The 60,948-nt window shown below is 37.7% G+C and overlaps 1 protein-coding gene across 1 annotated transcript; it reads right to left on the reverse strand.

Moving 5' to 3' along the window:
• Nucleotides 1–37,531: 37,531 nt before the first annotated feature.
• On the reverse strand, nt 37,532–49,637 carry LOC127803255 (protein disulfide-isomerase-like). The gene is made up of 11 exons (XM_052339355.1): nt 49,404–49,637; nt 44,742–44,772; nt 44,353–44,640; nt 44,071–44,259; nt 43,864–43,989; nt 42,990–43,127; nt 42,780–42,899; nt 42,459–42,576; nt 41,285–41,397; nt 40,321–40,530; nt 37,532–37,873 (listed from the first exon to the last, which is right to left on the reverse strand). Exons 1-10 carry the CDS (start codon nt 49,562–49,564, stop codon nt 40,327–40,329), a joined length of 1,488 nt encoding a protein of 495 aa, XP_052195315.1. The 5' UTR covers nt 49,565–49,637; the 3' UTR covers nt 37,532–37,873; nt 40,321–40,326.
• Between the last annotated feature and the right edge of the window lie 11,311 nt (nt 49,638–60,948).

The raw sequence follows: 60,948 nt of genomic DNA on the forward strand, positions 1-60,948 counted from the left end.
GATGAAATTAAGAGCTTATGTGGTAAAAGATTGAAGTTGAGGACTTGAAATAAGGGCCAAAGTGTTATTTGAAAGAAGTTTGGGGTTTTAGCTTGAATTCCAAAAGTTCAATTCATTCTAGTTGTGGATTTCAAAAGCCACTCAATTATGGCTTTGAGTCTTTGGAGTCCATGGCTAAGATTGTGACAAGTGGCATAACACCATTGGTTGAAGGATTCTATAAATAGGCACCTTGAGTTGCTCTCAAACCATTCCAAACAAATTTGAGGAGTCAAGCACTCTAAGAGGAGGAGCTTGCTCTAGAGAGAGAGAAGGAGGTTCGGCAAGAAGGCGGGAAGAAAGCGACGGAGAAGCGGCGAAGAACGAGCCTCGTCGGAGTTGCAAGTCTTCGCCGGAGTTTGCCAAAATCAGTCAGCAAAAAAGTGAGGTAAGTCCCATTTTTTTGATAATCCTGTAGAGGGGGAAGAGAGGGTCGCGTAGGTTCAAACGAGGGTTGAATCGGAGTTAAAACGAGGGAGATATGGCCGAAATACGAAAATGAGGCGTTGCTGTTCGGAATCTGGTGCCTGTGCGTGAGGTACACGTGTCGGAAAATGGCTGCGCGTGGGGCACGTGGCCAGACTTCTTGGGGAGCGTGAGAGCGCGTGAAGGCTCGTTTTTACATGAAATTTTCCAGTTATGCCCCTACTTTAATACCCTTCAACTCGTGTGGCCATACTATTGTACCTATTTGTTGTTGGCCAAGGGCAAAAGTCGGATATCTCCCCAGAGGTGCTATGCGTGCGCCATCGAGAAAGCTCTCATGGGGAAGACCGTGAGCCTAAGGGACAATGGATGTGGTGCTTGCATGAGTGCTATGAGGTCGGGCAGAAGTGACATGGTTAGGGACCTCCCGAGAGGCGCTATGCATGCGCCAGTGAGAAAGCTCTCGTTGGAGGAGACTGACGTGTTCACAAGGCACTTCAGAATAGTTCTCGTTGTCTTCTCATACATTTTATATTTGATTATGCATCGATATAAACTGTTTTTGGAGTTTCTCACTAGAAGATTCATCTTCTAATTGGACTATGTCCCTGGAATATTCAAACATTCCAGGTTCGACGAGCGGCTCTAAGGGAAATGAGGTAGCTGAAGAATAAGTTTAATTTGCTGTCTATAGCATGTTTAGAATATTTTCATTTATATGCGAACCTATGTATGTCTTGGATATGTTTAAGACGTTCAGTTATATCTTGCAAGAGATGATGTCCATGTAATTCATTTTGTAAACGTCGTGAACGATTTTATGTATGATAAATAAAGAGTTATGGTTGTGAACCATATCAGGTTTGATCTAGCTTCCGCATCTGAAATTTTAACACCTGTCTTAGCAATTTAATATTGGATTTGTTAAGCTGAGGAGGTGTAAATTAGGGTTTTTGGGATATTGTGTGATGTATGACAGTTATTGAGATATGAAAAATTTTATATTCCCAAAATTCTAAGTTATAACATGCCTGAAAAATTTGGGGTGTTACAAAACACATTTACCAACTTGCAAGGTCACCTCCACATGGGGCCATCCCTTACCTGGCTCGAAGCCTCAACTGTCCCTCGGCACGAACTCCAGCCTGAACTCCGAGCTCTTCTAGGATCACCGCCTCCTCGATCGAACCTCGACTCATTTGGAGAGAAATTTGGAAACACCCACACCGACGCTGCCTCCCGAGCTGCCATTTGTGCCCAAAAATCTCACTTTCGAGCTCGCGACACGCTCTTCCAGCCCCAATTTAAATTTCAGAACTTTCCCCCATTTTTTTGAAATTTTTCGGGATTTTTCTCCATTTTTCCCTTATTTTTCAGAATTTCTATTTTTTTCTTTTCTTTAATTTTTTTTCTTTCTTCTCTTTATTTTTGTCTTTCCTGCATTTCTTCCTCCTCCGCATTCCCGCGCCCGCACAGCCTTCTTCTTCTTCATCGTGCGCTGCCTGCGTACGCCGCCTGCCACCGCCGCGGCTCGGCCAGCCCACGCTGTAGCTGCAGCCTCCCCCGCCGGCCGCTCCCGGATGCTCCGCAACCACCGCAAGCGATTGCTGCCGCCACAAGCAGCCACGAACCAACTTCCCCTGCCCGCAACCGGCTGCCATGGCCGACGCCAGCCTCCGCCGCTGCGCACGTGACCCCACCGGCCGCCTCAGCAAGTTGACTCTAAGCGTGCCACCGTTGCTGCTTTGCCTACTGCTGCCTTCTTCTTCCATCTTCAGGCAGCCATGGCTGCTCCCCCGAGCTTCAGCACCGCGGCCATGGTTGCGACCTTTAGCCATTGCCGCCTTCTCTCTCTCAATATCGCTCTCCCTCGAAGTCTCTCGGCCTCTATGCTTCTCATTCATTCTCTCGCGAGCTCTCTCCTCTCTCGGCTTTCTGATCTGATTCTCCTCTGATTCAAAATTTTCAGAGAAAAGGGGCGGGCACTGTTAGAAGCTTGGCCTCCAAGCTTATACACCCGCCTATATATATATATACATATATACTAATTACATATAAACCCCACTAATTCTCATTAATTGCATTTGAGAACCTTCAATTCCATTTAGAAATTTTGATAATATCATTTGGGCCCTCCAAGACCTAAATTAATTACCCTCAAGCCACTTGGATTCTTGATTTTCCCAAAATTAATTATCGGCATTTACTCGATAAAGGCCAATTTTGTCCATATGCCTACACGGGACATTTATTCCACCCAAAAACACCTCAGGGCTGCCTCACTCGCAAAATCGGACCACCCCTAGGGTCCCTTCAACTTCTCGGAGGTCCCTTGCAACCATTCGGGACTGACACTCACTCGGGCTTATACAGAATTTATTCTGAAAATTATTTCCGTTCGGACTGCTTCTAGCGCCATAAACCTTACATTGAGATGCTCACCAGCCTCATGCCCTCTTCCCTCGACGTCCAAGTCCCGAGGCACTCCCAGCCACCAATTCGGCAAATTTCATTTATTAATTTATCGGGATTGACCCTTGGGCTTTCCGGACCACCCGAGGCCTGACAAATAATCCAAATTTATTTATTTTTCAATACCACATAATACCGAGTATTACACACGCACAGGCAACAGGCTTAGAGTCATGTGGGAATTAATTCGAAGAATGTAGAATTCGTAAAGCCTAATTTGCTAGTCGATTCTGGGGTTGAGGGAAGGGAATAATGAAGTCTAGTTCCCACTTAGGGCATTTCATGTTGAAACATAGTCCGCCCTTCACAAATGACTAGGCATGTGAGTAATTCGGTTGATTTTTCATGAGTGACACCTGTGAGTAGGAGTGGGGCGTTACTCCATCTCCATAAACAAGGAGCATATCCTTAATTCATCACAAGTACTTTAGGATATGCTTCACTGCAATCCAATGACTTTCCCTGAGATCAAACTAATATCTGTTAACAATGTTAATAGCGTACGCAATATTAAGTCTTGTACATATCATTGTATGCATAAGGTTGTTAACTGCCAAAGCATAAGGTACCTTACTCATACGATCTCTCTCTTTAGGAATGTTTGGAGACATACCTTTAAAGAGATGAATTTCAATCCCGAAGGTAACTATCATTTCTTAGAATTCAACATGCTAAACCTTTTTAACATTTTCTCTATGTACAAGCTCAATGAGAGACCTTTCAATTTCTTGACTCTATCTCTATATAGTTTAATCCCAAATATATAGGTAACATCTCCTAAATCCTTCATGGAGAACACTTTAGACAACCAGGCTTTGGTAGAAAACACATGTCAACACTGTGACCCATGATAAGAATATCATCCACATATAAGATTAGGAACACAACATTGCTCCCACTAGCCCTCTTATATACACATGGTTCATTTGGATTTCTCATGTAACCAAACTCTTTGATCTCATAGTTAAAACGGATGTTCCAGCTCCTTGAAGCTTGCTTCAAACCATAAATTGATCTTTTAAGAAAACATACCTAATAAGGATTGGAAGACTCAAAATCACATGGCTATTCCATGTAGATTTCTTCCTCAAGAAAACCATTGAGAAATGTCGTCTTGACGTCCATCTGCCAAATGTCATAGTCATAGTATGTGACAATAGTTAGCATCATTTTGATGGATTTAAGCATCGCGACTAGCGAAAAGGTCTCATCATAGTCAATTCCTTGATGCTGACTTGATGCTGACAGTATCATTTAGCTACTAACTGAGCTTTATAAGTGGGAACTTGTCCATCAGCTCCGATCTTTCACTTGAAGATCCATTTACACCCAATAGGAACTATTCCCTCATGTGCATCTACCAAAACCTAGACCTGGTTAGAGTACATAGACTTTTTTCGATTCCATAGCTATTTGCCACTTCGAGGAATCAATATCACATATCGCCTCCTCATAGGTGGTAGGATCAATTAATTTGTCACTATACCCATACAAGAACAATTCTTGCATCTCCCCCATTGATAAACCATACCATCAATTTAGAGGATGGGATACTCTACTTGACCTACAATAAACCTATGGATCATTAACCTGACTTGGTTCACCCTACTCAATAATCTACTAAGGTGTTTGTGGAACAGAATACCTCTATTTTGCTAAATCTATCTTATTTCCCATACCACCCTCTTGGATGAACGGTTCTTCCAAAAAGATAACATGTCTAGCGACCACAACTCTTGGGTCTACCGAAAAATAGACATAATACCCTAAACTATTGTTAGGTGATGTGGGAATTTATTCACACACTTATTGGTCATAATTGAATAGTATTTCTAGTATTTTATATGTATTTGATCTAAAATTGTCTAGTATTTTGAGTTTCTTTGTATATATTTAATTTTTAGTATTTTTTGTTATTTTTCAAGAATACTACTTGGTGTTTGGGTTAAAAAATAAAAATAAATAAATAAATAAAAATTAAAAGATTATTATAAAGTTAATTTTAATATTATTACTATAAATTAATATTATAATATAAATAAAAAATAAATATTATAAATAATTAGTATTATAATATAATTAAAGTTAATATAATTAAGAGTTTATTAAATATTATATTTTTTATTATATATTATATTATTTATATATATGATATATTATATATTATACTATTTATATATATATATATTATATAAAGTACCATGAATGTGGAGTAAGTGAGTGCATCTTAAAGTATAATATTATAATAATATAAATTGAAAGAGATAGATTAGGGCTCTGGCTTGTGCGTAGAACTTGAGATATATACATATATAATAAATTGATATGTGAAAGAGAGGAGTTGGGCAGCGGCACACAGAGAGTTGGAGTTGCGGCTGCGTAAGAAGGAATTGGAGGCGCACAACTGGGAAGATTTGAAGGAAATAACAAAGCTTGCGGCGCAATGATGGAGCAGCAGCGGACAGAGGAATTGGAGAGTAGCGCACACTAGGAAGCCGCGATGAATTAAATAGTGAAAAGATTGGAGATTTTAATTCTGAATTAATTTCTTTAATTCTTTTGTTCTTAAATTAATTCTTGGATTTTAATTATGATGATTTCTGTTATTATGGTTGGCTAAATTTATTGTTAGCTAAGGTAACAAGATTGCCACGAGATAATGTTGTGATTGATACTATTGTTTGTTAATTTGATTTATGTTTATTTTTATGTGATTATGTGATATGGCTATTATTGTTTTGACAGCCTGATCACTTGTTCACCTGTTAAATGATTTTATGAACATAGATGATACAAACTAAGTAATTCTATGTTAAGCTTTGCATATCACATAACTTAGATTGGATATTGGAACGGACCAAGTATGAATATTCATCTTTGCGGTAACTTGAATTTGCTTGAATTAGTAATTTGAGTTAGTGAATTTCACCAAACTTAATGCATCGTTAATTAATTGATTTTACATGGACCAAGTGTAGAATTAGTGATTAGCGATAGTTTTGTTATACCTAGACCAAAGGATAATAAATAAGTTATGAAATTTCGCCGTCACATGTAAGTAAAATCCATCTAATTAACTTATTTGGTAAGGATTACAACATTCTCGTAGGTGAATCGAATTCCTTAGCTATCTTACCTCTCTGTGTTAACCTGTCCGATTGCTCTTTATTTTTCTATTTTCAATACGTCGTATTCTTTTTACTTTATTTTGTAGTTAGTTGATATTATCTCTAATTCGATTTTTCTAGATAAAGAATAGGATTATTTCATTTCAGTACTTGTTTCGACAGTCCCCATGGGAACGATACTTTACTCATTCACTTCATTACTTGATCGACTGGTTCACTTGCCATTTCATTTTAGGCACATCATTAGGATATCACACAAAATGACCTTTCTCAAATCTAGGTTCCAACTTCTTTCTTTTCAACCTCTTAACATAAACCAAACAACCCCAAATCCTATCATGCTTAAAACTTGGTGTTTTCCCAACCCATATCTTATATGGTGTGGTTGAAATGAACTTAGTTGGTACTTGATTTAATAAATAAATAGCATGGAAATGGCATAACCCCACAATGAGATAGGCTAATCTGTGTAGCTAATCATTGAATGAACCATATCTAATAAAGTCGAATTCCTACGTTCAGCTACACCATTCAACGGTGGTGTATATGGAGGTGTCAATTGTGAAACAACACCACACACTTTAAGATAATCAAAAAATTTAGTACTCAAGTATTTACCTCCTCAATCTAATCGAAGAATCTTAATACTCTTTCATGTTTGGTTTTCTACTTCTACCTTGAACTCTTTGAACTTTTCAAAGACTTTAGACTTGTACTTCATTAAGTACAGATAACCATACCGTGATAAATCATCAGTAAAGGTCTCAAAGTAGACAAAACCACCCTGAGCCATAACATTTAGGGGCCCACACACATCTAAATGTAGCAACCATAACAATTTAGTAATCCTTTCCTCATGTCCAACAAAAGGAGACTTGGTCATTTTCCCAAGAATACATGACTCACAAGTTAGCCCGAGTTCATAACCTAAATTGGAAATAAACCCTTGATGAGCTACCTTTGTAAGTTGATTCTCGCTTATATGACCTAGCCTAAGGTGCCACAATTGCATAGGATTAATGTGATTATCCTAACAACGTTTTTGTTTTAATGTGGTACTAATATTAGCAACTATTTGCTAACTATGTTCACATTCATGTGTTTCTAGAAAATATAGGCCATTTACCATTACAACTTTGCCCATACACACATTACCATAATATATGTAAAAACAATTGTTGGCCAAAAAAAAAAAAAATCATAATTTTGTTATACAAGCTTAGGAATTGACAAAACTTTCCTTATAGCATTAGGTATATGTAAACAATCATACAAAACAAACACATTTCCAGAAGGTAAATGTACAGAAGTACTGCCTATAGCTAATGTAACAACAGTTACCCCATTCCCAACTTTTAGGACCACCTCACACTTCCTAATCATCCTACTTCGATTGAGATCCTGCGCAGACAAACAAATATGCGATGTAACACTAGAATCAACAATCTAAGAAGCAAGGTATTGACCAATCTTAAGACTAGTCTCGATAACACATAAAAAAGAAGAAATACCTTAACCTTCCTGATGCTTAACCTTTAAGCTTCTAATGTAGTTAGGGAAGTTTCTCTTTTAAAGGGGAATGCTAACTATTGATGTATTAATGCAAGGGTTTAATCGATTTTTTAAAAATAATGTTTGAAAACACAAATAAGGCAGCGAAAACAAACATTAAAATCACCTTGCAAGACTCATTTCCAATAACCATATGCAATACTAATACAAACCATTCCATAGGGGATTCAAAGATACACCTCATAGATGGTTTATAGGCCTATGTAAAGTTTGATAACCTCCTAGGCAGCAACCGTTCCGCCTCCAATCTCCTCTTGAACAGAAATTCAATTAGACCAAACTAACCCCCAAAAGCATGAGAGGCTTAGTCAGTCCATGTTCTAGTAAGATGGTGAATCCCTTAACTCGCTCTATGTGCTAGCCAGAGAGGGTGAAAGAGATTAGACTGGAAATTTGGGTTCAAATGGTTGGTCTCTAAAAACTCAATAGTCTCACTATTGAAAGAGTATTGCTACTCCAGCAATGGAGTAACCAATAGAGCAAATGCAAGAGAGCAATGGAGAAGGGGCAAGGGCTTTAGACAGAAAGGAAGAAAATGAGCAAAGGTAAGAGAAAATGTTGTAACAAATTGTAAGGCCGAAGCTCTCTCATTCTTCTTCTCTTTAGGCTTATAGATGGAACACAAAAACCCTAGATGCCCAAATCGCACCCAATCAGACAAAATCAATTAGGTGAGAAAGACGGGACCAAGGGGAGATAAAAAGGACGCACATTGTTGCCCCTCTCATCCTCCTGTGCCACATGCCCCAAAACTATTGTAGATATGACAAATCAATTGAGCAATTCATGACCCTTTACAATAGAAACAGTCGACCGTTCCAAAGGAACTCTTGACCATTTGGCTCGATTAGTCAATAGTCTCCAAGGGTTATTGACCATTTTTCATCCTATTTGACCAAGTTTATATAAATTACATCTAGGCCCGCCATTAACACTTAAAGACTCTTTCACCATCTCGATTAGTCAATAGTCTCCAAGGGTTAACACTTAACGACATGCCTGTTGACTCTTGACAATTGCTCCAAAGTAATTTGATCATTAAACCCAATCCGTTAACTTTTAATGATGGCATCATTAACTCTTAATGAAGATTTCATCTTTAATTGCTTAGTCAGCCACCACACTTGGATATGCGTGTGACCTTCTAGGTTCACTAATAAGTAGCAATCAAGATACGTCAACTACTTTAATGCCAACCAAACATTTTAATCTATAATAAGGATCTCTCTATCTTCCCGATGTACCCCGAAAGACCTTGAGTGACAACTAGCATTACATTAGGGCGATCTTGCTAGTAATTAAGTCTTACTTCAGAGTATAACCTATTTAGACTTTCGATTCCAGTGTATTATAATCCCTCTATCGACTAACATCCCAATCAAGTGAGAGTCATGAACTGATCAAACTCACTAACTCAATAGCTATGTTAAAATCAGTGTTGTGAGATTGAGATGACACATTGGAACTCTTTTCGATATTAGAATACTTTCCAATCTAGTGTACCCTAGCCAAGGATTTCTTCAATCAAAACCACAACTGATTGTATAAGATGTTCACCTTGTGTCGGAGGTTGACAGATCCTATTAGAAATCACCTGCCTCTAATCCCTGGCAACAACATACAAGATAACTGTGTTGCCTCCAGTCTAAGGACCAGTAACACAATCGATACCTATGATAGATCATAGATCCTTTCAACCATGTGATCTATCACGTGCGTCACATTTGATAAATGTTCCACTAACACCTATCCACATGTATACTATATTCATCTCATGGATTATGGCATATGACTCAACATCCTTTATCATTAACATCTCATACTAATGAAAGGTAGTATCCCACGTGTCAATCTGCACTCAACTAGTAATAATCCCCTTCTGAGAAGTCTAAAGACTGGGAATTAACCTTAGGATATTCTTAACACTTAAGAATAAAACTTCTAATAGAAAATCTAGGGATTCATTCATATATTATGATTGAAAAGCTATGAATGAAGATATGATCTTAAAATATGAAAAATATATTTTATTATATTTGTAAGAATTACATCATTAGTCTCATTATTACAATTCTTGGATGTCATCTAAATCTAGCATTAGGACACTAATACTAACAATCTTTCACTTACACTAATGTTGATTTAAAGGTATAGGTCCTTATTGCATCGTCGCCTGGTATCTAATACCCATCTTCTCAAGATGGAGACCAAGATGACCCTGTGGTAATGCTTTAGTTAGTGAGTTCACGACATTATCTAATCACGCAATCTTCTATAGTTGCATGTCTCCACGTGCTATGATCTATCAAGATGGCAATCAAGATGACCCTGTGGTAGTGCTTTGGTCAGTGGGTCCGTGATATTATCTAATGACGCGATCTTCTGTAGTTGCATGTCTCCACATGCTATGATCTATTAGATCAATGGAAGCGTCGCTTGATGTGTTTAGACTTCTGGTGAGGCTTGAGCTCCCTTGCCTGTGCAATGCCTCCATTGTTGTCATAATATAGGGATATTAGAAACTCAATAGACAAGACCACTTCAATTTCAGCAATGAAATTCCTCATCCAACTAGCTTTTTTTGTAACATTTCATGCCGCAACATATTCGATTTCTATAGTAGAGTCCGTAATTATTTCTTTCTTGGAACTCCTCCAGCTAACTACCCCTCTATTACAGACAAATACAAACCCGGATGTAGACTTTCTATCATCCATATTAGATTGAGAATCTGAATCAGTGAACCCGTTAATGCAGATATCACCCTTTCCATACACCAATAACAAATTCTTAGTCCTTCTCAAGTACTTAAGGATACACTTTACTTTTGTACAATGTTCCAAAGCTGAATTGGACTGATATCTACTAGTGACACTCATAGCATACATCAGAGTCCCAACAGCTAAGGTATAGGGAATTTTTTCCATGCTTTCTCTCTCTTCTAGTGTCTTGGGAGACATCCCCTTAGAGAAATGAATTCCATGCTTGAAAGGTATGAAACCCTTCTTGGAATTCTCTATGCTAAACCTTTATAGCATCTTTTCTATGTACAAACTTGGGAGAGACCTATTAATCTCCTCGTTTTATCTCTATAGACACGGATTCCTAAGATATAGGTTACATCTCCTAGATCCTTCATGGAGAATTTATTGGAAAACCATAATTCTATTGACATCAACATGCCAATGCCATTCCCCATTAAGAGGATGTTATCCATATACAAGATCAAGAAGGCTCACATGCTCCCATTGACTTTCTTATATATACAAGGTTCATCTGAATTTCTAATGAAACCAAACTCTTTGATCTCATTATCAAAACAAAAGTTTCAAGATCTTAAGGCTTGCTTAAGACAGTAGATCGATCTCTTAAGCTTGCACACCTGATTGGCATTGGAAGACTCAAAACCATACGACTATTCCATGAATATATCTTTCTCAAGATAACCATTCAGGAACATCATTTTTGAATTTGTAATAGCCCATGTTTTCATGAGGTTGCCACGTATTTTAAATGAATTCGAAATACCAAAAAATTAGCTTGATAGTAAAATAAATTGATGAATCAACTGTAGGGAGTACCTTAGAGCTTAGATATCTAAGGAAAAGGTTATGTGGTCGACAAGCATCTCGAGACAAGATTTATGACATAGAAGGAAATTAGATCAGAGACAGTTTTTGGTACAACTATAATTAAGACTGAGAAATTGAATGATGGTAAAGGACTTTTGGGAAGTTAACGGAACCCTAAGTAGGTTGGTATTTAGAATAAGGAACAACCCTTAAGTGGTTTTGAGAAGAAACAAAAGGATTTACGATCAAAATGCGATTTTACTTATATTTGGGCCTAAGTATAATTTCTTAATCTTGCCCAATAGAGGTCAAAAAGATGATTTTTTTTTAATCTTCGGGGGTGAAATGAAGGGCTTAGAATTTTTGGGTCTTAATGGAATAGTTAGAAAGCTCAGGGGGGCCAAAATAAAATTTGGAAAATAATAGGGGGTTAAAGTGAAATTTCTCAAAAGACTAGCCATGGCCATCGCCGGCCACCACTGTCACCACCGGCCAGCCTCCTGTCATCGTCGAGAGGGTCATTTTAGGGTTAAGAGTGGGCTCTAGGGCATGGTGAATCGAATGGGGGTGAGTATGGGACAAGAAATGGTTGTGATTGGATAGTGTACGGCGAGGCATGGCTGAGAGTCATCGAAAAAATAGAAAGACAATCTCGACTGATCTTTAGGCCATATCGAACCTCTAGAGGCTAGCTAAAGCCATTAATGCTTGAGATGTGGTGTAATCATGGAAAAATTCTGATCACCGGTGGCAAAGGGCTCGCCTGAGAAGATGATCGGTGTTTATAGAGCATGCGTGGGTCATTACGCACAAGGCAACTAGGTGGCGCATGAAGGCGCGTGAATGTATTTTTTGTAATTTTTTTTTAATATTTTTAGAAAAATATTTTATAAATTATGGTGGAGAAAAATTGAAGAAAAACCTCGAGGAGGTATTTGTTTTGGAATTATTGAGGGAAAATAGGAAGAAAATAAGGAGAAAATTATGAGAAAATTATGGGAAAATGGATGTTGATATCATTGAGTAATAGTACGATTAATTGAGGCTTGGCACGAAAACTGAGGTTGGATATGAGAATCAAGGTATTCTGAGTATGTTTAAGGTGAGTGTTATATCTAAAACTTGGTTTATTACAGGTGGTTCGACCCTATACTTGATTTTGTTTCATGTAATAATTTTGGCATGTGAATGGTTGATTTCATGTGGATGGTTCATCCAAAATGTTTATTTACGTGTGTATTGAAATGTCGTTTTATGTAATGTATCATTACATGTTGTGGTTATGGCATTGGCTTATGTGTCGGACATGGGTAGTGTTTTCGGGATGTTTTTGAGTGGGAACATAATCTCTAACGTGATTATGGTGAGTTGGGTTCCTGTGTTGATATTGACCCTCCTGTAACGCCCCGCTCCCACTTACGGGTGTTACTCGTGAATAATTACCCGAATTGTCCACCTGCCTGGCCTTAGGCGAAGGGTGGACTATGTTTCAAGACGAAACGCCCTAGGTGGGAACTAGGCTTGTCCTTCCTTCCCTCAACCCCAGGATTCACTAGCAAAATTAGGCTTCAAGCACATCGCATTTGGTTGGAAAGAAAACCACTTTAAACTCCCCAATTGCCATTTTCTCATTTATTTTAAATTCTTTTTCTGACCAAGAATTTTTTTTCGGGCTCCATAAATCACCGTTTGAATCAATCCATTGATTGATTACTAATTTTTTGAGGAAAAACTCAAATTTTCAATTTTCCAAAATTTCGGCATTCTCTCCAAAATGCCTAAAAAATCCCTTTATTTTGAAAATTCCACCGGGGCCCAAAATCAATTAAGAAATTGCCCAAAATCCCCCAAAATCCAAATTTTTAAAAAAAATTCAACCGGCAGGGCTCGCGCGGGGCCCCGCTTGGGCGCTGGGCACGCGGGTTGGCCGCGCATGCCACGCGCCCGCCTGCGCGCACAGCCGCCCTGTGGCCCGCTGCTGTTGGCTGCTGGCTGCCTCCCCCCCCCCTACTGCTCCTTCACTCCTTTTCCCTTTTCATTTTTTTTTCTTTGGGCTTTTAAACCCATATTTTCCAGAAAAATAATTCACTTTCATCCAAATTTTGTCTCTATTTTCCAACAAAATTATTTTATTTTACATCTTGGTTGCTTCTCATAACACACCCAACAATGAGGCTTCACCCAACCTAGGCTTCAACATGCCTTAAACCAATGCCTCATTTCAAAATAAAATGAAACCTTCAAAAGAAAAATACACTCATAACTTTGGCTTTAAAAAGCCATTATCAATCAAATAAGTTTACATTTCTTAAATCAACACCACAACCTAGGCTTCCATAAGCCATAAATTTACAACAAAAAGTATAATACACCATGAGCTTCAACCACAAGCTTGCCACTTTTCCTTTTTTTCCTTTGACATAAGAACAATCTACAAGGGGAGGATAAAACCTCATGAGCTCAAAAGCTCAGTAAGGGTGCATATGCAAAGTAAATAAAAGCATAACAAGTCTATGTAATGGCAAATGCATGCAAGCATGGTTAGGTTATTCCATCCTCACAACCCAACATGGTTTGAGGCATCAACCCACCACTTCTTTCCCACCCCCATGGCCATAGGTCTCATGTACAAGTAAAGCATGCAAAGAGAAACATAAAAATTTATGCAACCTACTTACAATACAATGCAAGGCCTCCACCACTTGGGGCCATCCCTTACCTCTTCTTAAATCTTTAAATCTTCATTTCAAGAGAGCTTCCATCTTCATTTTCTTCCATCTAAGATGGCATTCAAACAAAAACTCACTTTCTTTGCATATAAGAACACTAAATAAAGAAAAGAAGAATGCACTTACTTGATTTCTTTCTCTTCTTCTTCTTCCTTTCCTCTCATCTCTTCTTTCTTTCATTCTCTCAACAAATGGCCAAAGGGAGACAGGTCTTCCACACTTGCCATTTTATATTAGTTCTCCATTTTTCAAGAATAAATCCTAGCCATTGGATTTATGTAGTGAGAATAAATCCTCACCCTCCAAACTAACACAATCCATGGCATTTGGTCTTGCTTGATATCCACCATTGGATTTTATTTCACTTTACAAGACAAGATCTTAGCCATCCAAAGGAAGCACAATCCATGTGCTTTGCTAGGTTTTAATCCTAGCCTTTGATTTAATTTGGAGATTAAATCTCCACCTTCCAATCATCTCTCTTTAAAATCTCTCCACCCATTTGGCAATCCATGCCAACTTCTAAGATTTAATGGTGGCCCTTTGATCACTTTCCAAATCCAAGAATTAATCTCATCCCTTGAATTTTCATTTCTTTCTCATTTAAATTATGAGACTATTTTCATAACCATCACACTTGAGAGACATAAATAATTTCTTTCCCATTTAATTTAATGGGACCATTTTCCACCATCACATGAGAGACCACTTTGAAAGACATAAATGCTTTCTTTCTCATTTAATAAAATCTCCCTATTTTTCAAACATTAATGCTTGACCATTTTCATTTCTTTGGATTTTTATTTTAATCCAACACCATTATGCCTCTCTTTAAATACTTACAAGACCAATTATCATTTCTTTTGCATTTATTTAAATCTCCCATTTAACTTGGACCACAAAATGCTAAGTGTCATTACAAGACACTAACCTTGGCTTCCAAGTTCTAATCTCCTCCATCCATGTGGCATTACCACATTTATTCACCAATTTAGGGAAAATAATTATTTCCTCCAATAATTTCATATTCTCCATTTTCCCTATTTTCCATAATTAATTTCTTCTATAGAATCTAATTCTAAAATTCCCAAAATACCATTTGTGAATTTATTAATCCCATATATCTCCACATAAATACCAAATTGGGATTTTATTCACTTACACACCTAATTCCACATAGGAATTATTTTTAATTTATCAAAATACCTTTTATTGGACTTCTCCATCCAAATTACCAAAATACCCTTCTCATGGGCACTCTCAATCTCAAGGATCCATCACCCTCTCAAGGGTATTTTTTTGGAAGTTTTCTTACTTCCTTTCCTACTCTTAACACCGGTTACACCGGGTGTTACACCTCCTGTGTTGGGAGTGGTAACAATTGTTCCCAAGATGTCAGAGAGATGCGTTAATGTTTTCGCTCTTAAGCTAGGATTGAGTTATGCCAATGTGTCGATGTGATTATGTTGTCTTTAAAGAGATTGCGCTTTTCTCGTGGTATGGGTTAAGCACGATATGGGATTCTCTTGGGCTGGAACATGTTTAATATCGATTGTGTCCCTGGAATATTCAAATGTTCCAAGTGAAAGCAGCGGTGTCAAGGGAAAAAAGGTTATCGAGATATAGCTTGTAGTTACATATTAGATCTTTTATCAGTCTTTGATTATGTATAAGATATTTAGTTGTCAAGTGTATTATTTTGATGATGTCATGTTGAAATAGTTATTTGGTTATAAATAAGAAATTGACGGTTCTGTGTGACGATCCGAAATTTTCCTCCATTTTTAATTATATTCAATTAATATCCCTAACACGTGGGCTGGGTTCTACCCTAAAAAAATACAACAACGGAAGCCAAGATGAACATGGAACAAATACTCAAGGGCTCAATCATACATGACAATACCACAACTAATCAAATCAGACGAACCACAATATCGAAGCCCTTGATCACATCTCACATCTCATGGATCTTTTAGTCGGGATTGCCCTATACACACAACTATCTACGACTGACATGCAAACGGGTTAGCCACAGCGTCAGCTCCCACACTTGGAATGATGGTAAAAACAAGATAAGACACATGGCTCAGCAAGCATAATAAAAGAATGGAAGTAAGGCTGAGGATAGACCTCCCACCAAATGTAGACAAGACAAAGATAAAACAAAAATAAACCCTACCCGGCATACGCCTCGCTAGATAACAATGGTAATGCTAGGAATACATCCCTCACCCGAAATATAGCCGCATAAAGTGCAATGCAGCAAATGAACATGCCATGTCATACCGTGATATAGAGAATCCAGCACTTTGCATAAATATAACAATGCACATAACAGTCCTTGGGGCCCATATAGGAAATACACATCTTAGCACCCAAGTTCCAGCATACAAACCTGCCACAGCTATGAACTGGTTGGAATAAAGCCCATGAGCTCGAAGCTCCCACAACACGATCCACATGAGCCCGAGGCTCCCATCAGAATCATATATTGGAGTCCCTAATTATAGCTATTTGGAGCCCAGCTCACACTCATAGCTATCGAGGGTCAACTCCATATCACCATCCATAACCACGTACCAGAGTTCCCGAATCATAGCTATCTGGAGCCCAGCATCCACTCATAGCTATCGAGGGTCAACTCCATACCACAATCCATATCAAACGGTAACCATGCAATGCAACAGATAATAAATGCAATGGCTCTTGCAGTATTAACGTAATGACAAAGTCCCCATAAACCAAGCATTAAGCCATGCTACGCCCATATAGGAACCCAGATAGGAAAAATGCTCTAGATGCACATGCTCGCCTATTGTACCCATGTTGGCACTCAACAAGCCAACCGGGTTATGCCAATGTGCACACTTCCCATACATACAAAGCATGACCCCTATTGAATGTAACCCCAATCCCATGCATTGTAATGTCACGCAAAATGCCACATAATGGCAGAGCCGGTCGATAGTGACTAAGATCAGTCGACAATCCGTGACTAGGAACAACCAGTCAACAACCACCCTCGGCCTGATAAAGGTTTTCTCCAGTGTCACCACACAGTCAACACGTTACCTCATCGGACGACAGCTCACACCGCTTGTTATTACCACTCACACCCACAGGGAACCATAACCATATCATGATAGGCACAACACCAAGGGTGGGTGTCCGATGGTACCAACTTGCCCAACCCATCTTTAGTCTATCGTAATAGCTGATAACTAACGTCCATACATCCAGCTATCAATTGCCATGACCCAATGGTCGACAGTTAGTAGCTCTATACCCCACACCCTATGAAACTCATAAACATAACTCGAGTCCCCTCGTTACAACAACTCACCCCAGAGGATACCCACAACCACAATTAACCCACTAGGAACCTAGCCCCAACTAGGTTCGGCATCATTCCCAAGGCAGTAGGGGTGATACAATACCCCATAAGCACTTACCGAATAATACCCCGTAAGTCTTCTATTTAATTTAACCCTATTTAATTCCCACAATAAATATCCGTAACATAAGTAAATAATTTCCAGAACCAAATTGGGTGAAGGAAGAAAATGAAATTCATAAATTGAAGGAGACTCGCAAGAGAGTAGGGAGCTTGCCTTAAATTAACTGATTTCTGTATTTTTACTTCCAAACGTCGATAAATTACTACATGCTGCAAAATAAGATAATTCAACCAAAATTAATAAAATCACGCCTTAAATTAAATTCTAACAGTATGGATTTATTAATATAATCTACCCCACTTACCTAATTAATTAAACCTCAATTAACCAGAATTTTTCTGTTAATTCTTCTAAATTTTCCTCCCTCATTTATAGCCTCAATGTGTGTTGTCTTTTTCCCCGAAATCTCCTTCTGTTTCCACAGACTACACACCCTTTTATATTAGAAATTGTAGGAAGGATGAAGCTTGGCGACAAGGCTTTTCAAGCCTTCAATGGGTGACGCATGGCTGCTAGTTGGAAGCCAATTGGCTTTTCATTTGGTGCCTGAAATGAGGTCGTTTTGATGCCCAAGTGCTACTAGAAAAATTCCAGCTTCTCCTCTCTCCACTTCATATATTATATATTATAGTATCTATATTACTTATGTACCATCAGGTTAATATAACTTCATAATTACTCAACACATATATTTCATATATGACTATACCTATGCACGGCTACACTCATCCAGTTCCCATTTCCCTTTTTTTCTTTGTTATTAATATAATATTTAATATGTTATCATTATAATGTATCATGTATACATATGCACACAATTACGCACGGCCACCCCATTCCAAATTGACATCCCTTTCTTATATTATTATTATTTAATACATCACAAGTTACACATTAACTATTATATTAATTTATTTCCCACAAAATTTCTCAAATCTACAACTTCAATAAATCATAAATCACCTCAAGTATCGAGATTAATAATTATTATGTGTTCCCAATTAAATTAACAATTATTAATTATTTTCCAATTACCGAGATGTTACATTAAGTATCACTGAGGTTTTGATATTGCTTCGGCATATGTGATGATTGTTTATCTTAGCTTATTCATTTTTAAGTTTAATATGCTGAGAAGATAGAACATGATTGTTGGGAATGATTTATGTTGAAAAAAAAATATTCCTAAAATCTTGAGTTAACACACGCTTGGTTGGAGTGTGGCATTATAGTTGGTATCAGAGCTAACTATCAAAAACCCCGATTGGAGACCCAGGGGTACTATTGGGAATTGAGAACGACCGAGTTATGGATGATTATTCTGATGTGACTTAACCTAGCTGTTAAGTTAGGTTTGTGAATAGGTGATATGAATCATTGAGGTTTGAGTGTAAGAATGATTTGGTATAGATCAAGGATCCTAGGGATTGGTCTAAGATAAGAAACCTATGATGGTTTGATAAGTGTTTTTCGAGGATTCTGAAAAATTGATTTTGATGATAGGGATATGATGATTGACTAATGAGAAGATTTTTATCATGATCTTTTGTTTCAGATGGCGAAAACTCAAAGAATCATAGATCTCAATGGATGAGATGAGGAAGATAATAGTAGCAGTCACCATGGTCGCTCTACAAATCACGCTATGAGTGATGGACAGCAAGAAAAAAGGTCTGGTCCTAGTGAGAATAGGCTAGACCAAATGGAAAGGATCCTAAAGAATATGCTAACGTGTGTAGCAAGAAACAAGATGCCAAGGCATACTGTAACGCCCCGCTCCCACTTACGGGAGTTACTCGTGAACAATTACCCGAACTGTTTCACCTGCCCGATCTGAGATGAAGGGCGGACTATGTTTCAAGAAGAAACGCCCTAGGTGGGACTAGGCTTCGTCTGGCCCTTCGCTTACCCAGGATCCATAGACACCCTAGGACTTCGCGAGTTTCTTATGAACGAAGAAATAACCCGCTACACCGCCCAAGGGCTTCAAGATGCTTCTTAACACCGGGCTAGACTAAGGGGAAAACTCATACTCAGAAAAATCCTCCAATTTTTCCAAGATTTCATCGCTCGGGACTCCTTCGGGGATTTTATAATTTCTTCTATAGCCCAAAATCTCCCAAAATTGGGCCCTATTATTCCCCTTTTATTCCCCTAATTTTTGAAATTTCCCCCCCCCTTTTTTTTTTCTTTCGCGCGCGGGCCCCACGGCCGGCTGGGCCCTCCCTGGGCCCTGCCGCGCGCTGCCTGGGGCGGCCGCGGCCCGCGGCTGCGCGGGCTGGCCCAGCAGCGGCCGCGCCGGCTGGCCGCGCGGGCAGGCGCCTGCCGCGCGCGCCCCCTGCTGCCTGCCAACCTGCTGCGCCCCAAAAATTTTCCAACAACCCAATTTTTTGAATTTCCAACTTTCCAACACCCCAAAATGCCCAATTTCTCCAGATTTTCCTTTCCATATATACACATCAAAATATACACTTTGGGCTTAAGAAACCCTTACACAAAGCATATACAATTTAAGCATAAATTACACCATTTGAGAAAAATATTCAATGTCTTCATGTTCAAGCCTCTTTCTCTTGCCAAACCCTTCCATAGCATGCTTCAATACCTACAAGAGGTCAAATAAACCTCATGAGCTCCAAGAGCTCAATAAAGGTGCAATGACATAAAGTATGGAAATTAACAATATAGATGCTAATGCCATATGCAAGTGCCTAGGGTTCCAATACCTCAACCCTCAAGGTTAAAGGCTTCAACATACCCACCCAACACACAATTTCATGGCCATGAGTCTCATACACACAAGCATATGCAAAGCAAGCACAAAAATGTTAAAATGCATACAAGAGTCATGCTAGCCCCCATCCACTTGGGGCTTTCCCCTTACCTCATACTCCATGGATCTTCAAGTTTCCAACAACTTCAAGCCTCCAAAATCACTTCCTTTAATTTCCTCAAACTCCTTACATGAAAAACAAGCCTAGGATTATAAAGAAATCCTTTAAAAATGAGAAATACAAGAAAATTATGTAACCTTTACCTCTAGGCTTCTTGGATTTCTTCTTCTCCTTTTTCTTCTTCTTTCTCTCTTCTTCATTTCTTTCTCCAAATGGCCAAAGGAAACCAAGACTTCCCTTCTTGCCATTTTATACTAGTTCCCTCATATTTCAAGAATGCATCCTAGCCATTAGATTTATTTGGTGAGAATAAATCCTCACCATCCAAACTAACACAATCCATGGCATTAAGTCTTGCTTAAAATCCACCATTGGATCTTTTCTCACTTTACAAGACAACATCTTAGCCATCCAAAGGAAGCACAATCCATGTGCTTTGCTAGGTTTTAATCCTAGCCTTTGATTTAATTTGGAGATTAAATCTCCACCTTCCAATCATTTCTCTTTAAAATCTCTCCACCCATTTGGCAATCCATGCCAACTTCCAAGATTTAATGGCAACCCTTGGATCACTTTCCCATTTCAAGAATTAATCTCATCCTTTGAAATATCCTTTCTTTCCCATTTAAATTAATGGGACTATTTTCATAACCATCACACTTGAATGACATAAATAAATTTCTTTCCCATTTAATTTAATGGGACAATTTTCCACCATCACATGAGAGACCACTTTGAAAGACATAAATGCTTTCTTTCTCATTTAAATAAATCTCATAATTTTCAAAGCATTAATGGGAGACTATTTTCCCATTTTCCTTTTCATATATTTAATTCACCATAATTTCAAACATTAATGGTGACTATTTTCACATTTCATTTGGATTTTCTTTAATCCAACACAATAATGCCTCTCATTAAATGCTTGAAAGACCAATTATCCTTTCTTTTTGCATTAAATTAAATCATTCCCCAACTCATAAATCCACATATATAATTTCCCTCAAATTTCCAAGATTATGCCAAGTGTCACTCTAAGACACAAACTTGGCTTCCAATTTTTGATCTTGGTCATCCATGTGGCATTACCACATCAATTCACCAACTTAGGGAAAATATAATTATTCTCCTCAAATAAATTAATATCCACCATTTTCCCTATTTTCCATAATTAATTTCCTTTATGGAATCACTCCAAATCACCAAAATTCTAATTTCATGAATTATTAATCTCATATCTCCACATAAACACAAATTTGGGATTTAATTTACTTACTCACCTAATTCCACATAGGAATTATTTCCAATTTGCCAATATACCCTTTTATTGGATTTTCCTATCCAAATTACCAAAATACCCTTCTCATGGGCATTCTCAATCTCCAGGATCATCACTTTCTCAAGGGCATTTTTGGAAGTTTACTTACTTCCTCTCTTGTTCTCTTAACACCGGTTACACCGGGTGTTACACATACCCACCATATACTAGATCAAAATCACCAGCAAAGACCCCTGGTATTCAAAGGAATGGCGAGAGATGACCCTAGTATGGATGAGTACTGGATGGAGCAAACTAAGAAGTTGCTCCAACATCTGCAATGCAGTGATGAGGAGAAGGTCAACTACGATACTTTCATTCTAAAGGAAGAAGCTGGGTGGTAGTGGAAATTGACTCAGTGAGCCTTGCAAAGGATACCCAGGCAAGTAAGCCATGAGCCAAGGTCGAGACAAGCTTAGCTAGTAACTTGGGAAGCATTCAAGGAAGTTTTTAACACTAAGTACTTTCCTTAAAGTTTGAGGAAAGAGAAGACTTGGGAATTTATGAAGTTGAGGCAAATAGAAGAAATGACAGTGTCTCAATACAATGTCAAGTTTACCCAACTGATTAGATACATGCCTATATACGAAGCTGACGAGTGGCAAAAGGCACAGAAATTCATGGATGGACTAAAAGTGAAATTACAACAAGCTCTCAGTTCGTGTGCTATTGACACTTACAAAAAAGTACTGGATAAGGCTCTAACTATTGAGACGAATCTACTGCGTGTAGGATTGATTAGATTGGATGATAAGAAAAGAGATCTGAAAGGCATGAAGCATAAGTTGGTAGGAAAGAATTCCAAAGATGGTGAGTCGTGTCCCCAATGTAACAAGATACACCCAAGGAAACAATGTTTCCTGAGGCATGTCATCTATTATGCATGTGGTGAAGACGGACATAGTAGAAGGACTACCCCAAGACTAAAGAGGCACCTTCGACCGAGAATCGATAGGGATCACATGTTTCACGTGCAATCAACTCGATCATTATGCGAATAAATGTCAGAAAAGACAAAAGATAGAGCAACCTGAGAAGGAATATGAAGCACAAGGACCTCGTACTGGACGAGTTTATTGTTTGACAAGAAAAGGCAAAAAGACTTACTCGACAATGACAAAAAGGTACACTAATCTTATTCGAGTAGAATTTTATGCATTTATGATCATGGCATATGCATTAGCTTAGGAGTGAACTTGGAAAATTGGATTTAAAGGTTAAAGATTTAAGGCTTGAGGTTTAGAACACCAGAAGTCAAGACGCTAAGAGCATACAGATCATATCAAAGAGATGAAAAATTTTGAGTTAGGAAGAACATGACTATATGGATCAAATGTTGCCCACCAAACATTGATTATCAACCACGTTACCTAAAAGAGTTAAGCATGATATAAAATGTCGATTAGAGAATCAAATGATTAATTTAGTGTCTTGAGGTAAGAATTAAAGATCTCTTGATGAAATAGTTATATGACACAACTAGAAATGATTGTGGACAATTGGTAGAAAATTGTGGTGATATCGAGTGATATAGATCATTATGGGATAGGTGTGACCATCTGTGAAAAGCTACAACAAAAAATTCTGTGAAAGACACGGCATGCCTTATAACTAGTACACATGAAAGGATTTGAAATAGTATATGATTGAGGTATTTAGGTCATTATAATTATGAATTGGTTGCCAATATTAGTGATTTGATTGGTCAAATGCAAGAAAAATTTTCAAGGATGAAATTTCTTTAAGGGAGGGGGGGAATGTAATACTCCAAGTTTTCATGAGGTTGCCACGTAATTTAAATGAATTTGAAATACCAAAAAATCAGTTTGATAGTAAAATAAATGCCAAATCAACTATAGGGAGTACCTTGGAGCTTAGATATCTAAGGAAAGGGTTACGTGGTCGATGAGCATCCCGAGACAAGATTTATGACATAGAAAGAAATTAGATCAAAGATAATTTTCGGTGCAGCTATGATTCAGGCTGAGATATCGAATGATGGTAAGGGACTTTCGGGAAGTCAGCGGAACCTTAAGTAGATTAATATTTAGCATAAAGAACAACCCTTAAGTGGTTTCAAGAAGAAAGAAAAGGATTTGCGGTCAAAATGCGATTTTACTTATATTTGAACCTAAGTGTAATTTCTTAATCTTACCCAATGAAGGTCAAAAAGATGATTTTTCTGAATCTTCAGGGGTGAAATGAAGGGTTTAGAATTTCTAGGTCTTAATGGAATAGTTGGAAAGCTCAAGGGCTTTAAATAGGGGCCAAAATGAAATTTACAAAATAGTAGGGGTCAAGGTGAAATTTCTCAAAAGACCAACCATGGCCACCGTCGGCCAACCTCTTGCCATCATTGGAAGGGTCATTTTAGGGTCCATAGTGGGCCCCAAGGCATAGTGAATCGAATGGGGGTGAGTGTGGGCCAAGAAATAGATTTGATTGGACAGTGTACGACGAGGCATGGTTGAGAGTCACCGAAAAAATAAGAAGACAATCTCAGCCGATCTTTGGGCCATATCGAACCTCTAGAGGCTAGCTAAAGCCATTAATACTTGAGATGTGACTCAATTTGACAAGGAATGGCTCGTTTTGGCAAAAAATTGGGTATAAATAGGGATTAGGGCCAAGGGTTTTGTTCATCAATTTCAAGCTTTAAATCTAGGCTTTAGAGGGTGATTTGAGAGAAATTGATAGGGGGATTGTGTTCCTTGTGTCAAGAGGGTAAGTTCTGGAAAGTTTGGGATGTTTTGGAGTAAAATCGAGTAGGATATAAGGTTTGGTCGGAATCACGATGGTCACCAAAGCTAAGGCTTTGGTCGGCCATTTGAAGCTTTTCTAGTGGTGTTTTCAGGCCAAGGAGGGTGCCAATAGGATCGACTTGAAGAGATCTATCAAGTGGTGTGGTCAGGGAAAAATTCAGGTAGTCAGCGGTAAGGGGCCACCTGAGAAGACAACCAGTGCATGCAGAGCACGTATGAGTCTTTATGTGCGCCTAGGTGGCGCGTGGGGGCTCGTGAAGGGGAAGTATTTTTTGTAATTTTTTTAATATTTTTAGAAAACTATTTTATGAATTATGGTGGAGAAAAATTTGAAAAAAAACCTTAAAGATGTTATTTATTTTGGAATTATTAAGGGAAAAATAGGAAGAAAATAAGGAGAAATTTATGAGAAAATTATGGGAAAATGGATGTTGATATTCTTTTGAATAAATATGATATCTAGGGATCGTTGGGACTCGAGATTGAGTAATAATACAATTAATTGAGGCTTGACAGAAAAATCGAGGTTGGACACGAGAATCGAGGTATTCTGAGTATGTTCAAGGTGAGTGTTAGATCTAAAACTTTGTTTATTGCGGGTGGTTCGACCCTATACTTAATTTTGCTTCATACAATAGTTTTGGTATGTGAATGGTTCATCCAAAATGTTTATTTACGTGTGTATTGAAATGTCGTTTTATGTAATGCATCATTACATGTTGTGGTTATGGCATTGGCTTATGTGTTGGACATGGCTAGTGTTTTCGAGATGCTTTTGAGTGGGAACGTAATCTCTGACGTGATTGTGGTGATCTGGGTTCCTACGTTAATGTTTACCCTCCCATGTTGGGAGTGATAATGATTGTTCTCGAGATGTCGGAGAGATGCGTTGATGTTGCCCATTTAAAGCTAGGATTGTGTTATCCCAATGCGTCGATGTGATTATGTTTCCTTTAGAGAGATTGCTATTTTCCCATGGTATGGGTTAAGCACGGTATGGGATTCTCTTGGGCTAAGACATGCCGGGATATGTCTATTGTTCATGGTCTTGCATACATTCACGAAAATGTTTTGACCTCTCACTTAGATGATTCAACATCTAATTTCGACTATGTCTCTGGAATATTCAAATGTAGGGGTGTTCAAATAAACCGGTGGATCACAGAAACCACCCACACCGAACTAAACCGCATTGAATCGTGCGATTTTTTTAAAGAGGCAGTTCGGTGCAGTTTGAGAAACCTTCAAACTGCGGTTTCTGCTGTTTGGAGGTTGGCGGTTCGGTTTCAAACCGCCCGATTATATTTTAATTATATTTAAAAATATATATATAATATAAAATATAAAATAAAAAACACGGCCGGAGGGAGGGGTGGTGTTTAACGCACTAACCCTAAATCCCCAAATCACTTCTCTCTCCCCCTCTTCGTCTCTCGGCGTCGGCGACGCACCCCCCCGCCGCACCAGGTCTCTCACCGACAAGCCCATGCCCTCGCCGGCAGCCGTTGCCAAGCACCTGGCCCTGACCCACTCGCAGCACCCAAACACTGACCGAGGAGAGAGTGACGAAGCTTACGATGAACCGACCCATCCCCCCGCCAGCCGTCGCTATCTTGCACATGGACCTGACCCACCCGCCGTACCCAGACACCGACCGAAGCAAGAGTGATGAAGCTTGCGATGAATCGACCCCCGCCGCTCGTCGCACCAGACCGACTCACAATGCCATTTCAATCAAGGTACTATAATATCCTGACTAAAATAAGATGGGTTTGAAGCTTTTATTATTTGGAGTAAATCTTAGTCGATAAGTGTGTGTGGAAGCTTGGTGATGGTGAACTAGATTGAGAGTTGTTGCATTTCCAGCAAACCGTGAAAATCGAACCACACCGCACCGCAATCTACAGTGCGATTTGGTGTGGTTTCTTCTCACCAAGTCAAACCAGTCAGTTTGCTTATAGGTGCAAACCACATGTGCAGTTCGGCGAATTTTCTTGGACCAAAATCGGCCAGATCAAATCGTGTACACCCTTATTCAAATGTTCCAGGTGAAAACAGCGGTGCTAAGGGAAAAGAGGTTATCGAGATGTAGCTGGTAGTTGCATATTAGATCTTTTGTTGGTCTTTGATTATGTATGAGATATTCAATTGTTAGGTGTATTAGTTTGATGATGTTATGTTGAAACAGTTACTTGGTTATAAATAAGAAATTAACAGTTATGTATCACTGAGGTTTTAATTTTTCTTCCGTATATGTGATGATTACTTGTCTTAGCTTATTCATTTTTAAGTTTGATATGCTGAGAAGATAGAACGTAGTTGTTGGGAATGATTTATGTTGAGTGCATGTTGAAAAAAAAATATTCCCGAAATCTTGAGTTAACGCACGCTTGGTTGGAGCAGGGTGTTACAGCATCCATTTGTCAAATCTCATAATTATAGTGCACAGCTATGGCTAGCATCATTCTGATGGATTTAAGCATCATGACTAGAGAAAATGTCTCCTCATAGTCAATACCATGTTTTTAACGATATTCTTTCACCACTAGTCATGCTTTGAAGGTCTACACCTTTCTATCAAGACCAATCTTTCTCTTATAGATCCATTTGCACACTATAAGAACTATTCTTTCAAGTGGATCTACTAAAGTCTAAACTTAGTTGGAATATATAGATTCCATTTTTGACTGCATAACCTCTATCTATTTCTAAGAGGCGATGTTAGCTTAGAGTTGATGTCTGACATTGACTCTTCATAGTTAGTACTGTTAACATCTTGACCATTATCTCCATACATGAACACTTCTTGTATCTCCTCCATTACGAATCGATATTGTTATGGAGGACGAGATACTCTACTAAATCTGCATGCCTCATGTGGAATGATAATACTAGGACCTGCTTCTTTTGGATTGGCTTCTTCATTGGGCTCGACTTTAGTTTAGAAGACACCTTTTCTAGCTCTATTTTCTTCCTTATGCCACCTCCTTGAAAAAAAAATTTCTCCAAGAACATGGTATCCCTGCTGACCAACACTTTTTGGTCACTAGGAAAGTAGAAGCAGTATCATTTTCAATGCTCAGGATACCCAACAAATCTTTCGTTGCTAAAACGAGATTCTAACTTATTTGTCTTGAGTTTCTTTGCATAGACAGGACAACCCCATATCCTAGCATGCTTAAGACTGGGTTGCCTCCCAATCCATATCTCATATGGTGTACTCTTGATAGATTTACTAGGAGCCTTATTATGGAGATAAATTGTTATGCATAAAGCATAGCCCCACAGTGATAACGGTAGATCGACAAAGTCAATCATTGAACGGACCATGTCTAACAGAGTACAGTTTGTTCTCTTAGAAACACCATTCAACTATGGGGTTATAAAATAAGTTAAATGGAATATGATGCCATTGGCTTTGAGGTACTCATTGAATTCTGTACTAAAGTAGTCGCCACCTCGATCCGATCAAAGTATCTTGATACTCTTTCTAGTCTGGTTCTATACTTTAGCCTTAAACTCCTTGAACTTTTCAAAGGTTCAGACTTATACTTCATCAAGTACACATAAGCATACCGTGATAAGTCATCAGTAAATATTATGAAGTAGTGAAAACAACCTTTTGCCATTACAAATAACAGCACACATATGTCTGGGTGGATTAACCCCAACAACTCATTATAGCTCTCTCACTTTGTCCAACAAATGGTGACTTGGCTATTTTCCAGAGGAGACAGGATTCGCAAGTAAGCCCCAATTCAAAACCTACTGGATCAATTAATCCTCTTTTGGTTAATTCACTAATCCTTTTCTCATTAATATGGCCTAGTCTAAAATGCCATATGTGTTTAAGGTCAACATCTAAGATGTCGTAAATATTAAGCTTAAATATAAAACTCAATTTTCTCATCAACATCTAAAAAATATAAACTTTAAGCTCAAACAAACACGAGTGTAGTTTGTGAAAGTTGGTTAAAAACTAACTTTCTAAATACATTCACTTGGTTACATAGAAAGCCTTAGAATATAAGGAATATATTCTTAAGGCACATAGCTTTGACAACAAGTTGAGAACAATATATGCTACTCAACTAAACACTTCTTTTTTCTAAGTTCAAATGAAAATCATTCTATTAGGCTCATACATTATTACATAGCATATAACATAAAGATGCATCAAATATACACACATGGAACACACATTAGTTAAATAACTTACTTGCTACTTAACTAAAACAAAACATGTCATGACCTAGGCACCACATTTAAAGGTTGATGCCTAGCCTGAACTTAAATAGCCTAACACCCCTTTTAGCTAGTCGATGTGGGATTCGCCAAGGTCACTCATCGATTGCAACGCACTGGGTTTAACCCCCATTCGGACACGTGAGTCCCCACACGTGGTGGCCCTACCATCCAGTAATAGGAGATGGGCTCTAATACCACTTATCACGACCTAGGCACCACCTTTAAAGGTTGATGCCTAGCCTAGACTTAAATAGCCTAGCACCCTCTCCTGGCCAGCCGATGTGGGATTTGCCAAGGTCACTCACCAGCTGCATCGTACTAGGTCTCTTATCACGACCTAGGCACCACCTTCAAAGGTTGATGCCTAGCCCAGACTTAAATACCCTAACAACCTTTGAAGGTGGTGCCTATGTTGTGACAAGAGACCCAACGCGTTGTAGCCGGTGAGTGACCTTGGTGAATCCCACATCGACTGGACAAGAAGGGGTGCCTAGGTAGTGACAAGAGACCTGGTGTGTTGTAGCCAGTGAGTGACCTTGGTGAATCCCACATCGGCTACCCAGGAAGGGGTGTTGGGGTATTTAAGTCCAAGCTAAGCATAAACATTTTGAAAGTGGTGCCTAGGTCATGACAAGTGGTATCAGCCCACTTCCTATGACCAGATGCTAAGGCCAACATGTGCGATAATGCACGTGTTTGAAAGGAGGGTGGACCTGGTGCATTGAAGCCGATGAGTAACCTTATTGAATCCCACATCAGCTGGCCAGGAGAGGGTGCTGGGCTATTTAAGTCTGGGCTATGCATCAACCTTTTGAAGGTGGTGCCTAGATTGTGACAAAACATATAGAATATTGCAAATATAGTGAGCACAATATATATTACCCAACAAAACACAACATATATCACAAAGATACACTAACTTGATCATCATGATATTTCATTTTTATTTATCAAAACAAGAACACATATAGACTGAATAAATCATATAAGATTTATATTCTATAAGATCTAAGCCATCATACATAAATATTACTAATGCATACTTTGAGTAATTATTGAAAGATAGACATTTCAAAATTCTATTACTCAAATGCATTACACCTAAATATGAGCAACACTAAGAAGAATTGCTTGGACCACATACAACATTTAAATTCTTTCAAGAAATATACTGACTAAATCTAGATGCTTTAAAATAATACCACTTAATTGTGTCTTCATTCTTATTCAAGTTATTAACCATTACTCGACTATAAGCCTAAGAAGATGGATTTTCAGCAGCTTAACCAAATGTTGCTTGAAATCAACAATCCTATAAATACTTGAATTAAAGCAACAAACATTCAACTAATAAAATCTTTAATGTTCTTCTATTAAATTTCAGAACATTGAGAGTCTTAAGAATATGATATTAAATATCAAAAAAGATAGCTTAGGCTTTATGAAATAGAACTTAGAATCACTTACCTAAGCATATATACATTTACTGAAGAGCAAAGATGTTTGAAATCAAATAAACCACATTACTCCTAGGTTTAACAAAATGCTTCCACATATTTTGAGTACTTAAGATATTTCCCAACCTTAAGCTTACTCCAAGAGTGATGAGGATATATGACATGTATCCATGACACTAATGCATTAGGATACTTAAGATATCTCTTGAGATCCTAGAGCAACCTATTGACATAATAAGAGCAAGATTAATCACAAACAAAACATAGTAAGATTATTAGCACAACCTTATCATGAAGGATAAGAAAATTTAAATTATATAAACCAAAACTCAAGTATCATCACTTGAGTGTATGATCACTTAAACATTAGATATAAAACATAAAACACATTACTCTTGAACTTTGAGAAATGCTGCCACATAAACACTTAGTATATCATGAGCTCTACAAATACTCATGCATTATCTTTAGGATGACCCTAAAAAAAGGCATATTAAAAGACAAACCTAACAAGTTTTCTTAACTTTATATATTCTCAAGGCAACCTTAACATATATCCTATCAAGATAGACTTAACATATCCCTAAGCAATATATCCTTAAGCAATATGCTAAAGAGGGATAAAATAAATGATAACATAAATTCCTTATATATTAAAACTATCAAAACAGGCCTAACAAAAAGATGTGAAGACATTAAAGTTTTGGCATAAAGCAGTCATCATCAAAACATTTAGAATATAAAACTCAATAATATTATTTTTCTAAAATAAAAATAATTATAAAAAGTGCAAGGAAGTAGGAACTGTAGCACCTGATTATGCTTTTTCAATTGCACTTTCTGGTGAAATAGTGATAAAACATTATATTATTACCTTTAAAAAATAATCAAAGCATGTACCGTTAAGACTAATCATGATATTAAGATAAAATAATAGTAAGATGGTGTACCAATCACCGGTGTTGATCAAATTGGTAAGATAAATAAACTAACCGAAAGAGGAGATGTCGTTGCCGATTGAACCGGTTGTTGGTTCTGTTGTAGCTATGCTGATGTGGCCGTGCGGCAATGGGGACCAGATGATAGATGAGATTCGAATTGAAACAACAAAGAAAGTTCCAACAGTCTAATTCTAACGCTGCATTACCAATGTTCTGTAGAAAAATACAGTTTATAGAAAGAGAAATCGTATAAAGAGAGCCAGAGAAAAGAGAAAAGTGGGCAAGGGTTTAGGTAAGTGAAGCTCAAGCCTTTTTATATCTATTTTTCTTCCACTCCATTGATTCCAATGGTCCGGTGAATGGTGATTTCTTCCCATTATTCAAGCAAGGATAGCTGGAAGCTTGAAATAGGAACTGTCAGCTAGCAAAAGGAGGCTCATCCATCTTCTTTCTTCTATTTCTATCATTCTATGCTTCTCTCTGTAATACCCGGTATTACATGGTGTTGAAAATAAATAGATTTTTATTAATTTGGTAGGACCTCGGGTGGTCCGGGAAGGCTAAAAGTCAATTACGAGTAATTAATTAATAAAATTATCGAATTGGCGGATGGGAGTGCCTCGAGACTTGGATGTCTAGGGAAGATGACAAGGGATTGGTGAGCGTCTCGAGAGGAGGGTAGTGATGCTGGAAGCGGTCTGACCGGGGATAATTTTTAGAATAAATTCTGTATAAGCCCGAGTGGGTGCCAATACCGAATGGTCATAGGGGACCTCCTGGAAGCTGAGGGGACCCTAGGGATGGTTCGTTTTTTGGAGTAAGGCAACCCTTAAGTGTTTTCGGGTCGAATAAAGGTTCCGTGCAGGCCCAGGGACGAAATCAATATTATTGAGTAAGCGTCGATAATTAATTATGGAGAAATCAAGATTTAATGGGGCTTGATGTAAATTAAGGATGGCCTAGGAGGGCTCAAGTGTAAAATTAAATTCCTCAAGAGGAATTATTAATAATAATAATAGGGATTAAATAGTAATTTGTGTGTTTATATATATATATATATAGATATAGCCGTGTGAGGAAGCTTCCTAGCAAAATGTCTCTGTAAATTTGAAATGAGAGGGCAGAGCATCCGAGAGATAGCTAGGCCGAGAGGGAAACCCGCGCGCGCGCGCGAGAGAGAGAGAGAGAGAGAGAGATTTTGAGAGAGAGAGATCAAGAGGAACGAAAGCCGGCCTGGGCTAGCCGTTGTAGCGATCAGAGGCGGCAGCAGCTGAAGGCAGCAGCCATGGCCGCGGTGCTGGAAGCTCGGGGAGTGGCCGATGGCCACGGTGGCTCGGATGGATGCGGCCTGTGGTGGCCGCGGTGACCAGCAAAGTCAGAGGAAGCTTCAGCGATGGCTATGGAAGCCGCAGTGGCCGGCGAAGACTGCTGGTTGCAGCGAGGCAGGGGCGTCCATGGCAAGGTTACTACTCGAGGTGGCGGCCAGCGGAGGCGAGCTGGCAGGCGGCAACGGCAGAGCAAGGCAGCGTGCACGGAGGGAACTGCTGTTGTGCGCAGGTCGGCCATGGTTGCTGGTTTTGCGGGTTCGGCTGCGCGCTGTGAGGTCGGCTGTGATGGTGGCTCGCGGTGAAGCCAGCCTTGGTGGCGGTGGCCGGCCAATGTTTGTGTGGCCGTGGAGGCGGCAGTAGGGCAGTAGACGCGCGAAGAAGAAGGGCGCAAGGAAGAAGAAGCTGGAGAGAGAAGCCGCGCAGGGAAGAAAGGAGGAAGAAGATGATGAACATTGAGGGAAGGAGAAATAAAGAAAAAAGAAAAGAAAAGAAAAAAAATAGAAAAGAAATAAAAAGAAAAATATGGAAAAATAGGAAAAATTCCAGAAAAATGTGGGAAAGTTCTGGAAATTAGTTTGGGGCTTGAAGAACTTGTCGGAAGCTCAAAAATGGAATTTTGGGCGCGAGCGGCAGCTCGAGAGGCAACGTTGGCGTGGGCGTTTCTGAATTTCTCTCTAAATGAATCGAGGTAAATTAATATTTTTCTTCCCCAGTTAATTGCATTAAGCGAGTTAATGTAAAATAGTTATTTGTGGGATTAAACCCTGTGCCGGGGTTGTTTGGAAAATTGTTGATGGATGGTTTTGATGGTGTGTGTGGCGAAGTTGAGGGCATTGGTTTAATGCCAGATGTTGATAGAGTTGGGTTTGTGTGTATTTGTATCTAGGTTCGACCAAGGAGGCGATGATCCTAGAAGAGCTCAGAGTTCGGGCTGGAGTTCGTGCCGAGGTAGAGAGGAGGCTTCGAGCCAGGTAAGGGATGGCCCCATGTGGAGGTGGCCTTGCAAGTTAGTAAATATGTCTAATAATGTTTTATGTTGCATTAGCATGTAGTGATTATATCTTGTGTGATGCAAGACCTAGTGGACGAATGGCCATATGGAGGACTAGTGTGGTGGGGGCTGAAAGGTTGATGCCTCAAACCTTAATGGGTTGTGAGGATGAGTGGACGTAGCCTCATTTGCATGCATTTGGCATACATAAACATGATTATATTCATATTTACATGCATTGCACCCTTATTGAGTCTTTATGACTCGTGAGGTTTTACCTCATGTGTAGATGATGCAAGTCCAGATGCAAGCAGGGATGGCGCCGGGAGGCCGTTGTGGCAACTAGCTCTGTTGCTCGAGTTATGTATTTTTAATATTGCTTGTATGTAGCCAGGGGGCGTGGTGTAGGTATACCCTTGTGAGTAAATGTCTGTGTTATTGAGCTTAAATGTATTTAATCGTTGTAATCATCATAGTGTGATAGATGATTGTGAGATTGCTTGTTGAATGTGGCATAGTCGGTAAAGCCAAGTTTCGGACCGAGTCAAGATCAGCAAGGTATGTTCTCATAAATCCCCAATACTCAGCGAAGTGTTTGTATGCTAGCTTTGTGCCTGGGTCACCTCTGGCTTGCTATGGGGTGAGCTGAAGAAAGATGAAGCTCACTCGGGTTTCGGGTCTTGGTCCGCTGGATTTTTCTTATTTGAGTTGGAACTGATTCCTGAGTGGAGCAAAGGGAAGGACGAAGCCTAGTTCCCACCTAAGGTGTTTCCTGTTGAAACATAGTCCAACCCTTCAGTTGTGGTTTGTCGAGTGAGTAATCCGGTCGATTATTTACCGGTGGCGCCCGTAAGTGGGAGCGGGTCGTTACACTCTCTCACACACATACTCATTCTATCAAATGTCTAGTCACTCAAAAGTCAAAATTCAAAATCAAAAGTCAATTCACCTGACTCACCTCACATTTATTACGACGGTAGGGAAGAGGCTAGCAGGAAATAGTCCGACGGCCGGTGATCGGCAATAGGCAACGATGCAGTCGAGAAATGACCCACCCTCTCTCTAATCATCGTCCTACGTGTCTGTGTGAGCACTAAGGCTGAGCAACGTCACTGCGGCACCGCTTGATTGGTGATCGTGCTTCAACTACTGTCTCTTTTCTCTCGTCAGAGTCCGTCATCCCTTCCCATCTCCATGGGCCAATCGACATCTCCTCCTAGGTGGTAAACCTCCTAAAGCTTTAGGTGTGCAATTTTTTTAAGCCCTTCCCCCCCCCCCCCCCCCTTTTGGGGGGGCCTAGGCACAGGCCTTAGTAGCCTTTGCCTTAAGCCGACCTTAGGCATAGGCCTCAGTAGCCTATGCTTTGAGTTAACCCTACAACAACCAGGCCTGCAAATTTCATCGTCGATGATGGAGGATGCTCCATCGACAATTTCCTCAATCTCCATGTCTTTTGACAGTACATGTAGTTTTCTCGATTTGTTCAACTATTCATCTTAATTTGATTGTATATTTAATCAATTTTAAGGGAAAAAAAAGATCAAATAACTGTAATTTTTAGAAACCTTTACCACTGATTTATGCCCAAATGAGGTTTTTACCAATGATGTTGTGGTAGAGGAAAAGTAATCTATTTTTTTTTTATCTTTCAACACAAACTATGGGCTAAATTTATATTTTTACTCTTGTACTTTTACTTTTTGTTTTTTTTTTTCTTGAGTTCACTCAAACTTTTCATCATTTCAATTATACCTTTATACTTGCATTTAACAACTCAAAATTTTCATTGTTTCAATTACAACCCTATACTTATATTTTTGAGTGAATTTAACCCATATACTTTAATATGTAACAAAAAAAAGAAGTTAAATAAACTCATCTCACTTTTTTTTTACACATCAAAATATTCGGGTTAAATTGCCTCGAAAATGTAGGTAAAGAGGTGTGATCGAAACATCAAAAAGTCCAAATTACCACATGAAAAAAAGTTCAAAATATAAGAGTTAAATTAATTCAAAAATACAGGTTCAGAGATGTAATTAAAATAATAAAAAATTTAAATAATCACATAAAAAATATTAAAATATAGAAAAAAAATATGGGTTTGACTTTTGTAAGTTTGGTAAGCGAAAGGTAGAGTGATATGTACAGAGAGGCAAAAAGCAAAAGACATTAGTTTTCCCCCTTTGGCAAAAATAGTTGCAGCCTTGGCACATATCATAACATAGTGTTTGTGTGGTCTCGCTTTCCACCACTTCTTTACTACTCCATCTGTTCCCCGCGACCGCTTTTGGTATTCAACACAATTTCTTTATATCTAGCTCAAGGAAGAGTGATAAGTAGGTCGACTTAAAAATATTTGTGTCTCTAGACAAGAGTTACTTTGATGGCTCTTTAACAAGATAAATAAATATTAAAAATTATTTAAAATTTACTTGTTTTTTGATGAAAAATTACTAATTAAATTTTTGCATTCAAGTTTAGAAGATAAATCTTTTTCAATTGATAATATAGATAAGAAGAAAAGATTTGAAAACTTAAGAGTTGAATAAACAAAAACTGTGTAGAGTCCACAATCACGTCCTGCAAAATAAAAAATTATCGACTTACTTTTATTTTTTTTCCTTTGACGCCTAGATCAATGTGGATTTCCCAGATTAACTTTTTACTATTCAAAAAATTATTTTATCAAATTATCCTCCTAAAATAACCCCATTTCTTGCCTCTTTTTTTCCCATTGCATTATTGATTTACATCTCATTATTTATTGCCTAATATTAAAAATTGATCAATGGATTTGAGAAGTTGGGAGGTCTCCTCGTCTAAATGACCCATCACTATTCGTTGCCTAATATTGAAAATTGATCTATAGAGTTGGAAATTTGGAAAGTCTTCTCATCTAAATGACACTTCACTATTCATTGCCTAACAATAAAATATTATTTGTGGACTTGGAGAGTTAGGGGGTTTCCTCGTTCAAAGGGAACAATAAAATAAACAGAGTGTGAATTTAAACAAAAATCATTATGATAAAGTTAGTGATTTTGTATCTAAAAAAATAAGATAAATTTTAAATAATCAATGATTTTGGGGCCCTAGCCTATGCCTTGTGCATGGCCTAGTGGTAAGATTATATATTGGAAAATTACTCCAATGTAAATGTATATATATATCCTCAATCAATAATCTTCTCCTCCATCTACAAATTACATACTATTTATAAATTTCTTATCCACCACTATCTAACTACTAATTACTTGTCACTCATATAATCACGAATTCATGATGTTTCAAATGCCTTGTGGAATTTTGTTTCAACAACACTACTCTGAGAGAAAGAGATTGAGAGAGAGACAGTTGGAAACCAACACCTTAATTACTTGCCATGCATGCTTGTATTGTCGACGTTTCATTCATCACACTACTATTAAGGCTAAATGCATAAATTCATCCCGAGAATAGAAACGGTTGGTTTTTTTTTCTACTCTCAACTTTTAGCTTTTTTTTATTGTGACACCTTTAACTTGGTTCCAATTACACCTCTAAACCAGTTAATATGGTATAAATTCAACCCTTAAATTTCACCTTTTTTATTGTAGCACCCTCAACTTTATTTGGTTCCAATTGCACCCTTGAATCAATTAATTTTCGTCATATGAACACTTGACTAGTTTTAGAGTTGCGATTGATATTCACACACTTCTAATAACTTGAAGTATGTTGCCTCAAGATTTGGATCAACTATACAATATATTGTCGATGTTAATAGACAATAGATAAATAAGATGTAGTGACGATAACAATGAAGGTGTGGTGATTAGATTGGAAATTGGGTTGGGAATTTGCTCAATTCTTCTAGTTTTGGTGGGGTGAATTGTGGTGTTACACTTCGTTTAAAAAGAAGGAAAAGGAAAAAGAGGAATTGAATTTACCTCTTCTTTTGATTTTGAGATTTTTAATATGAATAAAATCAATATTATCAATGCTAATAACCCATCACTCTCTACCAAGCAAGTGCACATCACGCGTTGTGAGCCATGCAAACCAAGTGTTCATACGACAATGTCACAATAAAAAAAGGTAAAAGTTGAGAAGTGAATTTATGCCATATTAACTAGTTTAATAGCACAATTGAAACCAAATAAGTTGAAAATGTTATAATAAAAAAAAATATGAAAGTTGAGGGGCTCTACTATTAATATTACCACCATTAAACTTCTAGATTTTTTTTCTGTGAATCTCACACGGCATCCAATTTTGATCCATCCATACATGCAACACTCGGGCAGGCTATATAATATATATGCAAGAACAGACCACTACTTTGCAGCTGTTAATTAATATTGTAAACCCAATAACTGAAACCAGACACCCACATTAACCTCTGCAAAGTTTTTTTTTTAATTATTTCTTTAAACTTATTGTTGTTGAAGACATGCAAAAGGGCCTCATTCTTCACATTATTGCTTTTAACTGATATCCGCAAATTCTAGTTAGTTCTCCACAGCCACATCAAGGGAAGCAAGCCGCAGTCTCTGCAAAACCAAAACCAAAACCAAAACAAGAAGACCACCCAGACTCAATGTCAATGTCAATGTATTCATACACACACAGTATCGAAACTACATGTTAGTGAGGGTGTGCAATTATTCCTCCTAACTTCTAAAATTGTCCTAAATTACATGAATTATTATGCCCTCTAACACTTGTTCCCTTTAAAATAAAATAAAAAATTGAGGACAATTAAGTAATGCCAATTAAGATGGGAGAGAGAATTAGGAAAACAAAAGAAGAAATGAAGGGAGGAGAGAGAAGATAGATATTATTTGGATAGAAAAGTAGAAAAAATAAGATAGCGTTATCTTTGTGTTTTAATTTTAAGTTTTGAATTTTGAATTTATTTTGATTTTTGTGTTTTGAGTATCTGTTTTGATATTTTTGAAAACATGTTTTTTTTGTCATTTTAAAAAATTATTTCTTAAAATAGAAAACTAGAAAACGCGTTTGTTTTAAAATTTTAAAAACGGTTTTCTTTTTGTTATTATGATATTTTATTTAATGAATTTGATTCAAATTAAATTATAAATATTTATTAGTAAATTGTAAATTTGATTCAAATACTTTAAATTATAAAATAAAATTCAAATAAAATAAAATAAAAAATCAAAATCTTAAAAATATCATTAAAAAAATTAATATAAAAAAATCATATCACATTTAGTTTAATATTTAAATAAAATAAAATAAAAAAATTAAATAACACAAAATAAAAACAAATCGCAAAGGAGGGGAGTCGTAGTAGACCATTTTCTTCCATCTCTTAGGGCTTTCTGCTCATCCCAGCGCCGCCGTCGCCATCTCTTCCCTTCACCGCCAGCCGCCTCTATTTCTCCTTTTCATTATCGTCGATCGCCCCATCTCCTTCCTCAACCATTATCGCGGTGACTCTAGCAGCCGACTTTCTTCCTAAACAGCGGCCACCAAGGCTGTTGTTCAAAAGGAAAGGGGGGAGGAGACCAACGCCATGGCCGAGAAGGAGAAACTCAACCAGTCGGCTATGATAGTGGCTTAAAACCATCGATTAGCGAACGACAACAAAGAACAACGATGACGATTAAGACGATGACCCACGATGGAAAAGGTAGCAAGGCCCATGTTCGCCGGTGACACCGATTGGATCTAATTTCTACCATGGCGTGAACAGAGGAGATGCGAAAGGAAAGAAAAGAGGAGAGAGATATGGGTTTGTGCAGAAGCAGTCGACGGCAGCTTTCGACGGTGGCTCATGGTAGCGATGGAGATGGCGAGGCAGTCGATGGTCGATGCTTGAGAGAGAGAGAGAAAGAGAGAGCAAAGAGGAGAGAGAGAATTGAGATATCTGTTCGAGATTTTGGGGGGTAGGGTGAGGGTGGGGGAGAAGGAGAGACTATTTTTCGTGTTTTTCAATTTTTAGTGTATTTTCACTGAAAATGCCTAAATTTTGTTGTTTTGAGTTTTCTTTACAAAATTTTTAGTTGTTTTCGAAAATAGGTTTTTGAAAATAACAAAGGAAACGTTTTTTCAGTGTTTTGAAAAACTGAAAACTCAAAACTAGCTAAAAACGACAAAGAGAACAGGCCCTAAGTTTTTTAATAATTTAGAAAGACAAAGAAATAAACCCATTTTTACTCAGATCTCAGAAAAACTTGAGAAAGTCATCCATACTCACACATGTGAATGAATTTGGATACATGCATTTGGAATTGAATATGAATAAAGCAACTTTCTAAGAGATTTGGCTCTAGTATTGCATTTTCTTTATGCATAATATTTGTCATTTTCTCTAAATTTATCTATTTATCAACTACTTAATTGAATTATGGGTTTATGACCATTTTAGCGTGTTCTAAAAAAAACAAAGACTTGATATACAGACTTAGACTTTTACCTCCTAACCCAGGGTCCTGATTTCACCACTACACACACACACCATTATCATTATCACATTCTCTGCTCTCTAATTGAATCCCAGACATAAGATTTTATTTGACTATAAGATCACACTAATTCATAATTTGTAGCTTAAAATTGCTCGATCAAAAGCCACCATTTTCTGCTTTGACTTTGGCAAGACCCTTTTTAGTACCCAAAACAACAGCAATATAGAAAACTTAAAAAGAAAGGCTAAATACATATTTTAATCCTTGTATTTGTTCATTTTTTTCATTTAGATATGTAAACTTTTTGTTATTTCAATTATACTCTTGAATTATGCAATTTCGAGTCAATTACACATATCGACAAATTTGTTAAGGATAATGAATTAAATTTCAAGTGTGTAATTGAAATAATAAAAAGTTCAAGGGTATAATTGACTTAAAATTACATAATTTAGATGTGTAATTAAAATAATAAAAAATTTGAGTGTCTAAATAAAAAGTGTATATAAATAAAGAAGTTCAAATATGTATTTTGCCAAAAAGAAAGGAATGAAGAAAGTCACCTTCTGTCATAGCTCATCTTTCAGTAGACCTGACTCCACCGAACTTGGTTGGGCAGTGTTATCCCGATTCTGTTGAATAAAGTCAATGATATCCTCCTTCGTTCTATCACCATCGTATTGCAAAAGCTTCCCGCTAGCAGATTTAAAGTACATAGTAGGATAACCTTGAACATTGAAGGTTTGAGTTGGGTAATCATTTGCAGTGGCATCCTATTAAAGTAATTACATGCAAGCAGACTCATCAGGATCCAAATAAAAAATAACAACTGACAAGTGATTACAAAATAATGACAAGACTTGTCATTGTATTGTCCAATCAATGTGAATATAAAAAATGCATGAACTACAAGAAATTTAAGAATCTTTAGGATTTAGGATTGAAAATAAATCATGATCCAATCATCAAATGCACAAATTGAGAAAAATTAGGAAAGAATAAAATATCACCATGATGGTATCGCTATAACAAAAAGTGATATTGCTGCTAATAATTTCAAGATATTGGACACCTATTTATAAATCTACCACTCATCTATAGATATACACAAAAAATGATTTAAACAAATCTATATTCTAATCAGAAGATGAGCCACGAAAAAGATAAATCTTTATTTGTAAATGTATCCCAATCATAGTCAAATTTGACGTCCTAATCATAGTCAAATTTGAAGTCTTAATCACAGTTAAATTAAAAGTTCCAATCATAGACATTTGAATTTAGGGTCACAATTATCACGAAGAAGACACTACAGATCAATTTGAAGAATAGAGAAAAGAGAAACTTATAGTTTTTACCACGTTTTAAGTCGAATTAATAGATTGCATATAACCACTTTTGATTTAGAACTATCCCAAGGACATTTATAATAATTGACACCTAAAAACAAATCAGGAGGTAACAACTCTGTTACAATCTGATTACGGATGATAATGCATTACTAGATTGGAAACAAAGGAAACTTACAAGCTTAGCTATGATTACATCTGGATCACTTTCAAATGAGACAGCAACTTCATCCAGGATTGGAGCCAGTTTCTTACAGTGTCCGCACCAGGGTGCATAGAACTCCAGCAGAACTGCAGAAGAAGAGAGATTATAGTCTCAAAAAGAAAAACAGCAGAGAACATGGAAAGGGCAGAAACAAAACCCAATTCCTTTTGTGCTTAACGTACTTCCCACATGAAGGAGAGCACAAGTTGTGGAAGCTCATGATGCACGGAAACACTTCAGGGGTGTCGTATCGATGTTTCCGAAACATTTCCTATACTAAAATGCTAAGAAACACCAAAAAAACATTTTTAAGTCATTTTTACAATTTTGAAAATGTTTCTAGGCAGTTTCATAATATTAGGAAAATATTGAAAATGCATTTCCCATTTGGAAACTTGTTTCCATCCACAAAGAGGTTAGAGAAAGAAAAAATTCTGTCTAGAAAATTTTTCCACATAATTTTTTCCATCTTTAATTCAAAATTTTTAATTTTTTCCATATTTTGTTTTCAAAATTTGTTTGGATGCATTATGGAATTTATGTTTATTTTTAAATGGAATAATTATTTTTTATAATTTTCTATATTAAAAATTATATTTACAAAAAGGCCCCTATATTTTTTTATTTACGCATTTCTCACATTTCATTTCCTGCTTATTTGAAAAATGTTGTTTTCTTGTTTCCATTTTGTATCGTACTCGTTTTTCGTTTCTGTTCCGGTGCAAACTAAGTGGAAACCCATGCAACTCAGGCAATCATCTAAAAGGAACAGATAAATACTGGAGATGATGTTTCACCTCAACTTGTTTGATGTGGTTATCACAGATGTGGATATAATATAAGGATAGTAACTAGTAACCTTTCAAATGATCTTCTGATTCTGAAACCTTAAAAAGACAATACAGGATTTTAATGAACTTCACTAGTACTGGCTTATCATTGAAAAAATTATATCTTAAGATGAAGTAGTAAAAAATAACTAGCTCACATTTTCTCGGTAATAATATACTTCCCATTAAGGCCCTAAAATACTTGTTGTAGAAGAACATAAATCAAACATGAAAGTAGAGTTAAAACTTTTAGATGAATTTCAGCCCTAAGGTTAAAGACAAGAAGGAATCATGGAATGGAAATCACATATACGCACCATTTTTTCCAGAGTTGAAGACCACATCAACAAGGGAATCAGCAACGACCACCTTTACAGGTTCATCATTAACTTCAGGAATTGGCTCTGATTTTACATATGGCTTCAACTTACCATCCTGTAACCACATTGACAAAGTTTTAGTCATTTAAGTAAAAGAAAGAGAAAGAATCTGGAGTTTTTTTTTATTGATCTTTAGAAATGTAGCATGTTAAAGTTGCTATCTAACCCAAGACATCAGCAATAGGTACGTTATCAATTTTTTTATACCAGATAGTTGTATGGATATTTATAAATAAGAAAAGCAAGCAGAAGCATCACCATATATTCCTTCATCCAAGGAGTAATATGATCAGGCTCTAAGTTTAGTTTGAGATATTTCTGGCCATCGTTGGTCTGTATAAAGATGAGAGGTGCATGATCGCCCTCAAGTCCAAAATACTGCCTCCAAAACAAAATCAGAATTAGCATGTGGTGATAATAGGTAAAATACAATGACATCCAATTACAGATGACCAGGTAGAAATAAACCTGAAGGACACCTTGACTAGCCTCAAGTTCACCTAGTAGAAACTTTACACCCTTTCCTTTATAGGCTGTAGCAACATCCTTGTAGTGTGATTTGAAAGTATCAAGATGATCATCACTGAAGTTGACAAACAGCATTACCTACCAATTTCAAATATTTCCCAAGGATGATGCCAGAGAAAACCGATGATATCATCAGTAAGATTGTTTGGAAAGTAGAAAAGTAATAGAAGAAAAAGAAAAAGAATGTGTAAACAATAGATACTTGCAATGCAATGCACCCAAATATTCATTTTGTATTGTTCAATAGAAGAAGACTAAACAAATCTGTAAAAAAATACATATTTTTTTAGAACAAAAGAAAAGGATGCACCCAGACTGCAATCCTTGTTTGTAACTGCATAGTCCATACCAAAGCCTCAAGGTTGGAAGTGATTCAAGGGACCAATGAGTCAAGCTTATGCTCCCTGTTAAGCATATGATGCCTTAAGTAGCAATAACATTGTAAGGTACAAATTAAAGTTACTACAAGTGAACTCTAGTTGCTTTCATTCTATCTTTTATGAGTAGACACAAACGAATCAAGTGCAAGTCCACAAATCTAACTTGTATATTTCATAAAATCTTCAATGTATTCCAAAAACAAGCATCTGATTCTCACAACTCAGATTTTTATTTTTTTTCCTTTTTCATTTTCACCAAAGCTGATAACTGTTTGTTCTCCATCCAAATCAAATGTCCCTTCCATGCATTTTTATCTCTCCTCCTTCTTCGTCTTCTTTTTCTTTTCTTTTATTTTTTGTTTAGAGGAACAAAGAACATAAAGCAATGTATTGAAGGATAAGAAGCCAAACAGTTATGAGAACATGAAGATCACCTTAACATTAGAGCTGTAGAAGAACTTCATGGCAAATGGATGGTTGTATGGATCTTTGTCATAGACAGTCACGATAGGCACACTAGCTTCTACAACAAACTTCTCCATAGCATCCACCTGAAAATCCTGCAAGGACATTGGCTCTATGCTATTATAATAGTTGATGGAAAAGCTAAAAGTAATAGGCAAGATAAATAATGAAGTTACCTGGAAATCAGTGAAGAGTTCATCAAATGGCTTTAATAACCTAATAGTTGGCCCATTAACTGATGATCCACCATGTGGAAGGAGTTTGGCATCCAAAGTGTGACCAAAATCATAGTCAGAGCGCAACTTCTCTGCCAGAACAGTGAAGTTCCTGAATTCTTCCCCAGAGAACTCTGGAAACACTCCAATCTAAAATGCATGTGGAAAGGTTAGTAGCACCTACTACGAACTGATTCGAAGATCCAAAAAAGAAAATAAAAATCTGTATCGCAAACTACTTACAATAAAAATTTTTGCTTCATCAAAAAGACTGCTAACATCTTCCGCAGTTTTTATTTCAGAAGAAGCAGGACCTATTTGTTTCTTCAAGTAAGATACTATGCCATCAGCTTTACGAGGACCATTATATTCCTGAATGTTGGTTCCTCCATTTCTCAAGATCTTAATGGTAGGGAAGCCCTGAATCTCAAATTTTCTGGCAAGTTCTTTGTTTGCTTCATCATTTGCATCAACTTTAGCAAGTGTCAGTGGAGGGTCATGACTGCTCAAAACTGATGCAGCCTTTTCATACTACACAACAAAATAATAGCATTTGAAACATGTTCTCAGTTAATCAAGCTAGACCATGTCTCAACAAATGATACAGTTGTGTATGGGAACATAATTATTACCTCAGGGGCAAGTTTCTTACAGTGTCCACACCTAGGCCAAAAGAAGTGTTAATGTTATAAAGAAAAGAAAGGACAATACCTTTAATGGTTACGATATGCCTATAAGAGAACAAGCAAGCTTGGTAAATAAATTTCTGCCGCTATGCACATGGGTTGATACATTTACTTAAAGACAACCAATCAGGTAATGATGATAACAAAGAATTTTGAAAATGTGATGCTGCAAACAGAATTGTTTGTGGGAGCCTTGCACCAGTGAGAAAATTCCATAATCTCACATTTTTTTCTAATTTTGATTGAGCATACTTTGCCAGCATTAAAATTTAGTTGAATAGGTAGATGACCTGCATCAGAATAATCACAATGAACAAAACCATTAAATAACATGCCACAATAACATAGGCAATACTGAGAATCTTCTTGAAACACTATCATGAATTCAAGAGTCCATTTTATGTTTCTAGATGAACTTTTACAAGAAAATGGTTTGATAGCCTGTTTCAAAATCTAATGAACCTGGGAGATTTTGTTTGGTGAAACAGAAAAATAAGATCCAATTAAAGATAGATGGCATCATTCAACTACATAAAGTTGAAGAAGCTAGAACCCCTAAATATACACTTGATTTTACCAAGACCAACTTAACCATGGTAAATTATCAATAATCACATTCCTACCAATTCCTGAACTACATTTACCAAAGATAAAGTCATCAAAGCAAAGCAAGGAGTTGATTCAAAGGCAGTAAGAAGCCTGTCACGGCACCTAATATACATGTGAAAGCATCTAGTCCTGTCAAAAATTATTCCCAAATCTTTAACTGACTAATACAACTGTCAGACATCTTTTACCATCCTTTGAGAAGTGAAATTATTTACAAAAAAAAAAAAAGAAAAAATGCTTGGACGCCAGTGTTATGGTAGCTAGCTGATTAGTATAAATAAGGTTGTAATTGGGCTACTAGAATGTACATGACCGCTAAGCATAGCTGGGGAAATTTCCCAGCATGCGGAAGTACGTGAAGCGCACCCAAGCATGGGTTGTAACCACGTGTAGGTGCACATGGGCGCGGCCCAACTACTTTTGGCACCAAAACTAACATGATCAGTATATATAACTGACCAAGAGTGCCTAAAGGAATATGTTGAATGAATTTGGAAATCAGTTTCCCTCCATCTCTTCTCTAATTCTCTCTCAAATTCTGATCTCTCTCTTTCTCTCTCTCCCAATTATCTCTTCACTATCGTTCTCAAGCCCTTGATATTACACTGTCAGATTTGAGAATCTGACAGCCAGCTTGTTTATTCAATTCAAATAAGACATTTCTATTGTATGTTATACTTTCTTTCTTTGCTATAAAAGGATATATATCATACAACTTTTTCCCAGAAAATTCCCCTACCTTTAAGGCAACCTTCATAGAACTTATGTTACATGGACTTGGGTATGGGTGTTGGATACAGGTGTGTACCTAAAGGTCAGACTTGTCAATTTCATGAATTTTAGGATACAAGAATATGCATTCGAGCATAAGAAACGAGTACTAGCATATGACATAGAGAATAATAAATCTTATTACCCTACTCTTAAACTTACAGATCTGTGATCTTTTAGTTCTATAACTAAAAATTAAGAGTATGTTACTTGTACATATAAGATAAAATGGTAACTGGTAAATAGGAAATTTGGATGACCTCATACAAACATATATTTAAAAGTCTAGTAATCGATTGACAGAACAAATAACTTAAAATAAATTGCTAATTCTTTTTTTTAAATTAAAAGTAAATTAAATACATAAAAAACTAGAATTTTAACACATAGACCTGAGAATGTAGAGTCCAGCACATATCCCATACCAGTACTAGTGTCATGTCATGTCAACACCAATACAATGCCTGAAAATACAAAATCTGAGTAACATAGCATAGAACTACTTTACCTGGGCACACCTTTCATACATAAAAATCCATTATCTTTAATCTGAATAGAACTATTTCACGTGGACTCAGGTATGAGTAGGGGTAATTCAAGTATGGGGTAACTAGAGATGTCATCATATTAATTTGTTTTCATAAAATTAAAGTGTTGGCTACATGAAGCAAACTGCACAAATCCAGTTTAGCTCTGCAAGAGAATAAATACGTAGTGGAACCAGAGCCGGCCCAACCAATTTGGGGGCTCTAGGCGGAAAAAAAAATTTGAGGCTTTTTCAAAAGCATTAATTTTTTTATAAAAAAATAAATAATACATATTTTTTCAAGAAAATTTCATTATTTCATTAAATTAAAAAAAAAAAGTTGAAGTTCAATCCACTATAAAATTTATTAAATGTTTATTTCAATCAATTACATAATTGATGTCATTTTTTTTATTTATTAATTTTTTTAAAATAAAAATTGAAAACATTGTTTAATTTTACTAAATTTGTATTCAACATCAAATTCATACTATGGGTAAAAAATATTATTGGTATATCTACATTAATTCAATCATTACAATTATTAGTTATAAATTAGATGAGTAATTTAATTAAATATTAAAAATAGCCTAATGATTTTTTTTAAAATTTACATTAGACTCATGAAAAATGTATTATAAATTTATATTAGACTCCATCTCAAATCATCTATGTTAAATAAAAATGGTTGGAGATACATGTTGGTTGAAAAGTAACAAAAATAAAAAATAAAAACAGCTAGCTTAGCTGTTAATCAATAATCATGACACAACAATCAACAAATTAAACCCAAAAAAATACCCACACAAGAATACAAAAACCTAAAAAATAACATATGTTATACACCCAAAAATAAAAGTTAAAAGTAAAAAAAAAAAAAATCAAAGTTACCGAACACAGAAAAAATATATAAAAAATAAAATTTTGAATTTAAATTTTTAATAAAGTATTAATTATTAAAAAATAAAAAAATTATAAAATTTGGAAAGTGGGGCTTTCACAATTGGGGGCCTTAGGCAACCACCTATCTGGCCTTATAGTAGGGCTGGCTCTGAGTGGAACTATGCTACAATAAAGTAACTGGCAAATTCCAAATAAAACCTCAATGCATAGAATCTAAAATTGAAATTAATCGCCCCATGTCTTCAATTTCCACTGTAGTTCATGCTTTTTGGAAACACAATCAGGCCACTTCAGCATAATATTCATCAATTTAGTATTAATAAGCATATTTTGACCCTTTTACACAATAAGATTGGAGTGGTGTCGATTAAAAATAAGATGTGAAAGTCATAATCAAGATGGTTTGAGCATGTGAGAGAAGAATACCAATAGACTACTCACCTGCAAGACAGGTGAAAGAAATGAAGAAATTTTATAGCATAAGAGGGTGTGGAAGATCAAAGAAAATTTGGTAGGAGACCTTAAACATATATAACATAGGATATAATGGTACAAAGGATATAACTATGGATAGAGATGAGTGGAGTTCTAGAATTTATGTAACCAAACCCACTTAGTAGGATTAAGAATTGTGATTGTTGTTGATATTTTGGTCTTAATCAAATCCAGCATCAACTTGACTTATTCGATGAAATATAGGTACTTAAAGTATTTAAAAATGTACATTTGAACTAGAAAGAAAAAAATAAATCCTTAATACTTAAGTATGTAATGCACTTAGCAACAAAAATAATAATAATTAATGTAATGCGATGCAATAGTACATTAGAGAAAATGTTAGGCTAGAGTTTTAAATTGCAGATCTGATTTACAGCCCAGAACAGCAAGTCTCCCCCGGCCCCCCCGCCCCCAACAACCTCCCCCTTTCTTTGGACGATGAGGAAAAACAAAAAGAAAGCGAAAGCAAAAGAAAGCAAACCCCCCAAAAAACCCTGCAATGTCTTCAACGTATGCTCGCTGCGGATTCTTACAAAAGGGATAAGAAAAAAATTGTAAATTTTACAAAAAAATTACATATTGATGTAGATGTATAAATAAATATGTAGAGTAGTTAAATCAAGGGTCTGATTCAGACAATAAGCGCACCATACATGTAACTCACATAAACGCGCGCGCGCACATATCTAATTCCGGATTCAAATAAACCCATATCATGATTCGGAAACATAAGCTAATACTTAAGTAATGTAATGTAATAGTACATTAGAAGAAAAACGAAATAAAACTAGAAGCTTTTAAATTGAGGATCTGATTTAGAACCCAGGACTGTAGATTTTTGCCTGCTTTCTATGGATGAGAACAAAGAACCTAGCCAAAATAAATAAATAAGTAAATAAAGCAAAGCAACCCCCCCCCCCCCCCCCCCCCCCACACCCCCCCACCCAAAATAAATAAATAAATAAATAAACAACAACAAAAAGGTTAAAAGTTGTAAACCTATGATCGCTGCCGATTCTCACAGAAGGGATAATAAACAAATTGTAAATTTTGCAGGAGACTACAAATTGATATAGATATATAAATAAAAACGTGGAGTAATGAAATCAAGGATCTGATTCAAGAAACAGGCGAACGGTACATGTAACTCACATAAACATAAAGATTATCATGATTCATCAACAGAGACACAAATAACCATATTCATACACGATGCGAGATGAAATAGAGGATCTCCAAAAGCACATTGCGGCAACTGATGGTTATAATTGAGGAATTAAGGAAAGAAAAAGAAATTATACCAGGGGGCGTAGAATTCGACTACGATGAAGCTGTGCTTGCCCACGGTGTCGGAGAAGTTGGAGTGATCAAGCGTCAACACGTGCTCGCCTTCCTCTGCAGATGCCAAAAACATCATCGACGATACAAACGCCAAAAGCCCTATCCAAACCCTAGACGCCATTGTTGAACTCAAGCTCTCTCAGTCTCCCTATGTGGTTCTCCCGCTCCTCTTGTCTGTGTATCTATCTGCAAATGTATATATCACGGCTCGGTCCGTTACAGTTTTCATGTGAGAGAGAGACAGGCATGAGAAATGTTCGCTTGGTGCGTGAACCTCTGACGTGGAGTCTGGTGACGTGTCACTGTACGATTGGTTTAACTTGAAATTTTTATTAATGACAGAGATTTGGAGAAAGTCTTGCTATATTAAAGAACGAGATTTTTACCGCTCTTTTGAATGAATGTGGAATTCATTCCTAATTCCAATTTTGAATTTTTTGGAATTTAATTAGACTAAATCAAATTTCATCAAAATTTAAAAATAAATTTCATAATTTAAGGATAAAATTTGTTTATAGACAAAAATACCCCCTTCTCCCTTGTCATCAATCATCATCTCTGTCAACATTGCCCTCACACTGTTAATGCTGGGGATTGCAAATCTATGATGCTACAAAGATGTCGTTTTTGTGTTTTTGAAGTATTTTTTGTATCAAAATATAGAGAAACACCAAAAAATATTTAAGCATTATTTTTTTAATTTTAAAATTATTTTAGAACCGTTTTATAATTTTAAAAAAATATTAAAAATATTTTTGTCCATAAAGAGATTAGAGACCCAAAAAATATTGTCTCTAACCAAGTTATGTTTGATTTTTTTTAAAATTTATCATTTATTTTTAATTAGTAATGTAATATCCCAAAAGTTTGGAGATAAGTAATAATTATTAATTTTAGTATTTGAAGATATTTTGAAGTATTTACAGATTTTGGAGAAAATATTTATTTATGATATTTTGAGGAAATGAAAAATTAAGGTAATTAATTAAATTATTTTGGAGTATTTATGAAAATAGTAAAATAAATTAATTTAGTGAATTTTCAGAGATTTGGGGTGCAAGTGAAATAAACGAAAATTGGGGTTCAGGGGTGTGAGTGCGAATTTCGAAAGTTTGGGGGCTGTGGTGCGAATTTGAAAAGTGGATTGAGGATCCCTTTAAATTTAATAATGCGCGCATATATACTAAATGAGGCAGTAGCTTAGGTGGCACGCGTGCGAGGAATGAGGCTGGCCTATAGAGGGTTCGAGCCAGGGGGGATGCGCGTACGGGAGAGAGAAGAAATTGTTGATTTTATCAGCAAAGCCAACTCGAAACAACGTCGTTTCAGGCTGGGGCGATAGCAGCCATGAGCGCCTGCAGAAGCGCCACGTGGTGGCCTTTTGGCCGCCCATCTCGCTTGCGCGCCACACTTTCTTCATCCATTTTAAATCCAATCCAAGCAGCAGAAGCGGGGGAAAGAAGGAAGTCACGTACAGAGGAAGAAAATGGAGAAATTATAAGGAAAAATAGGGAATCTTGGCATTATTTAGTGTCCAAAAATATTTCAATAAGTGAGTAAAATTAGCATAAATGTTATATGATGAAGTTATAGAATTTATACGGCTAGATTATGTTGATTATGTAGTTAAATTAATTAATTTGAGCCGTTAACTTGTTATTTTATATAAAACGTTTTACTTCGCATCGGGAGCGTAGAAAAGTCAAGAATCAACCGTTTACAGGCAAGCTCCTATCCCTCTCCTCGATTTTTTTTTATTTCCTGTGAAAGTCTCTGTAGTTTCTCGTATTTTATTCCCTCCCTCACCGTGACTCGATTCCACCCATTAATAATAATAATCTGCGTGGTAACCACCCTATGACTTATATTTTATTAATGGACTTACTGTTAATGGAATGAGCTAAGCAATGATATCTTCGTGTCTTTCATTTCGACCATCATAGAGCTTCATATCGCTCCATTTTCCTTGGGAATGATGTCGAACCCGTTAGGGCTAGGTTCTTAGAAAATGGATGTGGTCAAGATTATGGGATTATGTTAATAATTTATTATGAATATGGAAATAGTTTCCTATGTATGAGAAGACATGAGAACGTGAATGACATAATGGAGTCTATGTTATCATAGATAAAGTGTGTGAAATGATAAGCGTAAGTGACTAAGTTTAAAGTCATTTATGAGTGTTTAAGGGTATGGGGTACAAAGCCACTGACGACCATGGGTCGTGGCAGTGGATGGCTGGATGTATGGGCGTCAGTCATCGACTGTTATGATAAGTCTTAGATAGGCCAGAAGAGATGGTACTGCCAAATTCCCGCCTTAGTTTGTGCATATCATGATGCGTGTGTTGCATAGGGATTGGGTTGCATTCACTAGTGGGACATGCTTTGTGTGTGATGGGATGTGTGAGCATTTGCATGACCCGGTTGGTCTAAGAGCTAACTTGGGTACTTCAGGTGAGCCAGTGCATTTAGAGCATTTCGCATGTGTGAATTCCTATGTGGGTGTAGCATGGCCTGATGTTTGGTTTATGGGGACCTTGTCATCACGTTTATGCTGCAAAAATCATTGCATTTCCTAATTATTGCATTGCATGGTGAGAATGTGTGGCTATAGGTGATGAGTATCGGTGATAGGTGGCACCTACCACGAAACATAAGCTGTGGAAGTAGGCCACGAAAATACCTTGGGAGTAAGACCTACGGCGGCAGAAAGACCTTGGGGGTGAGATCCACGGCAACAGTAAGACCCTAGGGTGAGACCCATGGCAACAGGTTATGTTGTGAGTGACAGGAAGGGATGTGTAAGGGAAATGGCTTTGTAGCCTGTATTAAGCTACTAACAGGTTTGTATGTTGGACTTTGGCGCTAGTGTGTGTTTTATGTAGGCCCCAAGAATCGTTTATGTGAAGTTTATTATATGTTTATGCATATAGAAATAAGGTAAGTATTGGGCATGGCATGACATGATGTTGTATTGGCATGAATTGCATGGGGTGTTAAGGGAAAAGTCCTGTCTGTATCCTACAACCTTTCTTTTTAGAGCTTGCTGAGTCTTGTGACTCACGTTTGCTTTTCATCATTCCAAGTAGAAGTATCCTAAGACCTTAGGTGCGTACGGCGGAGTTGGGTCCAGATCGTCGAGTCATGATAGCAAGTGCAGAGCTTTCCCGAAACTAGATCCTGAGTGTCGTGTGTCTGGGTCAGAGTAATGCTTTTATATTTTCAGTCAAGTATATGTTATGTAAGCCCAGGTGGGCCCAAGTGGTGAATGGTTATGTAAAGATGTTTATGAGATGTTGTATGATAAAGAGATTATGGTTTTAATAAATGTGGTGTTTGAGTTTTTAGTTTGTATTATTGTTCTATATCACTCAAGTAATTACCCTCTCACGGATCCTCTATACTAGCGGAGGCTCTGGAAGGCGGGCCGTTACAAGTAAGTTACGGTTCATAAATGATAGAACTTGTGTTTATATTTGTTATAATACATTATGAAATTTATGTTTATTTCATAAATTGAAATAAGTATTTTTTTTATAATTTTTAAATTGAATAAGTATTTTTTTATAATTTTTTATATTAAAAATTATATTTACAGAAAAACATCTATATTTTTTCAATTATGTACTTCTCACACTATAACATCCCAGATTTTCAAACTCAAATATGATGTAATACTTGAGGTTATTAAGTTCTAATACTTGAGAAAATAGGTCATTTCAAGGGATTATAGAAGCCTTGAGGCAAAAGTCAGTTTCTGAACCAGTGACAAAATCGTAAATACTGAAGTTCGGGTAAAAGTGTAATTTACCTAAAATCTTGGGGTGCTAAGTGTAATTCATCCATTTTTCAAGGACCAAAATGTGCAATTAAAAATGGCCCGGGGACCAAGTTGCAAGGGTTTAAGGGTAAATTATCCGAAAGTTTGGGCCAAGGTGTAGTTCTTGAAATCTTGAAAATATCTCTTTAAGGTATCATAGATTTCAAATTCAAATCAAATGGAGCTTTGGATTCCAAACTCTATTAAATTCAATTAAGAGACGAGTGGTGCATTTGGGTTGGATGCACATGGGAGAAATGATGAAGCCTTATCTTCAATGACACATGGCCATCAACCATTGGCCACTTGAAAGATAAGATAAGGTCACATGATGGCTCATAATGACCCTTTGAGGTGGCATTGCATGATTGGCTAAGGAAAAGCTTACTTAGCTTCCAAGTGTGCAAAAGTCTCCAAACATTATCTCTAAGGACATGTGGCAAGAATTCATTTGCCACTTGGAGATAGGATTTGAAGTGTAATGATGAGAAATATGGAAAATGCAATTAACCGTGTGGGATGTAGTTGTAATGATGGGAAATGTAGAAAATATAATTTACCATGTGGGATGTAATGATGGGGAATCTTGAAAATCTAATTAAACATGTGAAGGCACAAATCCCTAGGGACACATGGCATATTTTAATTGGATGCTCATGGATGGAATGATGACGCGACACGTGGCGCGATTTGGTTCGCCGAAGTTTCCTATAAATAAGGGCTTTGGGGTTATTCATTTTGGGCACCAAGTAAGGAGGAAAAGGAAGGGAGTTTGAGAGAGGAAAAGCTGTCGAAAAGAATGGAGAAAGTCGAGGGAGAATAAACCTTGACAAAATTCTTGGGTCTTTCTCGAAGTTCGTGCCAAGCAGTAAGAAAAACTACGAGAAAACTCATTTCGCTCGTTGTAAATCGTGCTTCCTAAGGTAATCGATCAAGGTGAGTGATTCCTGCATGTTTTGTGGCATTTTGAGCATTTGTTGCTTCACTTATGTGTTGATGTTAGCTTGCATATCATGCCTTTGTGGCTTACATGTCATATTTTTCCTTGGCTATGTATATTCCTTCTGCTTTGTCATATATCATGTTTGTGTTGGTGATTGTGGCTAGTTGTTTGGCTATCATGGAAGAACTCGTGGTCTTGCAGTGAGCCAAGGAGTGACTATGATGACCGCGTGGGTGATTGCAACACTTTAGCATTGCTACCACAAGGGTGGATTTCATAATGGCATTATTGCATTTTCACGCATGTACTTTATTGTTTGATTCACTCACCTAGATGTAATGTCTAACTTGGGTTGATGCCCTTGGAACGTTCAACGTTCCAGGTATGTTGGAAGTGCCAAGTGTTTTAGGTTCTAGTTTGAGCATGAGCAAGGAAACGATGCTTGGCTAACTTTGGATTTTTTTTTTTTTGAGTTATTACGTACCCATGTAATTGTACCACAATGATGTATTGTAAATAACATCTAGGATACTCAAGGTTGTAAAGGGTGTCCTACAATTGTACCTGTTATGATGTGTTGTGTTTTATAAAGTATTGAAGATTGTATGCATTTCTTATGCCTGTAAAGGAAATCTAGTGGAAACCCCTTTTATTTAGCTTTGGTTAAGTTTTCAGGTTCGATCCAACGCTTCCGTTCGTAAGGGTTTCCATAACGCCCATAGGTGATATCTGTATATATTCTATGTTGTTGTGTATTTGGAAAAGTGGGGCGTTACACACACTTTCGTTTCTTACTCTTTTTGAAATTTTTTTTTTTTTAATTTCAATTTCGTATCATATCAGTTTATGTACAACCTAGTTGCAAATCAAATCCTTTTGAGATAATTTTATTCTAACTTTTTATTTTATTTGTATTTAATTTTATTTAAATTATTGAATATAATATATTTAGTTAATTCTTAATGCCAAAATTAATTTTGAAATTTAATATATATATTATAGAATATAAAAATCCATATATATTTTTATTTTTGTTTTTCATAACAATTATTTTCTACTTTAACAAGGCTATTACATCAAGGGTGTTTTAAAAAGTAAGAGCAAAAATAAAACTTCAATTTTGGATTCATTAAATTGTGATGAGGATAGAAACAAATATTTTAGGTGTAAATTTAAAATTATTATTGAATATTAATTATTCTAGTTTCTTTGATTCGAGTTTTCTATCAATTAATATTAGAGCCAGAAGTCCTAAATCTTTTTAGAGATTTTTCTAAAATAAATAAATAGAATGGTTATAGATAGGGCTCTTAGAAGAGTGTAGAACTCAAACTCGTGAAAGTTTGAAGTCTTGTACCAAACTTGTCAAAAGCAAGTACATTAGTATGTTTTCCATACTCTTAAAATTACCTAACTTGACATTTAATTAGATAAAGCAATTTAAAATTTAAAATTTTCAACCTACAATATCAGATATGTTAGGTTTGCACAATTGTGTCACCACACGTCCAAGAGAAACGGTGAATTGGGTGTTTAAAAAAATTACTTGAAACGAGATTTTAATGCAATAGAACAATGAATGGAAAATGCAAGGTTTGAAAGATATAAAACAAGAAGGAAAAGTGACACAAGAGGTTTATAGTGGTTCGAGTCAAGCAGTCTATTCCACTACCTTATCTCCTCACAAGGATTTATAAAATCATTAAAATCTCCCACTTAAACTCAAGTAGACCTTCTACCAATATGCTAGGCAAATACAAAATCTCCTATAAATACCTGGTACACCCTCTAGCTCACAAGCTAGACAATACAACAGTAAATTTTACAATCAATAATAATTTAAGAAATAGATATCTTAGTTATAATGAGCCTCAAATACAAGAATCAAAGGCCACAACAAATTTTACAAGAAATACACTGTAACACCCCCGCCCCAACCCTCGGGAGTCACCGTAACCCAAGGTTACACCAAAAGTCTTCACCGAAGGTCGATTGTGCCTTCACAATAAGGGAATAAAATAATGTGGCCACCCTGTGTGGAGTCCAGGCTTCACTGTAATACCCGGTATTACATGGTATTGAAAATAAATAAATTTTGGATTATTTTGAAAGGATCCAGGTGGCCCGGGAAGCCCAAGGGTAAATTTCGAGAAATTAATTAATAAAATTGCCGAATTGGCAGCTGGGAGTGCCTCGGGACTTAGATGTCCAAGGAAGAGAACAAGGGATTGGTGAGCGTCTCGAGATGAGGATAATGACGCTGGAAGCGGTCCGACTGGGAATGATTTTCAGAATAAATTATGTATAAACCCGAGTGAGTGCCAATACCGAATAGTCGGAGGGGACCTCCTGGAAGCGGAGGGGACCCTAAGGGTGGTTCGATTTTACGTGTAAGGCAATCCTGAAGCGTTTTCGGGCCGAATAAAGGTCCCGTGCAGGCGCAGGGATGAAATCGATATTCTCGAGTAATGTCGTCAATTAATTTTTGAGAAATTAAGATTTTGAGTGGCTTAAGAGTAATTAATTAAAGCATTGGAGGGTCCAAGTGCTACTTATAAAAACCCTCAAATGTAATTAAAAATTCCTAAGTGGAATTTATGTGATTAAAGAGGGCCAATATGTAATATACATATATTTATGTATGTATGGCCGTATGTGAGGAGGAAGCTTCCTCACCTGTAGTCTCTGTGGATTTAAATGGCCGAGAAAGCAGAGATGATAGAGGAGAGTGATGGCCGAGGGATTGAAGCGAGGGAGCTCGAGAGATCAGCTGAGAGAGATCGAGAGAATGAGAGAGATCTAGATGGAGGAAGATGCGATCCGAGAACAGCAAAGGCGATGGCGGCCGTGGCTGTTTGCAGCAACGTTGGTGGCAGTGACCATGGCTGGAACAGAGCTCGCGACCGAAACAAGGAGGGAGAGAGAGAGCTTGGTCGAGGCATCGCATGAAAGAAGTGAAGCAATGCGAGATCGGGAGAAAGAAAGCAACTGCGGCTAAAGGCCGCAGCCATGGCGCGGTGTTGAAGCTCGGGGGAGCAGCCATGGCTGCCCGATGATGGAAGAAGAACGCAGCAGCAGGCGGACCAGTGAGGCGCGCCTATGGATCTCGTGGAGGCCGAAGGCGGAGTCGGCCAGTAGAGGCCGCAACACCTATTAGCGTCGAAGCAGCCATCAATGGCGGCAGCTGAAGCTTGCGGTGAGGCTGGTTCGAGGCTGGCCGATAGCCAGCGTTCGCGTGGTGGTCGGGAGCAGTCCGAAACGGTGAGCAGCGGCTCCAACGGTGGCCGATGGCAGGCCAAGCAGCGACGTCCGGCGTGGCCATGAGCGACGGCTAGAGGAGGCTCTCGAGCGTGAAGAAGATGAAGAAACAATGTGTGCAGGAAGCTGGAGAAGAAAGGAGAAAGAAAAGAAAGGAAAAGAAAAGAAAAGAAAAAAAAAGGAAAAACAAAATAGAAAATGAGAAAATATGGAAAAATCCTGAAAAATTCCAGAAAGATTGGGGAAAGTTCTGGAAATTAATTTGGGGCCCGAGGAGCGTGCTGGAGGCCGAGAATGGGATTTGGGCGCGAGATTTGAAGCCCAAGAGGCAATGCCGGGTGAGCGTTTTCCCGATGTCTGCTCCAGAATTAATTGAGGTAAATTAATTTAATTATTTTCATTATGTGAGATAATGAATTATGTAGTATTAGTTGGATTAAACCCTGTGTTGGGGTTATTTGAAATCTTGTTGATGGATGATTTTGGCGATGTGCAGGCGTAGTTGAGGGCATTGGTTGAATGCCGGATGTTAATGGAGTTGGGGTTTTGTGTGTTTTGCCCTCTAGGTTCGACCGGGAAGGTAGTGATCCTAGAGGAACTTGCTGTTCGGGCTGGAGTTCATGCTGAGGCAAAGTTGAGGCTTCGAGCCAGGTAAGGGACGGCCCCATGTGGAGGTGGCCTTGCAAGTTGGTAAATGTGTTTGATAATGTTTTTATGTTGCATTGGCATGTAGTGGTTATATCTTGTGTGATGCAAGACCTAGTGGACCAATGGCCATATGGAGGACTAGTGTGGTGGGGGCTGATAGGTTGATGCCTCAAACCTTAGTGGGTTGTGAGGATGAGTGGACCTAGCCTCATTTGCATGCATCGGCATACATAAACTTGATTATATTCACATTTACTTGCATTGCACCCTTACTGAGTCTTTATGACTCATGAGGTTTTACCTCATGTGTAGATGTTGCAAGTCCAGATGCAAGCAGGGATGGCGCCGGGAGGCTGTTGTGGCAACTAGCTGTGTTGCCCGAGTTATGTATTTTATTATTGCTTGTATGTAACCAGGGGGCGTTGTGTATGTATACCGTTGTGAGTAAATGTAAGTGTTATTGAGCGTAGATGTACCTAATTGTTGTAATCATCAGTGGGATAGATGATTGTGAGTCTGCGTGATTTATACGTGGCTTGAGTTGTTGAAGCCAAGTTCGGACCGAGTAAAGACCAGCGAGGTATGTTCTCATAAATCCCCAATACTTAGCGAAATGTTTGTTATGCTAGCTTTGTGCCTGGGTCACCTCTGGCTTGCTATAGGGTGAGCTGAAGAGAGGTGAAGCTCACTCGGGTTTCGGGTCTCGGTCCACTGAGTTTTTCTTATTTGAGTTGAGACCGATTCCTGAGTGGAGCGAAGGGAAGGACGAAACCTAGTTCCCACCTAGGGCGTTTCCTGTTGAAACATAGTCCAACCCTTCAGTTGTGGTTCGTTGGGTGAGTAATCCGGTTGATTATTTACCGGTGGCGCCCGTAAGTGGGAGCGGGTCATTACAATTGGTATCAGAGCATGGCTAGCTACATAAGTGAGGAAGGCTAGCGTGTTAAGTGTTAAGTATGGTCGGTTAAGTGATTAATGTGAGAAATTGCCAGAGTTTTGGAATAGAGGATGTCTGGCATGATGTGAATGCAAGTCGAAATGTCATAACTGTTGAGTTGGGGTTGAGAACAATTGATTTGAAATTTTGAGATTTCAATGTAAGGTTGGTCCGATAACCTTGAAAGTTGGACATATGGACCGAGGACCCTAAGGGATTGGGTCAAGTCATTGAGGCCTGCAATGGTATGTTTGGATATTCCTATTCTTGGGATGAGAAAATACCCTGGATTGAGATGATATACCTGTGAGAGGTATACAGGTTGAGCAAAGAAGAACCGAAAAACCAAGTGTGGGTGTTGGTGTCAAGAAACCCTGAATATTGGAATTCGGGTGTATGGTGTAGTGTTTTAAGGATGGGAATTCCTTGAGATTGAAGTAGTGGGGCTTGTGTGGGGACACGAAGCCAAAGCATGACTAGTCCGGGAGGGGATTAGTAGAGCATCCCTGTGTTAGGGATTTGCCAAGCATGTTTGAGGGAATAGTGTTGTCCCTTGGAAGGGGTGCAACAAGGCTTGTGCGCTTGAAATAGAGTGAGCTATAGTGGGAGTTAGCTCAAGACTCAAGGAAATGAGTCGTCAGCGAGCTATGTGGTAAGCCTCTGCAAGGGGATAAGGCTAATTGCAGTGAAACTCTGAGGGGAGTCGGGATGCTAGAGGTATGATGCGATGTGATCGTATCGTTATGATGAACCCAGAGGGGATGTGCTTAGGGTATAAGTGGACCCTAGTTGGTTTCACGATGAGACGACGCCTATCCTTAGGAGTGATAGGTGTGTGGTGAGTGGACCCTAGCGGGTGTTTGTATGAGATGGAAATCCCAAGTGAGTCGAGCTGGAATCCAGGAGAATCTAGATTTGGGATTAAGGAGTTTGGCATGCGTTAATATGCGTGTGAGAGCCTTGGGGTTAGAAGTCCTAGTTGTGAAGGGCCAAAGGACCGTTCATGTGATTGATGGATGAGGGGCCAATCAAAACTCTCATTATGACGCTTGGGGGTCTGGTGGGACGCCTAAGGTCGGGAGATGAGAGGTGAATAGACCCTCATTATAATGCCTGGGGTCGTGATGACGCCTAAGGTCTCGAGACCCTTGATGGGAGACGAGGAGGTCACCCAATGAAGGGTATGAACAGGTATGTGGTTCGAGGGCGATGAGTGTGTGACAATAGGACATCCCTAGGCTATGTGCGCGATGAAAATGCCAACTTCGGATGCCAAGTGGGCAGGGGCATGGTGAGCAATGTGGAGGCCCCGAATTTTAAATTCCAAGTCATGGGAGCCTGAGCGAGGCGTGTAAGGCCAGGCCAGGCGTAGTGGCTGAATGCATACGTGAGTGTGCAAGAAGAGACGAGAGATCTCAATTTACCTGGAGGGTAACGGTGGGTACTCTATGGTTATGGGTTCCAGAGCTTGAGGTAGGCTCAGCTTGACGGTTATGGATAGAGAGACTGTGACGGTCAAGCTCTGGGATGAGCTGGTGGAGAAGGGAATCATGATGGACGTGGATCCATTGTTATGAAAGTTGAAACTTTCAGATATTAATTGAAAGCCGTGAGGTGTGGTCTTGTGGGGTAAGATCAGGAGGCCTTAAGAGTTGGAGTGATTTGAGGGTCTCTTAAGCGATAAGAGATGTAGAGTCTTGAGGAGCGAGGCTTGTGGTATGAGGTTGAGGTTATCAAGGCAAGGATAACCAAGTAAGATGACTTTGGTAAGATTGTGGTGGAACCATCGTAGTTCGGGAAGGCTTTAAGTAGCCTTGATGCTAAGGGTGTAAGGCTCGGTGTAACGGATCTGATGCTATGGTCCGTGTGGCAGAGGACTAATGAGTTGGCTCGCATT

The sequence above is a fragment of the Diospyros lotus genome, chromosome 6 (genome assembly GCF_014633365.1).
Source record: "Diospyros lotus cultivar Yz01 chromosome 6, ASM1463336v1, whole genome shotgun sequence".
In the NCBI taxonomy this organism is placed as follows: Eukaryota; Viridiplantae; Streptophyta; class Magnoliopsida; order Ericales; family Ebenaceae; genus Diospyros; species Diospyros lotus.

Coding starts and splice junctions, on each gene's coding strand:
- LOC127803255 (XM_052339355.1), bottom strand. CDS start 49,564: ATGGCGTCTAGGGTTTGGATAGGGCTTTTGGCGTTTGTATCGTCGATG. Junction 42,900..42,989: donor CTAGTCAAGGTGTCCTTCAG/GTTTATTTCTAC, acceptor TTTTGGAGGCAG/TATTTTGGACTTGAGGGCGA. Junction 42,577..42,779: donor CTTGGATGAAGGAATATATG/GTGATGCTTCTG, acceptor ATGTGGTTACAG/GATGGTAAGTTGAAGCCATA.